The sequence below is a fragment of the Podarcis muralis genome, chromosome 17, assembly GCF_964188315.1.
Source record: "Podarcis muralis chromosome 17, rPodMur119.hap1.1, whole genome shotgun sequence".
NCBI classification, from domain to species: Eukaryota; Metazoa; Chordata; class Lepidosauria; order Squamata; family Lacertidae; genus Podarcis; species Podarcis muralis.
Genome location: NC_135671.1, coordinates 41,027,742 through 41,093,259, shown reverse-complemented (window position 1 = coordinate 41,093,259; position 65,518 = coordinate 41,027,742). Strand labels below are relative to the sequence as shown.

The following is a 65,518-nucleotide window of genomic DNA, read 5'->3' as shown; positions in this document are numbered from 1 at the left end:
GTCCTGTTAGCTAGGGATGATGGGAGTTGTAGTCCCAAAACAGCTGGAGGGCCAAGTTTGGCCATGCTTGATTTAGATCCTATATCCTCCTCTCATTCTTCTGGAATTCCCCGGAAGCACATTTCCAATACTGCTATTGCATCCCAAGCTGATTCCTGCAAGGCCCTCGCTTCTGCAAACCCCTTCCTCTTGATCTTTTATCCAGTCTTTTCCCTCTGCCTGTGCTTTCTTTGTCTTTTCTTTTAAACTTTGTGTCTTAGTTTTAAGCTCCTGTACTGATATTCCCAAAGCTGTCATCTTATTTGTCAATTCTTTAATTTGTCCTGTCAAGTCTAGTACAAATTTTGTATTCTGATCCAGTTGACCCCCCAATGTTTTTGCATTCTCCCTCATTTCCTTTCTTAAATCCATAATCATCTCTGCAATATCAGTTTTTGGTTCTAATTCCTGGGCGGAACCCCTTCTCCCCTGTCCTGGAGTTGCCACCGAGGCTCCTGTTGGAATGGGGGGGGGGTTGCCGCCATATCTAAATATTTATAATTCTATGGTTTATTTCTATTAATTAACACAATCTTTCCCAATTTTATCACAAGTTTTATCGGATGTACTTTTTTCTGTCTGCTAGGTGTCACACTTTCTCTTTTCAACAGAGAAAACAAAAAAAAAAATCCAGATGCAATTACAACTTCCCATCAACAGATGTCCTCCTCCCCTCTCCTCCCCTCTCCTCCCCTTCTATCTCCCCCTGTTTAAAAACACTTCTTCTGTTTTGCTGACTGTCCTCAAAACAAAGTTCTGCTCACCCAAAGGGAAATGTTATTTATAGTCTTTCCTGTCATTCTCTGTAACGAAATACACAGGGGGAATAGAAGAAAGTCTGGAAAATGGCTTTACTCTCTCTTTTTTTTATAATTTTTTTTATTAAAGTTTCAAAAGTTTTTTATAACAACAAAAACAAAACAATACAATAAAAATGACAAACAAAAATATATATAAAAAACACATATAAATTCAACCCTTAATTTCTTATAACTTACTTTCCCGACTTCCTCATACCTCCCCTTTCTGTATTCCAATTTCTAACTAATTTTTCAGCAAATCCTTCCCTTATTTTTAACTTAATTTTAATCTTACTTTTTTTTCTTTAACTTATCCGTTACCGCTAATAACCACATATTTTCTAATCCAGCGTCATTTTAACATTCATTAATTTTACAATACTTCTTTAAATAGTCCTTAAATTTTTTCCAATCTTCTTCCGCTGTTTCTCTTCCCTGGTTTCGGATTCTGCTCGTCATCTCTGCCAGGCCCATGTAGTCTATCACCTTCATCTGCCATTCTTCCAAGGTGGGTAGATCTTGTGTCTTCCAATACTTTGCGATGAGAATTCTTGCTGCTGTTGTAGCATACATAAAAAATGTTCTATCCTTCTTTAACACCCCTTGGCTGACAATACCCAAGAGAAAGGCCTCTGGTTTCTTCAGGAAGGTATATTTAAATACCTTTTTCAATTCATTATAGATCATTTCCCAGAACGCCTTAATCTTTGGGCTTTACTCTCTGAGCTTTTCTTAATCCAACCAAACAACACCTTAAAAGGCAAATTCAACCCCCCCCCCCCAACAAGAAAAGGGAAAGGGTACCCTTCACTCAGGAATCAAATCCAATGTTAAACTCGCAGGATAAAAATAAAAATAAAAAAATGATAAAACCAGAGAGCCAGGAATCCAGTTTCCAGAGGAATATTTTTTCAGCTTCTTAAAGCCCATTCCAGGAGTGTTCCCAGGCTTTTTTTTAGTTTGTTCCCCATAGGCCCAAATCAATCAAGATAATGATAATGAAGAAATATATTTTAAAAATTGAATTATAATCATAGAATCATAGAATAGAATCATAGAGTTGGAATAGACCACAAGGGCCATCGAGTCCAACCCCCTGCCAAGCAGGAAACACCATCAGAGCACTCCTGACATATGGTTGTCAAGCCTCTGCTTAAAGACCTCCAAAGAAGGAGACTCCACCACACTCCTAGGCAGCAAATTCCACTGTCGAACAGCTCTTACTGTCAGGAAGTTCTTCCTAATGTTTAGGTGGAATCTTCTTTCTTGTAGTTTGGATCCATTGCTCCGTGTCCACTACTCTGGAGCAGCAGAAAACAACCTTTCTCCCTCCTCTATATGACATCCTTATAATAGCGAAGATTCCATTTTTTTTGGCAGGTCAGGTTACAAGATGTGTATTGGATATCTTATAATTAATGTCTAAAATGATGATCAAGCCAAGTCATTCAATATTATTCACAATTCCCTAGCAGAGACATCAAATTCAGTGTCTCAACTTTTTTGCTAAAATAAATACATAAATCCAAATTTAATGTCTCCAGTTCAATGCCTCAACTTTCAAAGTAAAAAAGTAATTTTTTAAAAAAAAGAAATTAAAAATTGTTTAGCAAGATTTCAACTCCCAAAATTGACCTGGGTGCTCAGTTCCCCAAGAAGGTTACTCATTTCTAAATAACACAAAGGAATGGTTTTACCTTCACACCACTGCAAGATAAATTTAAAAAATATGGGGGGGGGGGAGGTGGACTTGAAACCAAGTCCCCTGTCTAATCTTCTTAATTAATCAATCATTTAGCACTTAATCATTAGCAGGAAAAAAAGAAATAAAAGTCAAAAACCATAAAAAATAAAAGTCAAAACTGACCTTATAAAATTATATTAAATAAGGTCAAAGTCAAGTCCTCTATCCAAATTTTCTTAACTATTTAATCTTTTGGTAGTATTAGTAGGAGAAAAGAAGTGAAAGTCAGAGATCCTCTTACACTTGTAGAATGTTCCCAGGCAGAGTAGAGGAAGCCACGGCTGGGATGGACTTCCTTTTTAACACCCCATTGCTTTGCCAAATCAATCCAATTTTTCCAGGTATTCCAAATAATCCAGAAGTTTTTTATCTTCAGCTTTACAGTTTTTGGGAAAGGTAAGCGCTATTGGCTGGAGCTTGAGGCTTTTCTTCGCTGGAGCCTTTGTCCAGAAGTGGGGGTGCTTAATTTTTAGGGGCAATTTTCTAATTGGGAGTAATTTTGTTTTTATCAAGAGTCTTGTACACATTGCAGCTTGATCCCTTGTGGAGTTCAGTGTTCTTAAAAGTGTGCCCAATGATTTCAATGAGCTTCCTTACAGCATTCTTCACAGGATTGGGCTGCTGGTGCACATTTGAGTGAAATTCTGCTGAGTCACCAGTTGGAATCCTTTCATGCCAACATCATGGTGAAATTGAGGAGTAATCAGACGTGTGGCTGCAAGCTCTCAAAGCAGAAATAACTTTAAGCAGCAGTTTCACTAAACTGTATTTGGTACCATTATATGCCCTTCCTGACTTGATAGAATCCTGAGAGAAAGAAATCATAAGCTGTATGAGGAGGTAGTGGAGTTATCACATAGTATGAATTAAAAGCTGATGATTTTCTAGGGTTCCAGCCTTTTCCCATGCTTGGGCTGCATATGCCATACATTTAAAGCACATAGCTTTCCCTAAAATAAACCTTGGAACTGTACTTTGTTAAGGGTGCTGGGAACTGTAGCTCTGTGAGGGGTAAACTACACTTCCTGGTATTATTTGGGGAGAGTAATGTACTTTAAATACACAGGGTGTGTGTGTGGCCCTACCCTCCTTTGCTTATTCCCAACTCTTTCTCCAGCCTTGTAAGCCGAGCAGCTCTTGTACTTCCTGAGACTAGAGCTCCACTGGTGGATGAGAAAAGAAGGAGTTTTCTGATGCACTGCCCCCCCCTTTATTGGGGAGTCAGGAAGAAGCAAGAACCAGAACCAGTGCTTTCCCCCCTGGGTACGCATACCCCTAAACATTTTGGGAATCTAACGGGAGAAGAAACTAAAAAAAAAGTTCCGCTGCTACCCCTGATGGCGGCCCCATTTCCTGGCACGGTGTTTCCTGAGCCTTAGACAGAAGCGAGCGTTTAATGTGTGAGGTAGGAGTTGGAATCTAGCATGGTGATGGTCAGTTTCGTTGTTACCACCTCTGATGGTGGCTTCATTTCCTTTCCTGGCGATTTTCTTGAGTTAAAATAAGAGTACCCCTACCTAAACATTTTTTTAGAACCACATTGTTTCCTTTCTTCACCTCAGCTGAGGCCCAACCCTTCCATATATAGCCTCCTTTACGTCTCCCAAACTAACTGATCCCTTTATGTTTCATTGACATTTGAATAAAGCAACAATGGGGTACCAGGGAGTGGCTGTTATTATATAGAGAGACTAGGTAAAATCTCTGTATAATAGGCATGACGGGCAGAAGATGGAAATTGCAGACCTTTCTCCAACTTTACCAGCTTCAATTTGCTAAGTGAATAAGCTGGTTTAACTTCACTGGTAATTACAATATTGTATAAAGCTGCTAATAAACAAATATAATAATTGTCAAATTTCAAAGCTAAGTCTGTTGGCCAGTGTGTCTGTTGAGACAGGGCCAAGTAGAAAAGTCAAGTTAAAGCAAAACAGAGTCACAGAGGGTAAAACCTTTTTGGTTGTGACTAATAAACTGAACTGAACTTAACAGTCTTGTGGCTTACAATATTGCCATACAAGCTTTTAAAGACAAGTCATGAAATCAAATGGCATCTAATGAAGTGAGTTTTAGTCAATGAAATTTTGCGCTGCACTAAATCTCTCATGGTGTTAAGGTGCCAAGAGACTTTTTGCAAAGCTTTGTTGAGGATGTAAGATCACATCTTGACCACGTCTAAATGAATAGCCTCTGGATGTGGCCATAGAGTAACGCGTGCCCAAGAGAAGGGAATGTGGGGTCTTCCCCTTTTTAAAAGGCTTGCACCAGTTCTCCCTGAGCCTCACATCACATTCAGACCGGGCTATGGGGAAGGGACTTGTACCACTGATTCCAAAATAATTTCATCTAATATATAGCAAGGGAACTTGCTGCAGTAACTAACAATTGTCCGTGGAAAGAAGTGACTTTTTTTTTTTTGCCTTCCTCGCTTGAACATGCTTCTGTTTGTATTTGAGGACTTGTCAATTTTGTTGGGTCTGTGCTGTTCAGGATTTCTCTTTTTATCTCAATGGCACTTTGAGTCCTACAGAGTGCCAATGTGGCAGGGACTGGTTGAGACACATTGGAAGACCCAGGCAAAATCCAGGGATTCAGCACTTTGGTCTGAAGTAGATAATCTGCTGGGATCCTGCAACATGCTGTAGTAGACGTGCTGCAGTTTCCCCCTTCCTGATCTTCTTCATTGTTGACCTGGTCTGGTGCCCTGAGCCAGGGGTGATGGGGATCTGTTCCTCTCTGGTTACCTCTGCACTGGGGCTTGGATCCTGTTTTATTTTTTATGATGACTCTCTCTGGGATCCTGCCCTGTAAATAAATTTATTTTTCAACAAAACCCTTTCTTTGCTGACTCTTTCTTTTTTCCTAACTGTTTCCAGATCCTTTAGTCTCTTGGAAGCCTCTTTCTCCCTTGGGCTACTTAATGTAAACCACACAAAATGTCACTCTATGTGGGAGTCGTGGCACCTGCCTCAATAACCCAAAGCCATGCTACTCTGGAAGTGTACCCCAAAGCACATGCTCTGGATCGGGGGCCCGGGGAGACTCATTCTGGACTGGGATACTGCCTGCAGCTAATGGCTCCTGGACAGCAGTGTCCCTCTCTACAACTTAATTTATTGAATAGAATTGATAAATTTCTCTGTGTCTGCCCCCCCCACGTGCAAATCCTCTCAGTTCTCTGCGGTCATTTCCCAGATAGCCTCAGCCTGTGCTAATATTGCTAAAAAGTGTGGGGGGAGATGTCAATGGAAGAAGGTGATAAAGGGTTCCCTTTCTGCTCCCTTTCTCTGATGCCTTCTTGATATCTCTCTTATGCCAAGTTGCTGTGTAATGTGTAGTTTGTCCCTGTAGGGAGAGGAGTTATGAGGAATTTCTAGCTGTGGTTTTGCAGCTGATTCTTCAGCCAGGCATGGAGAGCAGAGGGAAACTATAGGCAACAAAGACACACACACCATTTTTCACAGGGGACGCAGAGCTCTCACTACAGTTGCTCCTACCTTAGTCCACGTGAGTGTGACACAGCAACCAGGGCAATGGAGGAACCATGGGGTGGAAGCCTATCAGGGCTGCCAAACAGCCAAACAGCAAATGGCTTTCCCTTCTACAAGACAGAGGAGTATCCAGGGCTGGCCAAGCTAGTTTGGAGCCGAAGGCAGAAAATTTCCTTTCCCACCCCGGTAGTAAAGATACAAAAAGAATTCATTAAATAACTAACCATTTGCTGCCATTGCCTGACACTCAAAATCAGCTGCCTGAGGCAGCTGCCTCAGCTTGCCTACTGATAGGGCTGACCTTGAGTGGCTGTCTTGTACACGTGCCTGGAGTGACGTGGCAGTAGCAGTTAGAGATAGGCAGGTTTGTTAATTTCAGTTCTCTCGGTTTCCCATTTTTCTAATCTTAAATCCAGTTTCCTACATTTCTGCTGCAAGTTGAGCATAAGAAAAACAATACAACATCCTCGTGATAATTCATCAGCATACTACACACATTTTTGTCTGCCATTTTGACTAATGTACACCTTTTTGGAATCAATTTCCCCTAATATACATTTAAAATTTTTTCACTAATATGTTCTTTTAATGCACACTTTACTGTAATATGTGCATTTTTGTAAATGCATTGCTTGGAGAATTACAAAATCTGGATAACTGAATTCTGAAGGATACCTATTTTGGGTTACATATTATTTTGGAGAGTGTGGATTCAATAGGTTTGTCTTCAAAGGCAAACAGAATCATTTCTCCCCCATCCCCAAGAGCAAAAGCTCCTTGGAGTAGAAGATGTAAAGGAGGATGGTTGCTTCCTCCTCCTCCTCTGCCTCCGTCTAGTTGGCTGAAGCCAGCAGGGCAGGAATGACGAAGATGGAACCACTGAGTAGCTGGATTACGCACACGCAGTTCCTAAAACAACTGACTTTGGGCCAGTCTAGAAAGTGTTAATTCAATTTATTTCTGTGTTGCTTTTCCACAGTGAGCTATGCCCAAAGCAGCTCTTTCTGCTTCTTCCTTAGCAAAAAGCTAAATATTCAGAATTGAAAAACAAAACACCTATGCTAAATGTGGCTGCATCTCACTGATTAACAGAATGCTGCTTCATTTTTTGTGAATCTCTATAACTTTGACCATTACACATTTCTTTCATGCCTTAATACGCCTTGACTCAAGTATATATGTGCAATGATCTAGGAGCTTTCTCCCATTCTGTGTATTTTCTTTGGCCAGAGTCTCTTCTCCCCCACCCCCCCAAAAGGCCGAAGTTGGTGAGTTTGAACCCAGAGAGACATGGCATAGTTCGGACAAACTGCTGCTCCTAAATTGCACCCAGCTCCCTATCTTGGCCACCTTGTCTGAGAGGCCTTTGCTTCTCCTCACGACGATGGTGGCCTTGAGGAGCAGAAACCATCTACAGTAACTCTTGAACAACCTTCATCTATTGCAAAGGAAAAAATAGTCGTGCTGTGTTCCCCACCACCACCTCAAAACCTAAAATTTCTTTCTCTCTTGAGAAGGGTTCCCTTTATATAATGGAGATGACACCTGAGGCAAGAAGCAGCCCTTAACCAGCCTTGCTAAAGTTTCTTTCTCAGGGCCTAACTGACTCACATTACACTGGTCAGCAACAAATTTGTTGTCTGCATTTTTTCAGCTGATTTAGGATGAATCTGATGCGCTGAATCCAAAAATCACATTGGTTTTGCTCAATCAGGTCAAGTTTTTGAGCTATGACCACATGTCTTTTCTTACATTTTTGTTCACATGTACGCTTGTGTGGAGCATTTTAGAAGAAGTTGGTGGGGGTAAAATGCCTTGTCAAATAATTGTTTTGATTGGAAATGATTATTTTAATGACAAGAAGTATTCAGGTCCAATAGTTCTGGGTGATTATGTCGAAAAGGGATCAGTTTGAAGTCATAAAACCTCGAAATCTTCCATAAATTGGTCCAGCAAAGCATAAAGTTGGGGGAACAAAACTAAGTTAATTGGGCAGCCGCCCCACGAAGTATCCTGATCTTCAATCAGCACGTCGTCCTGTAGCTCATTGTGATGAAATTCCAGTGCCTATCTTCGGAGAACTTTCTGACATTAGTGACGAAGATGCCTCCAGTGTTGAAGGACATGAAGAAGAAGTGGTTCTTGAAGATGATGCTCCACATCCATTTTCCCAAAAGGAGTTGAATGATCTAGTTCGTGACCTCAGCTTGTCAAAAGACTCTGCCGAACTGTTGGCATCCAGATTGAAGAAAAAAACCTCCTCTCTGACAGTGCTCGCATCAGCTTCTTGCGCAACAGGCATCAAGAGTACCTCTGTTTTTTCTTGGAAGAGAAGGACTTGGTGTACTGTGCAGATATTGCGCAGCTTCTGCTCAAGCTTGGAGTGCCACAGTACGAACCCAAAGATTGGAGACTGTTCATTGACAGCAGCAAGCGATCACTGAAATGTGTTCTGCTACACAACGGCAACCAGTTTGCCTCTATACCCCTGGCGCACTAGAGTACACTGAAGGAGAACTATGAAGCGGTGAAGTATGTGCTGGAGAAAATTGGTTATGATCAGCATAAGTGGTTTATTTGTGTTGACCTGAAGATGGTGAACTTTTTGTTGGGACAACAGTCTGGCTTCACCAAGTACCCATGTTTTCTGTGCATGTGGGATAGTAGGGACCATGCTCAGCATTACACGAAGAAGGACTGGCCTGTGCGGGAGGAATTGGTGCCTTGCAAAGAAAGGAACGTCATCAACGACCCTCTGGTGGACAGAGACAAAATACTCTTCCCACCGCTGCACATCAAGCTCGGCTTAATCAAGCAATTCACCAAGGCTCTGGACAAGGATGGTGACTGCTTCATTTACTTGTGCCAGGCTTTTCCAGGATTGACCATGGAGAAGTTGAAAGCTGGCATCTTTGACGGTCCTCAGATCCATCAGCTCATCAGAGATCCAGAGTTTGGAAACTCAATGAACGAAGTGGAACTGGAAGCGTGGAAGGCATTTGTTCTGGCAGTGAAGAACTTTCTTGGCAACAATAAGGCCAGAAACTACGCAGAACTTGTCAACAACATGCTGACTGCTTTCAGAAACCTGGGCTGCAACATGAGCGTCAAGATGCACTACCTATTTTCACATATGGACCGGTTTCCTGAGAACCTGGGTTCAATGAGTGACGAGCAGGGGGAGAGATTCCATCAGGACATGAAAGAGATGAAGACCAGGTATCAGGGTCGCTGGGACGCAGTCATGATGGCTGACTACTGTTGGGCTCTGAAGAGAGACCTCCGTGCTGCTGAGCATTCCAGGAGTTCCAAGAAACAGAAGTTCAAGCCCTGAAGTTTGAAAAATGGTGAAGCAACATACAATTTACGTGTACTTACCTTTATCAATGCCCACCATTCAGTTTACAGAAAACCTGACCTGATGGAGAGAAACGGATGCCATTTCCTGATTCAGCAGTGCAAAAATACCCTAAATCAGTTGTAGAAATCTAGACAACATTCAAAAAGTAAAAAATTGTTGCCCAGTGTTATCAGCACCTGGAGAGCTCCCTACAGCACCCCAAGGAAAGCTGCTTCAGGAAGGGGTGATTGGAAGCGGAGAAACAATGAGGTGGAAGAGAGTGCCTGGGCAGGTACATAATGTGTGTCCTCAGTAGTGTTGCCAACCCAAAACACACACACACACACACACACACACACACACACACACACACACACACGTAAAGCCAGTCTCACTGGATTTTCTGCTTTTGGACCCGTTTCCAGGAAGACACTGAGTGAGGCCTACCGACCCTCCTGTGTTTTTAGATGTGCATCTAGCATGAGTTTTTGTAGCAGGATTCACTCCAAGATGTCAAAAACTATTGGGCACTGCTTCTCCCCCCAAAAAACCCCTTGGGCTTTGCTGTTGGACTCACTGTATTTTTTTTATTTTGAGATTTAGCAGCCCTAACACTCAGCCTGGATCGACCCGCAGTTGCTGCACTCATTTCCCCCACTTTGAAGTTTTAAACTATTGTGTTCTCCTCACATTCACTGGAGGAAAGTAAGTCTTGTTGATTTCAAGTTTGCTCAGGTGGACTTGTGAATTTTATTGGTAGGCAGAAGTGCAGTTCAGTCGGGCTCCAGAATTTCAGAGGGAAACATGGAGCCCTTCAGATGACACGCACTCCAGATGGCGCTCCCCATGCTCAGGGATGTGTGTGGCACAAAGGAGCCACAGGTCTTGCCATAGAGGATAGAGGCTAGCTGTCCAGAGCTGCACTCGGCATGTGCCTCCTGCTGCAGAGCACCACCCTAGAGGCCTACTGAGGTACATACAGTCATAAGACCCTACCCTAAGAACCAGCCATGGGTGGTCCCAGGACTGAGGAATACCATTCCCTCTCCCAGTTGCTACCACCTGCTGTAAAGCATGGCACCTGCATGGGCAGCACCCTTAAAGGGGTGAGGCGGGACTCTTGCCCTCCCTAGTCACCTCTCTTCAAAATGCCCTTCTAGTAACTGCTGACTGGGGAGGGTGGCTCCATCCCACACTGGTTTCAAACACTGTTGGGAACATCCATTGACTAGGGTCGCCATATATACCGAAAATTTCCGGTAATGTCTGGAGTGTGTGGACTAAATTGGAGCCCGGGGGTAATTTTCAATTAATAGTAAATGTCCGTGATTTAGTTTTCCCCCCTGATGGAAGCGGAAGTGCTGTGCAGTGGTCGCTTCCTTGTTGCCTCCTAGATGGCAAGTTCAGAAGTGCGCTTGCCACGCCACTGTCTGATTGCCCCAAAAGCCCAACAACAACAACATTTTGGAGCACCTGTGTCTGGATTTGTACCTCTTGAAATATGGCAATCCTGCCATTGACAGCACTTACATCTATCCATTGGTTTGTGTTGTTCATTTTTTAAAAATGTATGAGCTTATGGTACGTATGCCAAAGGCAGGAAACCCATCACTTTAAAAATATATCCTTTCATGTGTTAAAGCAACCTTGCTGTTGTTATTCTGGGGTTTGAGATGTCACTGCTACCAATGCTCTTAAAATATCCTACTTTTTATTTACAGTTAATTAGTCAGGCCTCTTCTAGGGTTGTCAGTTCTCATTTGGGGCAAGGCTCCTGTGCCTTTAAGCTGTGCAACCACCAGACATTCAGTTAACAAATCTCCTTCTGGCCTTGCAGTTGCAAGACTGCAGGAGTCTTCGCTTGCTGAACTTCTGTTTCTGAACTTCAACTGGCCATGCAGCTGTTAAAACCTAAGTGGAGAGGCCTGCCAGCAAATAGCAGAAAAGTTGGTAATCTTGGGCCTAATGAGTGGGTGAAACCCTCGCTCCTCCTCTTCCTTTCTCCAAGCACTCATTAGCTGTTTGCTTTAAAAGTAGCACAGATTTGTGGTTGCCATAGCCATTCTCTTTGTTCCTTAATGCACGCTGATCTATTTCTGGCTGACTGCAGTGTTGGCGGGATGTGGGGGTGGAAGCCAAATTTGGCTGCCAAGATAAAGGCCTCTACTCTCCTGGGGCTCTCCTTCATTCCAGCACACCACCCCCTGGCCACCCCCAGCTCCACAGTCTACTCTATCTAAAATCTTCAGTGAAGGAGACCTTCAGAGAGGTGGTGTAGCACCGTGGGGAAGAGGCTCATTCAAATCTCATTGCATACCCTCCAAGTCTCCCTATTTCCCTTATGAAAGCCACCCTGGCTTCTGATCTGATCCTGTAACGTTCCTATTTCCCCTGCCAGCACTAGCGCTTGTCTTGAGCAGCAGTGGCTGTGAGGGAGCATCCTGGGGGCTCTCCAAGGTCTCTCCATGGCTGCTGACCACTGCTGGCTCCTCCCTTGGCCTCCTCCCTTGGGCAGCTTGTAGCGGCTGCTGGAGTGATGATAAATAACACCGGGGGGGGGGGGGGGCTTCCTGAGATGACATCTCATTGGCTGCTTAGGGATTACTTGCAAGGAGACTCCAGCTACAAGTTCAGACATCTTTCATGAGTGACTTGCCTCTGTCCCGGATGGAACCACTGGATAGAAAAGGAGATGGTGAAAAAGGCAGAGGAAAAGGGGTGGCCCTTCCCTTTGCAGCTGTGGCCCCCTCCCATCAGCTTCAGCGACTTGGCATGAACCCACAAACAGAGTCTCTGCAAAGAGAAAGGAGCCCTCAACAGAAAAAACCCTCCTTCTCTACCATGGCCTGTGCCACACCAACACCTGTGCCCAGGACTCATTCCATGCCCACTGTGAATGAAACACTTCCGGTCACCCGTATTTTTGAACATCAGGTGCCCTGGCCTCCGGATGACCCAGCTGCCATCCACTCAGGAGGTGGCTTTAGGTTGAGGTGGGGAACCGTCAGCCTTGAGCCAAATACGGCCATTCTGCTCATGGGGCTTTCTTTGGCCCTTTGACTCTGGCCAGTGCACACCTGCTCCCTAGGCCATGCTGTCCCTCACTGGCCCCACTCACTGTCCAACAGGAGTGCTTGGGGCTGGCTTGGAATGTGTGCTTGGACTCACATCATGCCTCTCATTTGCCTGGGTGGATCCATGGGACTGGGCAGTGGGGGTTGCTGTACAAGCCTCCAACTTCTGCAAGATACATTTGAAGTGCCTGGCTTCCTCCAAAGAATCATGGGAACTGTAGTTTACTCTGCATGGAGCTGCAATACCCAGAACCCTTAGCAAACTACAGCTCCCAGGATTCCTTGGGTAAGCCATGTGCTAAACGTATGGGGTGGAACACGGCCGACTATATAAAGGTAAAAGCCACATCTGTTGCCCCGTTCATTTTTCGCTTTGGTTCCACCCACTTTTCTGCCCCCCCCGCCCCCCCTGCTAAGGGTGCCTCCATTTCTGCTACATTTGCTATCAGCAGGCAAGGCACCGCAAACAGAGCATTCCACTTTCTGACGGGCTCAATAGCATTGGCATTTCTCTCTGGAAAGTGAGCACCATGTTCAGCCCCCAGGACCTCTTGCTGGCCCTCCTGCCACAGAACACACAGCTTCTACTAGAAAAGGAATTTGGCTCATTAATCCAGACCACACTGTGAAATTCATCCTGCCTGCCCCCACCCACCTTCTGAGTTTGATCCTCATCCTTATCCTCTATGGGGCTGCCAGGTCACATTCCTGCAGTGGCAGCTGAGAACAGAACTGGCAGAGTTCAATCCCTGCCCAGCAGCTCTCATAGCAGGGATGGTGGCAAGGGGGACATGTGGCCCTTTCAGATGCTGCTGGGCTCCAGCCCCAAGCAGCGTGGTCAATGGTCAGAGAATCATGGGAGTTGGGACAACACCTAGAGGGCCACAGGTGCCCCATTTCTGCCTCACACAGGTGACAGGGTATGGCTCTCCCTTCTGTCTTTGGTCCACAATTACCCAGCCCCCCAAATCTCCTCCTTTGTCTGGAGATTTCCTTCCTGGCCACAGGACATAGCTCCTCCTCTGTTGGGCCATGAGTGTGACTGCACCACAATCTTCTTTCTCCTTGGCTCAGAAGCAACCCATTGCCCCCAAGATTGAGGGGCCCCGGCGTGTGTTGCATGTGCATGACGTCACGCACGTCTCTCGACACCGCACAGGTCAGTGCAGCCTTCTGCTAGGCTGCACCAGTTTCTGCAGCGCCCCCCAACACTGAGGTGGCCAAAGGCCCCTCGGCCCCTTGGACTTGGCACACCTTCAGTCCCATGTCTTCACCAGGTTTTTCAGCCCACTTCCTACTCTGCCCCACTTCCTGTTTCTTTTAGACTTCCTCCTCCTTGGTAGGGTTGCCATATTTCAAAATGTAAAAACTAGGACAAGGAAGTTGCTGAGCTTTTTTTTTTTTTTTTTTACAAAAACCTCAAGAGACCATAAAATCAGGGAAAGTGCCGCCTGGATTGTGGGATGTAATCCATTGGAACAGTCAAGTACTGTACAACATTCTTTATTTCCCCAGTGGGCACAGGTAGTGGGATGCTACTCCAGTCAGTGTAACTTCCTGTTCTGCTGGTCTGGAGCATCCTCCCCTGCATGTGACCTGGGAGATGGGCGTGGCCCTGGCTGACTCCATAAAGGAGCCGAGTCATGCTGCCATTTTCTCTCTCTTGATCTCTCTCTTGTGCTGATCTCTTGCTGCCATTTTGTTCTCTTAATGTAATTTTGCTGTCTGCTGGTTCTTAGCCAGCAACACATGAGCTCAATCTCCATGTGAAATGAACTCAGTTTGTTATGTAACTACTAAGTAAAGCCTGCCTTTCAGGGATCAAATCGTGAACTGAAATGTGAGTAAACTTCTTGTTACTTTTAAGGAAAGACTCTTGTGTCTTTATTCTTTTAAGAGGGATCAAAGGGGACACCAGGAATAACCCATCTGGACAAGCCAGATTAGATTACTCAACTAAAGAGATTCAAACGAATCTGCAGACCAGCTCCCTACTATATTCCCCTGCTATATTAAGGGGAATCTGCTCTGCTACATCACTCACTCCTTCACTGGCGTGAGTGAAGGAAGGATAATACTTATTCAATATATCCTTTCCTTTTCCTTAACATTCCCACATGGATGTCAGTTCTGCCTTTGAAATTCTGGTAATGGCCGGGGAACTCCGGATGTATGGCAGCCCTACTCCTTGGTAACTTCTGTATCCTTCTACTCCCCACCCCCCAAAGGCAAGCTGATCTTAAGAATTTAGAGATTTCATCATCTGAAGCCCCTCTCTCATTAGTCCCTTTCCTTGCCTCAAGTCTTGTCCTCAGCCTATCCTTTTCCCAGGTTATTCGTTCTTATTCCATTGCTTGCATTTGACCCTTTCTTTAGCCGTCTTGCCCCTTGGCTCCCTGTCCTATACTTTTCTACCACTCAGCCTGCCCTACAAGGTTCTTCCTGTACAATATTTTTTTATTTGCATTCGAAGTGACAATTTCCCATTACCTCGCAGGGTTTGGCCTGCAAACCATGTCAGCATTGCTGTCAGGATTGTGATGTTGTGTGCCAGTGGACTAGCTGAGCCAAACAGTGGCTTCAGTGCTGCAAGCGCAATATCCTATCAATGGCCATATTACAGCACTCTGCATTCTGGTGTTCCTGAAGAGCAGAAGGGTGTGTACTGAGACAGCATGGCCACACTGTTGCAGCAGAAAATGCATGTTCCTCTCTGAAATTATGCATAATGTGAACCCCTGGGGTGGCCATTCCTGTTTCTCCTGCTTCCGCCATAATGTTTTGTGAGTGGAGCATGAGACTTTTAATCTCGGGGTCGTGTGTTTGAGCCCCACGCTGGGCAAAAGATTCCTGCATTGCAGGGGTTGGACTAGATGAGTCACATGGCCCCTTCCAACTCTACCATTCTACGATTCCAACCTTTTCTGTAACCTGGATTTGGTGTGAGAATCATCTTCAATTGGTCAAGGAATTTCAAAGGACTTGAAATGATTGGGGAAATGATGACGATGGAGCCACAGGATTAGCACTCAGCAACTGCCAGCTGTCTTCTGAGGAAGCTCAGCCAACTCTCAATGGTAAAAGATGGTCAGGTCCGGCTGACTCATCACCTTCCGACAAAGAGAGTCTATGGGGCTTGGCTGAGGCTAGCCAGAAGCCAGCCAGTGGAAAACAGCATGGAGAAAGCTCACAAGATTCAGGGCTCAAACTGCAAAACCAGTTTTTAATGCCATGGCTCATAGTCCTGGGACATGAGAAGTAATGCCCTTTGAGGAAAGTGCCTTTTTTTGCCACTCAGGTAAGCACCATCTGTCCTTGTATGCCTGGGATCAGAACAGAGGACATACAGGCCAGAGCATGGGATTGCTGTTAATGCAATGTTGGATTATCCAACAGGCAGACTAAGCATGTGTTTAGGGCATCAGAAAAGCAGGGCTACCAAACTCCCCCTCTCCACACACACAAATGAGATTTTTTAAAAATAAAATTACATTTGATATTTTTTTAAAAAACATGTGAAAACTCAGGACTTTGTTAGGCTTCCTTACACTCTCCTAGGCACCCTCCCCCCATTTCCTGCTCTCTTCCTAACACCCACCTAAACCTGGGGGTGTCCTGCTACAGTAGATCACAATAATGAGGTTGCACGGGACCTATATGCTTGTGCATTTCGGCATATGTGTAAGTTTTGTGTCATTTTGAAAAACAAAAATATATTTTAGAGGATTAGTATTGTTTTTATCTTTCATCATGAATTTGGGGGCACCATACCCCTCCCCCAGTGCTTAGGGTCTCTAAAGGCCATGGATGCCTTGATCTGGACAGGTCTCTCTCTCCTCCTCTCTCCCGTCTGAAACTGAAGCTGCAGTCCAGCCCAGGAGGAGAAATTGGCCTGTTAATCCCCAAATGCCCACAAGAGGGAAGCATCTCAACCTTAGTTTCTAAAAGCAACTTATTTTTTACTTTGGGTAAGATGGATGCATTTCACAGCTTGCACAGGGATGTTCTGTGTTGGCTTCCTTTCCAACCAACACACCCAAACACTCTCTGTGTTCTCTAATGCCACAGCTTTATTCAAAAACTCATCTCTCCCCCCTTGCCCCCCAGGGGCTACACTGTCCCAGTTGCTCTGTCATCCACCTGTCACGCTCCTCTCCTTATTTGGCTACGACTACACAGTGAGACCTTGACTAAAGAATAAACATCCAGCTTCCTGGTGCTCTCTAGAGGTGGTGTATGCAAAGGTGGGTGCGCAAGGAAGAAAAGTGGGAGGAAAGGGCATGGATTGGGAAGCCCCATACCCTAAAATCCATGGGGAAAGGAGTTCTCCCACCAGGAGCAGGAGGCAGAGGTGTGTGTGCCCACCTGCCACCTGTTTCCTTCATGGCTGTTGCCACAGGTAGGTCTTGGATGTGTCAATCTGGCCTGGTGGAGGGGGCAGCAGGAGAGGGTGCCCCCCTCCTGTGGCTGGAGGAGGGGGCGGAGCTGACATGGGCGGAGCCAGTTGCGCCAGCGGTGCCATGGGCAGGGGCGGGTCCCCCTCCGCATCCCACAAGCTGATGAGGGGCGGGTAGACCTCGTTGAGCGGGATGGCCGCCGCATGCTGCATGTACTTCTTGAGCGAATGACGGCAGCCTTTCTCCTTGAGTCGCCGCGAGGCGCAGAGAAGCAGCAGCACTGCGCTCAGGGCGGCCAGCAAGGAGCCGGTGACGGCAGCCAAGGCTGCTCCTCCAGCCCAACCTCCCATCAGTTCCACTGCGAGCGAGGCCTCCTTGGTGGTGACATTGAGGCAGGAGCGCTGGGTGCGGGGCAGCTGCAGAAGAGGCGGAGTCATGGCAGAGGTTGGCAAGGGGCTTGTTGGGGGCGCCGAGGAGCCCTTGGAAACTGCCAAAGAAACTGTGGTTGTCAGATGACCCACAGAAGAGGCGGAAGACCCTTCTTGGGTTGCCCAGGAATCCAGAGAAGTTGCGGAAGCACGTGGGGTTGCTAAGGCAGCTTCCAAAGAGCTGGTGGAGGTCACCAAGGATGGGGGGACATCCGCGTAACCAGCAGCTGCCGAGGACCTGGGAACGGAGGACACAACAGTAAGGCAAATCTCATAGCGGGTGGCTGGCTGTAGATGCGTGAGGTTGAACTCCTTAATGCCCACAGGGACTCGTGCTGTGTAGCTCAGGTGGGGATTATGGATTCGCATGGTAGCTGACGACCACGGCAGCAGTGGAGGAGGTGGGTGGGCTGTGGAGGACTCATCACTCCTCTCACTCTTCCTCCCCTCAGCAAAGGATGTCATCCACTCCACCACCACAAAATGTGACTGAACCTTCTTAGCAAGGACAAGCAGCCGGATGGGGGCAATGGGTCTGTCTTCCGTCACAGCAAGGACCACACTGCGGCTGGTAGAGCCCAGCCCATTCCACGCCACACAAGTGTAGACTCCTGAGTCTGCCGGGCTGGTGGCACTGATCTCTAGAGTTCCCCCTACCCTCAGATGGAGCCTCCCTGACCCTGTGGTCACTTTCCCCCCCAATGGCGTTATCCAGTGGAACTGCGGTGGTGGCTCCGAGCTGGCTGGGCAATCCAGAGCTGTTGTTGAGCCGGCCGATACCTCCAGCCTCTCGGAGAGAGCCTTGGAGGAGATTTCTGGCAGGCATGATCCTCCCATGACACCTTTCAGCTCTTCTTGGAGCTGTTGCCCAGCGGCTTCCAAGGGCAGGGTGCAGAGCGTGGTTTGGGACTCAATTAAGTGGACATGTCCCATGGCCAATGGCTGCCAGGCTTCTGGGCAATCACAGCGGAGTGGGTTTCCATAGAGACTGAGCTCTGCCAAAGCTGGCAAGGCCCCTGTCAGGCCTAGAGGGAAGAGGCTGAGGGCCGCATTGCTGGCCAGAAGGGTGCGAAGAGCTGGCACCTCCCGGAAGGCTCCAGGATGCAAGTAGGAGAGACGTGGGTTGTTGCACAGCTCGAGCTTTGCCAACTCTGGGAGATTCTCAAAAGCGTCTTTGTGGATGCCGGTCAGATCCTCCATGCTGTTGAGGCTCAGCTCCTCCAAGTGCAGCATGTCCTTGAAGTCCCCTGTCCGAACTTCTGCAATGGGGTTCTTGTTGAGATCCAGGAACTTCAGGAGAGGAAGGCCCTTCAGTGCCTTGGTGGGAACATGTGGAAGATGGTTGTCATAGAAGGACAAACTTTCCAGGTAATCCAGCCCTCGGAAAGCATCAGCGGGTACTTCGCTTAGCTCCATCCCAGCCAAGACGAGGCTGTGAAGCCGTCCCAGTGGCTGGAAGCTGCCCCCTTCTAGCTGCGAGATGGGGTTCTCTCCAATCATCAGGATCTCCAAATTGGGGAGAGGGAGGAACCAGCGGTGGTTAATGGCACGGAGATGATTGGCATTGAGATGCAGCCGAAGTAGGCTGCTCAAACCGGCAAAGGCCAACGGCTCGATGGAAGAGATGCGGTTGTGGTTTATGTAAAGTTCCTCAAGTGACGTGAGGTCATGCAAACAGTGGTCAGGTAGCTCCTCCACCTGGTTCTCCTCCAAGTAAAGCGTAATGAGGTGTGAGAGGTTAGCTAACCCAGTATCGCTGATTCTGGAGAAGTGGTTCTGCGAGAGGTCCAGCTCGGTCAGGTTGAGCAAGTGCTGCAGCTCCCCGCTGACCCTGGATATCTTGTTGCTCTGCAGCAGGAGAACCTGGGTGTCTGAAGAGAGATTCCCTGGCACTTGGGTCAGCAGCAGGTCATTGCAGTCCACTGTACGGGCCTCGTGGTAGACTGACTGTGGCGTGAACCACGGGCGAGTCTCACAGACACACTGTGGCGGGCAGGTGAGAGTGGCAGGCAGCAATCCTGGCAGGAGCAGCACCAGCAGAGCGCAGAGCGGGAAGGAGGGCATTGTGTCCTCCCCAGACAGGCCGGGTCTAGCTGGGGAGAAAATCTTGATCTGTCAGATGTGAGCTCTAGGGCAGTCCATGGAGCAAGCTCATCTCTGAAAGGCAAAAGAGAGAATGAGTTGGACCAGAGGTTTCCAAACTTACCGTATTTTTCTCTCTATTACACACAGATTTTTTCTCCTAAAAAGGAAGGGGAAATGTCTGTGCGTGTTATGGAGCGAATGTGGGGGGTCCCTGGAGCCGATTAGGGGAGCGCAGGAACAAAAATCAGCAAAAATCAACCGTGCGTTGTGTCGGAGAGGGAAACCTGAAAAGAGGAAGTGGTTGCTTTCCTGCATTCTGCCTCAGGGTCTTACTGCCCACCCTCCTCTGTTTCGTTGCTGTGTTTGCTCAAACGGAACAAAGAGCAGGCAAATCCCCTCCCCTCCAGGCAAGCAGAGGGGAAAGCAGAGGTCTTTCCTTCTAATTCCTCTCCGTGCTCCTCGCAGGCAGCCAGAAAACATGCAGGAGGAGAGAGAAAGCTGGCTTCGGTTTGTGGAAACTTTTGCCTTTCTTTCTTCCCTCCCGTAAAATCCCTCTCCTGCTTTCTTAGCCAGCTGCTTCTCTGCACACCGCTCTCTTGTCCCTTCTGTGTTTTTCCTTCACTCCCCACTTAAAATGTAGTTACAAAGCATGGATCCACATGGATCCTCAGGATCTTTGCATTGGGCCACCCCAAATTCACCATCAGATCACATAGCAGCCTGCCCCCCTAAAATCACACACCCACTGTTGCCTGGGGCTGCAATGGTGCAAAAACGTGGTTAAAAAGCATGGATCCACATGGATCCTCAGGATCTTTGCATTGGGCCACCCCAAATTCACCATCAGATCACATAGCAGCCTGCCCCCCCAAAATCACACACCCACTGTTGCCTGGGGCTGCAATGGTGCAAAAATGTGGTTAAAAAGCATGGATCCACATGGATCCTCAGGATCTTTGCATTGGGCCACCCCAAATTCACCATCAGATCACATAGCAGCCTGCCCCCCCAAAATCACACACCCACTGTTGCCTGGGGCTGCAATGGTGCAAAAACGTGGTTAAAAAGCATGGATCCACATGGATCCTCAGGATCTTTGCATTGAACTACCCCAAATTCACCATCAGATCACATGTCTGTGGCCACAGCATGAAGCACAAAAATGATACATCCACTGTTTCATTCAGAATTTTTTCCCTTGTTTTCCTCCTCTAAAAACGATGTGCGTGTTATGGTCAGGTGCGTGTTATAGAGCGAAAAATACGGTATTTGGCCTACCACCCCCTTTACAGAAAAAAATAACCCCCCCCCCCAGAAATCTACCTTCTTTAAGCAAGCAAACAGAAAGATGCAGTGACAAATTTGTGATCTTTTATGTGTTTATATTGCTACCTATGCTCTGCAACACTTCCCACTTTCCAGGCCTGGGTGAAGCTGGAAAGGGAGAAGCCCTTGTCTCTAGCCTGACTGCCAGATCCAGGGGAGGTACTGTTGCTGTCCTGCAATGGTGCCTGACTTGTCAGTAAGTGTCATTACACAACAGATGAAACTGTTTTTACAAACTGTTTTTCAAATTTTTCTTCTCCTCTCTTCTTACTGTATGCTTCCACTGCCCCATTATTCAATGTCCTCCACTTGCACCCAAGGCTACTACCACTCCTGGGTCATTCCATCCCAGGGGGTGGTATTGCCCACTGTGGGAAACACTAGGTTAGACAGATATGAAAGTGGGGTTTCTCAGAGCAGGCATGTATTCTGAGTTCAAATCTAGCCTCCTGTCTCTGGCTGTATTCTGCTTCTTGTTGACTGTGAACTTCCTGTGTTTCCAGTGCTGGTGGAGGAATTCAAGGTAGCACCATGGCAAGCCTTCTGTCCACGCCAGCTTTTCAGCTTGCTCCATGGAATGCTGCCCCCATGTGCTTCTGGGAGACATTAAGCCATTCCTAGCTCATCATCTCGAGGGACGCGGGTGGCGCTGTGGGTTAAACCACAGAGCCTAGGACTTGCCGATCAGAAGGTCGGCGGTTCGAATCCCTGCAACAGGGTGAGCTCCCCTTGCTCTGTCCCTGCTCCTGCCAACCTAGCAGCTTGAAAGCACGTCAAAGTGCAGGTAGATAAATAGGTACCGCTCTGGCGGGAAGGTAAACGGCATTTCCGTGCACTGCTCTGGTTCACCAGAAGCGGCTTAGTCATGCTGGCCAGATGACCCGGAAGCTCCCTCAGCCAGTAAAGCAAGATGAGCGCTGCAACCCCAGAGTCGGTCACGGTTGGACCTAATGGTTAGGGGTCCCTTTACCTTTACCTTTAGCTCATCTCTAGACCAGGTGTGAACCCCTCTTCACAGAGTAATGGTCAGGGGTCCCTTTGTTGTTGTTGTTTAGTCGTTTAGTCGTGTCCGACTCTTCGTGACCCCATGGACCAGAGCACGCCAGGCACCTCTGTCCTCCACTACTTCCCGCAGTTTGGTCAGACTCATTCCCGCAGTTTGGTCAGACCTCCACTACTTCCCGCACTTTGGTCAGGAGGAGGAACCGGCAAGCCACTCCAGTATCCTTGCCAAGAAAACTCCATGGACAAAGACAACAGGGGTCCCTTTACCTTTACCTTTAGCTCATCTCTAGACCAGGTGTGAACCCCTCTTCACAGAGTAAAGGCAGCCAGTGCCCCCTGGAGTGCACACAAACAGAAGAAAATGAAGCACAAGAATGTGAACAGCTGGGTGTGGGGAGAGCAGTGAAATGACAAAAAAACAAAAAAAAACCCCACCGCAACAACTTCACTGTGCTCTAAAGGAGTAATGTGAACACACCCTCTGTCTCTTTTTAAGAGTACGTTTCTAGTTCTCAGTACTGTAGTGGACAATGTGAGCAACATCTGGTCTGAAAATCACTAGTAGGAATTTAGCTGTGGTCAGGACGTAAGCAGCCCGTGTCCTGTGCTGCTCCTTGCAGCTCTCCCCTTCCCTGTCTCTTGCCCCACCTCGACTTTTTCACATAACTATTTCTCAACTCTTCTCCGATCATCACTATTTTAGAACAGAATAAATCAGAGTAAGAAAATGTGTGCAAATATCTGTAAAGAACTTCCTGCTGACCACCACCACAAATAAATTAAAGAGTTGTGTTTCCATCTTCCGTGGGATAGCCTGCCTGCCCCCACTTCACAACAGAACATGGTTTTTCTGAGTTTTAAGGTATTAGCCCTCGTTCCAAAGCAGACCTTATGATGTGGTCAAAAGCTAAACCCAGAAATGAAGATTCCCTTCTCCTTTTTTTGTGCGTGCAGTTTTGTTTTTTGTTCTTTCTGGGGTTTTCTGGTCCTTTTTTATATATATCTCCTTTTTGTTAAGAGAAATTTGAATAAGACTTTTAATAAAAGACTTCAGTTTTTAAAAACCAAAAAAAAAGAAAGAAAGAAAGAAAGAAAGAACTTCCTGCTGCTCTCTACACAAGATCCCATTCTGAGCCCCAAAGTCTATATTCTATTTCTTAACTCAGGTTTTCTAAGTAAATGGAATTTTAGGAGCTAACAACAACATCTGTGCACACGGCACTTTTGCAAAAATGGTCACAAAAGGGCAAGACCTGATGAAAACACAGACTATACAAGCCATTGGCTAAGGCATTGCAATGTCACAGCCATGAGAAGGTCCAAGTTGGTGTCAGTTGAGAAAAGATGGAGAGAGGTCAGCAGCAGAGGGAGGGGCTTCCACGGCGCTCTCATGGTGCAACCAACTCTCATCCGTTGCAGTTCAAAGTGAGCATGTCCAGGGCAGCAACATTTCTGGTCCTCTCCTCCACCACTCTTAAAAGGTTACCGGTAAATCTGACTTCCCTGCTAAGAGGTCTATCTGGGAGAATTCCTCTTTTGGTGTGCGATATGTGCCCTTTGTTGGGAAAGGGATCTGAATTTCAAACCAACTTTTCTGCGGTGTGTCGCCGGCGGCAACTCCTGGTTTGCTGCAGTTCAGCTGTGTCTGCTCCAAGCACATTCCCCATCCCCTTCTCTTTTTTTTATTTGTCTTGGCCATAGGCTAAAAAGTAATGAATGCCAAAGTCAAAAGTGTGCAAGGAATGTATCTGTAGAAATGTATCTGTAACTCAATACATCAATCAGAGATCAAATATGAGATGAATTATGTGTTTATACACCCTGAGAGCATTGCTGAAGCACATTGTCACTGCTGCAATCAATCACATTCATACTTATGAAAATCCTTAAGAGCTTTTGCTGCTTGAAAACAAAGTCACACTCCTACTTACATGGTTGTCTCTTCCATTTAAGAGGAATTTGATCTGGCCCAAAGCAGGTAAATTCTTGTCTCTATAAGCTGGATGACTGGATGCAAAAAAAGGAAGGGGGTCTCTAATAAGATGGAATTTTAGCAAGTGCAGCTTCTCTCTCTCTCTCTCTCTCTCTCTCTCTCTCTCCCACCCATAACAAGCTGCACCTACTGAAATGTCCTCTGCTTTACCACCCTTAGAAGGTACCAGAATCCAGGCCAAGTACATGCCATACATTTAAAGCACATTCTCTCCTCCCAAAGAATTATGGGAACTGTAGTTTGTTAAGGGTGCTGGGAACTGTAGTTCTGCAAGGGGTGTAAACTACAGCTGCCAGGATTCTTTTGGGTTGGGTGCTTCTGATTTGTTTGCATAAATAGCAGATTAACAAAGGGACGCTCTTCCAAAGAGCCCTAGATTGTATCCAAAGAACCAGTCCTTAATTGGAGGAAGAAAAGGAGCAAGTCTTCTCACGGAACAGGGACCTGATTGGACTTTGAAGTGGAAGGTCAGAGACTGGTGTGGTCAGCTGATGGGCTTCAGAAAGGAAGTTTAATGCCAGGTCCTTATTTTGTGAGACAGGGGTCCATCAGAGTTGATGGAAATGGATGGAGAGCTCTTCAGAAGCAGAAAGTACTGTAGAAGGGATAAGGAAAAGGCGGAGAAAGAGGGAAAGATGCAGCCTCTGGGGTATCCAGAAGGTTCCTAGCTAGCAAGATGAACAGTATTACCTCTTATGCCTGAGTCAGGCTCAGAAATTAACACAGTGTTATGAGTTGGTGGGGGTGGGATAGGCTGTATGCAGAGACTCTTCTAATTCCTGGATATAGCAAGTGTTAAAATCTAATTCAAATTGCTGAAACAGCCAGACAAGTCTCTTGGTAAGGGCCCTCTAAGTATGGGCCATTAAGGTAACAAAGGAAATGGCTCTGTGCCAGATAATTGGACCTCCCTCCCTCCCTCAACTCGCTGGTAGTTAGAGAATCAAAGGCCAGAGCTGGGAGCTCAGGTGTGTTTGAAGTAGAAACTAGCAGGCTGCCGACTGGGCAGCTGGGAGACAGAGCTATGCCTGATTTCTGTTTGAAGCCAAGGCTGCAGCTCTGGGAGAAGCAAGACCCTTTTGGGGGGTTTAATGCTGTAAACCCCTCCATCGTAGGCTCAGATTGGATATATGTGTAAATAAACCATATATCCTAAAGACACCACAGTCTCTGCTGTTCCTTATTCCAAAAGAAACACAAACTCTAGGGAAGCTCCTGGAAGCCCTGGAATCTCCCACCTCTCAGAGACAGGAGTAGCGATAGATAGTAAATCCTGTCTTACTGACAGTCAGCGGGTGTAAAAAGTTTTATAATAGTGCCAGCTAGGAAGAGTTTGTCCAATTTTTTTGGTGTGAAATGGCTTCTGTAAAAATCTTATTCTGTTGTCCAGGGAATTTTATTTGTAAGCCTTTTAGATGTTTTGAAATGTATCGTAGTGTGATCATTTGTTGCTGTTTTTTTTTCTTGTTTGCCTGCTCTGGGATCTCTTTTAAGATTGAAGAGTGCAGCAGAAATGCTTGCAGCTTAAACAAACGAGCAAATGAAATATACCTGGAATGTCTCTCACCTACAGAAGATCATCTTGGTTCATGTGGGAACCAATGACACTGCAAGCAATAGCCTCCAGAAGATCAAAAGAGACTACGAGGCTCTGGGCAGGAAATTGAAGCAATTAAATGCACAAATTGTCACCTCATCTGTCCTCCCAGTTGAACGACGTGGCCCAGGGAGAGAGGGAAAAATAGTGGAAGTGAACAGCTGGCTTCGCAAATGGTGTAAACAGGAACGGTTTGGATTCTTAGATCATGGACTGCAGTTTCTTGAAGATGGACTTCTGGCAAGCGATGGGCTGCACCTCACAACGGTTGGGAGGAATGTTTTTGCCAAAAATCTCAGAAACCTCATCAGGAGGGCTTTAAACTGACTAATGTGGGGGAGGGAGACAGTGCTCCTGAAGGTAGGAGTCTATCAATTGATGAAGATGATCATCCAAATGTCATAGACCAAATGGAGCAAACAGCACGCAGACCTAGTGGTGGGAGGAAAAAATCCTTAAATAAGAGACACGGGGGAATGATTAATGGACTTCAATGTCTGTACACTAATGCGCAAAGCATGGGAAATAAACAAGATGAGCTTGAGCTCTTGGTACAGCAAACTAAATATGACATAATAGGCATCACTGAAACCTGGTGGGATAAGTCCCACGATTGGAATGTAATAATGGAGGGATACAATCTATTTCAGAGAAACAGACCAGACAAGAAAGGAGGAGGAGTGGCGTTATGTCAGGGATGTGTATACCTGTGAAGAGATCCAAGATTTAGAACCTCAAAGCCAAAGTGAGAGCATTTGGGTCAAAATTAAGGGAGAGAAGAATAACAGAGACCTCATTGTGGGAGTTTACTATAGATCCCCAAGCCAAACGGAGGACATAGATGATGCCTTCCTGGAACAGATGGCCAAGCATGCAAAAGGAAGGGAGATAGTAGTAATGGGGGACTTCAATTACCCGGATATTTGTTGGATGTCAAACTCAGCCAAGAGCATAAGGTCAAACAGATTTCTCACTGGCCTTCATTGTCCAGAAAGTGGGAGAAGCAACAAGAGGAACAGCCATTTTAGATCTGGTCCTAACCAATGTTGATGACCTGGTTAGTGGGGTAGAAGTGGAAGGATCATTAGGCGCGAGTGATCATGCTCTTCTGAAGTTTACTATACAGCGGAAAGGAGCAGCCAAGCATACTAGGACTCAAATTCTTGACTTTAAGAAAGCCGACTTCATAAAACTTAGGGAAGTGCTGGGTGAGATCCCATGGACAGTAATGCTAAAAGGAAAGGGAGTTCATGATGGCTGGGAGTTTGTTAAGAGGGAGATAGTAAAAGCACAACTTCAGGCAATACCAATGAGACAGAAACATGGAAGGTGCCTAAAAAAGCCAGGGTGGCTATCTAAAGAACTTTTAACTGAGTTAAGATTAAAAAAGGATGTGTACAAAAAATGGAAAAGGGGGGAAACCACCAAAGAGGAATTCAAACAAATAGCCAGCACGTGTAGACACAAAGTCAGAAAAGCTAAAGCACAGAATGAACTCAGGCTTGCTAGAGAGGTTAAAAGCAACAAAAAAGGCTTTTATGGGTATGTCCGTAAAAAAAGGAAGAACAAAGAAACAGTGGGGGCACTCAGAGGAGAAGATGGTGAAATGCAAACAGGGGACACAGAAAGGGCTGAACTCCTCAATGCCTTCTTTGCCTCAGTCTTCTCCGATAAAGAAAACAATGTCCAACCTGAAGAATTTGGAGCAAATGATTCAGCAGAGGAAACACAGCCCAGAATAACTAAGGAGATAGTACAAGAATACTTGGCTAGTTTAGATGTATTCAAGTCTCCAGGGCCAGATGAACTGCATCCAAGAGTATTAAAAGAACTGGCAGATGTGATCTCAGAACCACTGGCAGTCATCTTTGAGAATTCCTGGAGAACAGGCAAAGTCCCGGCAGACTGGAGGAGGGCAAATGTTGACCCAAATAATTATCGCCCAGTCAGTCTGACATCAATACCAGGGAAGATTCTGGAGCAGATCATTAAGCAAACAGTCTGTGAGCACCTAGAAAGGAATGATGTGATCACCAATAGTCAGCATGGATTTCTGAAAAATAAGTCATGTCATACTAACCTGATCTCGTTTTTTGACAGAATTACAACCCTGGTAGATGAAGGGAACGCAGTGGATGTAGCCTACCTTGATTTCAGCAAGGCATTCGACAAGGTGCCCCATGATATTCTTGTAAAGAAGCTGGTAAAATGCGGTCTTGACTATGCTACCACTCAGTGGATTTGTAACTGGTTGACTGACCGAACCCAAAGGGTGCTCATCAATGGTTCCTCTTCATCCTGGAGAAGAGTGACTAGTGGGGTGCCACAGGGTTCTGTCTTGGGCCTGGTCTTATTCAACATCTTTATCAACAACTGGAGAAGAGTGACTAGTGGGGTGCCACAGGATTCTGTCTTGGGCCCAGTCTTATTCAACATCTTTATCAACGACTTGGATGATGGACTCAAGGGCATCCTGATCAAATTTGCAGATGACACCAAACTGGGAGGGGTGGCTAACACCCCAGACGACAGGATCACACTTCAAAATGACCTTGACAGATTAGAGAACTGGGCCAAAACAAACAAGATGACAAAATTTCTTGGAGTTTTATGAAAAAGAACTTACTGGGTATGGGGGTAGGCCAAGGTTTTGAGAACGGTATAGGTGCAATATATTCTGAACAAAAGGCTAAACTAATTGTAAATAATGTGGTTACGGAACAATTTGAGATAGAAAAAGGGACACAACAGGGGTGCCCAATTTCCCCACTGCTTTTTATTTCGGTCCTGGAGGTCCAGCTGAACATGATTAGAAGGGACCGGTTGGTTAAAGGTATACAGGTCGGAGCTAAACAGTATAAATTGAGAGCATTTGCAGATGACTTAGTATTGACATTACAGGAGCCAGAATCTAGTACTAAAAGAGTTTTGGAATTGATTCAAGAATTTGGTCAGGTCGCAGGATTTAAACTGAATAAGTCTAAAACTAAGGTTTTAGAGAAAAATTTAACATTGACTGAAAAAGAGAAGTTCCAGAATGAAACAGGTTTGACTGTGGTTAAGAAAGTGAAATACCTGGGGATTAACATGACAGCTAAAAATGGGAATTTGTTTAAAGATAATTATGAAAAATGTTGGACGGAAGTGAAAAGAGATTTAGAAATTTGGTCAAATTTGAAACTTTCCTTGTTGGGTCGAATTGCAGTTATAAAGATGAATGTATTGCCTAGAATGTTGTTTTTGTTTCAAACATTGCAAATTGTGGACAAGATGGACTGTCTCAAGAAGTGGCAGAAAGATATTTCTAGATTTGTCTGGCAGGGCAAAAAGCCCAGAATTAAATTTAAGATATTAACTGACGCAAAGGAAAGGGGTGGATTTGCCCTGCCAGACTTCAAACTTTACTATGAATCAGCGGCATTCTGCTGGTTGAAAGACTGGCTGCTTCTTGAGAACACAGACATTTTGGATTTAGAAGGTTTCAACAACGTTTTTGGATGGCATGCATATTTGTGGTACGACAAGGTTAAAGTACATAAAGTATTCAAAAATCATATTGTCAGGAAAGCATTGTTTAATGTTTGGATTAGATATAAGGATTTATTGGAGAATAAAACCCCAAGGTGCTTGTCACCGATGGAAGCGAAAGCTCAGAAAAAGCTCAATATGGAGGCCAATTGGCCGAAATATTGGGAAATTTTGGAACAAGAAGGAGACAGACTGAAACTGCAGAGTTTTGAGAAATTAAAAGACAAAGTGCTAGATTGGCTTCATTATTATCAGATAATGGAGGCTTACAATTCAGACAAGAAAGTTGGCTTCCAGGTGGAAAAATCTAAATTGGAAACAGAACTGTTAGAATCCAAAACTAAGATCTTGTCAAAAATGTATAACTTGCTGTTGAAATGGAATACTCAGGACAAGACGGTTAAATCTGCAATGATTAAATGGGCACAAGATGTTGGACATAACATTTTGTTTGCTGACTGGGAACAGTTGTGGACCACCAGGATGAAATTTATGGCATGTAATGCCTTAAGAGAGAATATTATGAAAATGATATATAGGTGGTACATGACCCCAGTCAAGCTTGCAAAAATTTAACATTTGCCCGATAATAAATGTTGGAAATGCAAAGAAAATGAAGGTATATTCTTTCACCTTTGGTGGACGTGCCCAAGGATTAAGGCTTTCTGGGAAATGATCTATAATGAATTGAAAAAGGTATTTAAATATACCTTTCTGAAGAAACCAGAGGCCTTTCTCCTGGGCATGGTCGGCCAATTGGAGTCAAAGAAGGATAGAACTTTTTTTATGTATGCTACAACAGCAGCAAGAATACTCATCGCAAAGTATTGGAAGACGCAAGAACTACCCACCCTGGAAGAATGGCAGATGAAGATGATTGACTGTATGGGATTAGCAGAAATGACTGGCAGAATCCGTGACCAGGGAGAAGAGTCGGCGGAAGAAGATTGGAAGAAATTTAAGGATTATCTACAGAAATATTGTAAAATTAATGAATGTTGAATGATGTTGGATTGAAACTAAGAGGTTTTTAGCTGTAATGTTGAGAGTGATATGGGGGGGGGGGAAGGGGTAAAGAAATAGGTTAAAAAATATTGAAAAGGATTTGCTGAACTAACAATTTGAATTAGAATACAAGAAGGGGAGGTATGAGGAGGTCAGTGAAACATGTTATTGAAAAATAAGCATTGTGAATTTTATGTGTTTTTAAACTTTTTTGGAAAATCTTAATAAATATCTTTTTTAAAAAAACAACAACAAACAAGATGAATTTTAACAGGGAGAAATGTAAAGTATTGCACTTGGGCAAAAAAAATGAGAGGCACAAATACAAGATGGGTGACACCTGGCTTGAGAGCAGTACATGTGAAAAAGATCTAGGAGTCTTGGTTGACCACAAACTTGACATGAGCCAACAGTGTGACGCGGCAGCTAAAAAAGCCAATGCAATTCTGGGCTGCATCAATAGGAGTATAGCATCTAGATCAAGGGAAGTAATAGTGCCACTGTATTCTGCTCTGGTCAGACCTCACCTGGAGTACTGTGTCCAGTTCTGGGCACCACAGTTCAAGAAGGACACTGACAAACTGGAACGTGTCCAGAGGAGGGCAACCAAAATGGTCAAAGGCCTGGAAACGATGCCTTATGAGGAACGGCTAAGGGAGCTGGGCATGTTTAGCCTGGAGAAGAGGAGGTTAAGGGGTGATATGACAGCCATGTTCAAATATATAAAAGGATGTCATATAGAGGAGGGAGAAAGGTTGTTTTCTGCTGCTCCAGAGAAGCGGACACGGAGCAATGGATCCAAACTACAAGAAAGAAGATTCCACCTAAACATTAGGAAGAACTTCCTGATAGTAAGAGCTGTTCGACAGTGGAATTTGCTGCCAAGGAGTGTGGTGGAGTCTCCGTCTTTGGAGGTCTTTAAGAAGAGGCTTGACAACCAGATGTCAGGAGTGCTCTGATGGTGTTTCCTGCTTGGCAGGGGGTTGGACTCGATGGCCCTTGTGGTCTCTTCCAACTCTATGATTCTATGATTCTATGATTCTACAGTCTGCAGTGGCAGCCTCAAATGCTTAATTTGAGGGGCGATCTGTGCATGGGTAGGTACACCAGCACATTGCTTGAAATGGCTGATTAGTGTGCTTGTTTGTGAGCAAATTTACTTGTAGGTTAATAATAATAATAATAATAATAATAATAATAATAATAATAATAATAATTTATTTCCACCCTGCCCATCTGGTTGGAGCACTTCTCCAGGAATGGAACTGTTTGTAAGTTCCCAACCATCATGTCATTATAAGTGGCAAATTTGAGGGCAGAACCATTTTCCCTGGGAGGTCTCTGGAGATGAAAAATATCCTAGGTGAGCATAATACATCTATGAGGAAGCAGTTATGGCCATGAAATAAACCTGGTTTGGTACCCTGATCAGTGCCAATACAGCAGATGAGATGCAGATTATACCAGCTTTTCTTGGGTTGTTCTGGGACTAATCCCAAGGAAAACAGCTGGTGTAGATGCTGGCGCTTCTGTTCCTGCTTTGGGGGCTTGAGGGGGGTGAGCTGTATTCTCCCAAGCTTCCCCTCCTCGTCCCTGGGAGCAAAAATCAGTGACCGGCTCCTGAACCCTGGGTGCTGTTGATCTGTCCCATCTGTGCAGGATGGGATTTTCTAGACAGTGGTGCTGGCAGCAAGAGGGCCTGTTGGGTAATTGGTGACCTAGATAAACCACTGTGTGGAACAGCTGGAGCCTGACAAGCCTTGCAGATCTCTGGGTGGGGGCACGGGGGGAGAGAGTCGGGGGACAGAACATGAGAAGACATGACTCTGTGGATCAGGGCACTTGGTGCGATATGTGAGGAGCAGGGCAGGATTTGTGGAGGGCAGGAGGAGAGAGCAAAGTAGAGGCATGGGTTTAGGATGATGGGAGCAGTAAGTCATATCCCAGCAGGAAGGATGATGGATTGCCAAATTCAGACCCCATGAGAGAGCTTTTGTCCATCTAAGTTCCGTCTGGTGCCCTTCCTCAGACTACAGCTCCCATCAGCCCTGGCTCCTGGCTCTGCTGGGAGGGGAGCTGAGTGCCGCAAGTTAGCCACCTCTGTCTTGAGGGTTGCATAGAAGAGAGAACTTCACCAGGTGTGATTTTCCCCATCTTGGCACCACTAGGATAGGAGACGCCTCTTTATATTCACTCTCCTTTGCAATCCTTGAAGGTGGTACAGGAGCAACCAAAGCGATGGATTCTGCCTGAGGGATATTGCAGCCTGCATGCAGTCCCTTGAATCTCCCCACCCACAATCAGCTTCTGCTTGTTGTCTGCTCTGAAGGGCACAGCAATGCTGTCCCCTGCCCATATTCCCCTTGGATGACTGGACTACAAGCACAATAGGAAGATGGGGCAAGGACTGAGCAGAGTTAGGTGCCTCTGGCCAATCTCAGGCTTCTCTCTCCCTCTTAGGATCGCAAGATGAATGCTCATGGTCATGAATCAGAACTACTGCTCAATAAATACCATACACTGTCTAGCCACCATGTACCGTAACCTTTCTGCAAGCACCTTTCTTCTAGTCCAGCAGCTGTTCTCCCAGTGTCCTCCCAGATGCTTACAGGGAAACCCCCAAGCAAGACCCAAGCACAAGAGCCCTCTCCTCATTCAGAAACATTGCAGACCCTCCTTTATTTCCCAGAGACAGTCCCAGATTTACAGAAGCCATCCTGGTTCCTGATTGGATCTTGGAATGTCCCACTTTCCTTAGGACATTCCTATTTTCATCAGAGAAATGTTGGAGGGTATGGAGTTACGCGACCCCTGAGTTAAGGAGAGGAGTAACTGGACAACTTTTAGAAGACATTTGAAAGCAGCCCTGGCTAGGAAGCTTTTTAATGCTTAATGTTTTGTTATGGTTTCATATATGCTGGAAGCCGCTCAGAGTGGCTGGGGAAACCCAGTCAGAAGGGTGGGGGCATGACGACAACAACAACAACAACAACAACAACAACACTTTAATAGTATTTTCATTGGGGAAATGTTAGGAGGGTATGGCATTGCAGAGCCAATTTTAGCCTTTTGCTCAATAGCGGACTCCAGTGACTGGTCCAAGTCCAGCCATCCGGCTTCGAGGCCCCCAAAGTCTCCTCAGTCCTAGCCCAATGACCAAGCCACTGTGCCTTCCACAAGGTGTACCTTGTGGGCCAGCTCTGTGTCAGCTCTGCTAATGGGCTGCCCCCCAGATGAACCACAACTCCCATCAGCCCCAGGCAGCATGGCCAAGGGAACAGAGATGATGGGAGCTGTAGTCCAGCACAAAGCAGAGGGCCAGCAGAAGCTGGGGGATTTTTGAGACTCCTCACTCCCTGCCCCTCCTGCCCCCCTCTCCCCTGCAGCCGCAGAACTGGCGCCAGGCCTGGAAGGTACTGCGATTGAGGCATGTGAGGCAGAGCGTGAGCTCATTTGCACGAGGGCCGAGAGCAGCAACAGCAGCCAAATGCTGCCGTGAAGGGGAAGCTAAAAATAGAGATGTGTCAAAGAGAGAGAGAGGAGAGAGAGAGAGAGAAGTGGCGGACGGGGTGGGGGCGGGGGGAGGTGGAGAGTAGAATTTGTGACTAGGACTGTGACTTGAAGAGGACTTGCATTAAGGGTGAGCAGCACTGGAAAACAGTGGATGGAAGTTGTCAGCGACTCAGAACAGGCATGACACACAGATCCTGGCCCCGTGTCCTCACCTGTTCGAATTGTGGCAGTGGCAAGGTGCAGGGCGGGGCGGTACATCTGTTCAGGATGGCTGCTTGCTGTCGCTGACAAGGCCTATGATGAAGGCATGTTCCCCCCTCTGCCACTGATGCTCTTAATCCTGACCTCACATCCCTTCTTGTCCCCGGCTCTCTTGTTCAGAGCTGTCAGCTTTGCTGGAGAACATTGCTTTGTGGCTGGTCACTAAAGAAGAGCAGCTTTTAAAAAAAAGGTTTTTAATTTTTTTAAGGGAGATCTATTTAGGGAAAGTGTAGTGCTGTGCAATGTTGGAATTCCCATGAGTTCTGCTCTGGCATTCCATGGCCAGAAGTACTCCTCCTTGGGACTCTACACAGGCTGCTAATGGGCTGCCCCCCAGATGAACCACAACTCCCATCAGCCCCAGGCAGCATGGCCAAGGGAACAGAGATGATGGGAGCTGTAGTCCAGCACAAATATCTGGATGGGACCCTGTTGGCTGCCCATGAGTCACAGGGTGGGGAGATCCACACAAAGCTCTTTCAGGGTTGCAAATGTGTGTTCCACACACATTGCACAGAGCCATCTTCATGGAAGCCAAAAGCCCCTTAGTAAACCACAGGAACTGACTCTTGCCAGTTACAGTAAGCTCACAACTTACGCATTTAACTTGTGCACATTCAGCTTAACACATGTGGCTAATAATAATAATAATAATAATAATAATAATAATAATAATAATAAAAAATATGGAAAGGAAGTGGAGTTCCAGGAAAGTGCCTTTGGCATTCCTGCCTGCCATTTAACCCAATGAGTTTTGACTATACACGTGATTCCTGGAACATTGTTGTGGGCTTCCTGTCCTACGACTGTTTGGTCCTTCTGCTCTCATGGATATTGTGTGTGTTTGTGTGATGGGCTTGCATGCTGCTTTAAAGATGACTTTTAGTTGGTGGAATGCTCTTGGGGCAACTAGTTCTGGGTTACGTGGCCTAATAGTCTGACTCCTTGCAAGCCACATTGCATGTGCCCAGCACTCAGCATGGTCAAATGTGTGTGCACATAACATATTCTTTATTTCACATTCAAGTGCTTTGAGAACAGGCAAGTTGCCTCAGCTGCAGAAACAACTAACATCCCTCCCCCATGCCCTGCATTTTTTGTACAGTGGTACCTCGGTTAACGAACTTAATTCATTCCTGAAGTCCGTTCTTAAACCAAAACTGTTCTTAAACCGAGGCATGCTTTCCCTAATGAGGCCTCCCGCTGCCGGTGCCTTTCCACCATTCAGCTTCCGTTCTTAGATTGAGGTAAAGTTCGCAAACCGGGACGCTATTTCCAATTTTGTGGAGTTTGTAAACTGAATCGTTCTTAAACTGGACCGTTTTTAAACTGAGGTACCGCTGTATCAGGTTGAGGTAGACTTAATAATTTGGCTTTGCAATCACAAAAAGTGACATTTTTGTAGTACAGTCATACCTCGGGTTGAATATACTTCATGTTGAGCGCGTTCAAGTTGCGCTTTGCGGCAACCTGGAAGTAACGGAGCGCGTTACTTCTGGGTTTTGCCGCTCATGCATGCGCAGACACTCAAAATGACGTCACGCGCATGCGCAGAAGCGGCGAAAAGCAACACGCGCGTGCACAGACGTGCCGTCGTTAGTTACGTTTGCTTTTGGATGTGAACGGGGCTCCAGAATGGATCCTGTTCACATCTCAAGGTACCACTGTAATGGCATCTCATGAATGATGAATTTGGGCACTCAAACCACTTTTTGAGTTTGACATCCCTTTTACACCTGTTTAACTACACTGCTTGTGAATATGGCCACTGGTGTTTAACAGGTAGAATGACGAAGGCTGGAGGAATTTTGACTTCTGCCAATTTGCAGACTGATCTGATCCACATCTACTGGACTAATGTGTGATCAGTATGAAGATATATTTCAGACACTGCTCTTCTCCAAATTTTGTAATGTAGTTCTTGGCTCAAAAAGCAAATAAAAGTTTTTTTAAAAAGCATATATAAGTCTATGTTTTAAGATAAAATACATTTAGTAATGTGTATTTTGTGAGAAAGCATACATTTAAATACAGTTTTGGGGAGCAGATTTCTTTAAAAGAGAAGATTGATACAAAAAGGGGATGAAGATTTATCAATGAACAAATGTGAAGTACTGGAAATGGACTGGATCTAGACTTATCCATCTTTCCCTGAGTAGAATGTGATCCAGAACTGGATTGAGGCTCGATTTAAAGTGGTTCACACAAGAACTGCCATGGCAATCTTCGGGAGAGAAAAGAGAGAGGAGACAGATAGATAGACAGACAGACAGACAGACAGAGGAAGATCTTACAGAAATTAAAGTGGGTCATACATTGCAAGTTTGACTTAAAAGTCAGTCTTCGATCTGGAAAAGTCAAAGGCTGGTGAGTCTGAGGACTAATCAGATTGAAGTGATTTTGAATGTGTGCCTAGGCTGATGGTTTCCAGAGGTACACAATCAGTGCTGTGTGCTACATGCAGAATTGCAACTGACATGAAGATAAGGGAAAGTTCACCTAGCATTCAATTTTTAAAAACAGTTTTGCTGAAATTTTAAATGATTTTTCAAGTTGGCACTAAAGAGCTTCAAAAGACAACTGCTGGTATGTTTTACTTTGGTACTGTTAAAAATCAGAAGGAAAACTTTTAAAAAGCAAATACGATTCAAAAATTACACCAATAAATAAGGCAATATTTTTGGCCAAAAATAAATAAATTCAAAACTGCACTATAACATATTTAGCCATGAATACTTAGCTTTTCAAAAACTATATAGCTGAAAAATACAAATTAAAATATCAGGGTTGGTTGTTTTTTTTCAAAAAACTCCATACACCTAAAACGATCCTGACCAGAAACATAACAGTGAAAGTGCACCAAGATATATGGGTTCACCCACCTGTTGCCTCGTTGCACATATCTAAGCCACAACTCTTAAGAAAGAAAGAGAAAGAGAAAGAGAAAGAGAAAGAGAAAGAGAAAGAGAGCGCGCACTTGATCAGGGATGAGGAACTGGTGGGTCCCTCCAGAGGCTTCTAGACTACAGCTTCCACCATTCCTGACCATTGGTCATGCTTGCTGGGGCCGATGGGAGTTAGAGTACAACAACATCTGGGAACCACATGTTGCTCATCTCTGCACTAAAGCAATCTAACTTTTAGAAATGGCGATAAGGGCTCCATTCTCTTGACAGCAATGAAAAGAAAGTCTGCCTTCTGCAGTCTGAGAAAAGACAGAGGAAGCACATGGGACACTCCAATGATGCTGTGTCTCATTTCCCATAGGAAGTGAATGAAGACACCTACACACCCCGTTCTGGCTTGGGACTAGTGTGTGAATGGTCTTCTGGGGCACTTCCTTGGCAGATTTGTTCCCTGCATGGAAGTGTGCCTGTAAACTGTAACCTTCAACAGCCTCTGATCCACAGATTTTTAATGGCTGCACAAATGGTCCAGATTGCAAGGGTCACAAAGCACAGGCTCAGTTTGAGCAGCAGATGCAACACGACAACCCACTGTTTGGCTTGCCTTTTGTTGTTTGGTAATTATAAGAAAAAATGGCCTGTGGTGACTGGGCTGAGCAGGCACAACTCCTGCAGAAGAGCTTTGGCAGCTGCAGTTTGTGCTAGCCTTGGCAGAGCAAGCTGCACCTGCCCAACCGCTTCCTACCAGGAAAAGCATCACCTGCTGCGTCAGCCTGCTGCTGCTCAAGCCTTAGCAATAAAGAATGAAAACAAAAGAGGGGAAATCCCTGGATCTGATGCAACTGAACAGTCCCTCCGTTTGCAATAGCCTGGTAGGGGAAGGGACATTTTTTGGCTTCGATCTAAAGTAGGCTTGCCAGCCTCTCTGATTCCTACACCTGTGGCTTTAACAATAGCATGATCGGCAAACATTAGCAGGGGATAAGATTTGTCTCACGGCCTGCTCTGCAGGGGCACTTGTGAAAGCAAAAAAACAAAACAAAAACAAAGCCTAGATGATTCCAAAGGCACCATATATTTCCTGTGGACTCTCTCAAAGGCAGCTGATCCTGTTAATTTAGTTCACAAAATCACAGAATTGTAGAGTTGGAAGCGACCCCCAGGGGTCATCTAGTCCCTCCCCCTGCAGTGCAGGAATCTCAATTAAAGTATCCATGACAGATGGCCACCCAACCTCTGCTGTAAAACCTCCAAGGAAAGAGAGCCCCCCACTATCAAATAGCTCTTACTGTCAGAAAGTTCTTCCTGATGTTTAGTCCGAAACTTCTTTATTGCAGCTTGAAGCCACTATTTGAGTCCTAGCCTCCAGAGCAGGAGAAAACAAGCTTTCTCCATTTTTTATGTGAAAACCCATTAGATGTTTGAAGATGGCTATCACTGGACCATAAAGAAGGCTAATCGCCAAAGAATTGATGCTTTTGAATTCTGGTGCTGGAGGAGACTCTCGAGAGTCCCATGGACTGCAAGAAGATCAAACCTCTCCATTTTGAAGGAAATCAGCCCTGAGTGCTCACTGGAAGGACAGATCCTGAAGCTGAGGCTCCAATACTTTGGCCACCTCATGAGAAGAGAAGACTCCCTGGGAAAGACCCTGATGTTGGGAAAGATTGAGGGCACAAGGAGAAGGGGACGACAGAGGACGAGAGGGTTGGACAGCGTTCTTGAAGCAACCAGCATGAGGCAATGGAAGACAGGAGTGCCTGGCGTGCTCTGGTCCAGGGGGGTCACGAAGAGTCGGACACGACTAAACGACTAAACAGCAACAACAATCATATCTCCTCTCAGTCTCCTCTTTTCCAGGCTAAACATACCCAACTCCTTCAACTATTCCTCATAAGGCTTGGTTTTTTGGGCCCTTCATCATCTTGGTCTCCCTCCTCTGCACACCTTCCAGCTTGTCAACATCCTTCTTAAATTGTGATGCCCAAAACTGGACAAAGGACTCCAGATGTATCTGACCAAGGCAGAATAGAGTGGTACTATGATTTCCCTTGATCAGGACGCTAGACTTCTGTTCAGGTGTGCCGAGTTGCCCCTGCAGTTGAGGGGACCTGCGCTGTGTGACATGAGCACTCTGTGCGATATGCTGATGTCACATCTGCATGCTGTGAGATGTGCTGGCCTGTCACATGCAAAAAAAAAAAAAAGTCACAACAGGAATCCTGAATTATTCTCAGTGGTTCCCAATTGGTGGTCTGCAGCCCCCAGGAAGTCTGTGTAACCCATGCAGGGGCTCCATGACACTGTTTGCATAACACAAACTACCATAGAGATATCATATTTTTTTTCAAAAGTAGGGGGTCCATGGCTTGGCTTTAAAAACAGGGGGATCTGCAGCACTTGGCTTAGTGGGACCCATTGCTCTCAAAGACTAAATTTTAGCAGGTAAGGGCATGCAGCAATGAGAAACTGTGTGTGTATGTGTGTTGAGCAGGGGGTTAGATCTGCAGCCACAACTAACAAAGGCAAGGTTGCTTTCTTTTAGATTTACGCCCTTCTAGTTTTCTCAAACATCAATGTGACATGCAGAACATTTTAAGCTAAGTTCTTCCTATCACTTCCTCTCTGCACTCAGAAACTCTCCACCTGCTAAATTGCTGCATGTCAGGCTGTCACTGCAAATACAAGAGCAGGGCCCTTTTATTTATTTATTTTAATGGAAAAAGGCAACTTTACTAATTATGGGATAGATGCTCCACTCTCCTTTGCATCTGATTACTGCAGTGACAGAGAAGCAGGATTATATATATATATTTTTTTAACCAGCAAGCCGCATTGTAAGCCGCTGACAGGGAAGTTGGGACTATTTTCTTACAAAGTCTGCCTGCCACACGGAAGCTGAATGTGAGGACATCCCCGCCCCCCAGGACTGTATGGGTGCCGAAGAAGAGTTATTTGGGGCAAGTATAAGAGAGGGAACTCAAGGAATTGCAAGTGGCAGAGAGCCAGAGCTGGCAACATGGTGGTGACCCCCCCCCCCCGGGCCAGCCCTGTCATGAAGAAGGGCATTTTGGCACCTGAAGCAAACCACAAAATGGCGCCCCGTCACCAGAGAAGAAGGGGTGAGTGAAGATCCACACTTGTCTAACAGGACAGTGTAGGGCAGCAGCTGAAGAAGGAACAAAAAGGGTTTTCTTGTGTGTGTTTCTTGTGGCTGATTAGCTGCTCTCCCTGTGCAAAGGTCAGAAGGCCTAGCGGCGCGCGCAGTTTGATCCATCTTTCAGATTTAGGGGAGCTAGTCTCAAACGTTTCTTGGGGGAGACCTAGGTTTTTTTTGGGGGGGGGGATTTATTTGTCCTGTCTTCACGCTTTTTATGATGGAGGACCACTGTAGTCACCCCCAACGACACGTTCTCAAGATGGAGGGTGAGGGAACAGCTGCAGTCGCCTGTGGTTCCTGCGCAATGTTTGCCATCTTGCCAAAGGTTGCAGGCAGCTTTACTTGCAGCAATTGCATGTTGATTGCCCTCTTAAAAGACAAAGTCCAGCAACTGGAGGAACGTGTAGCTACGCTCCATAGAATTAGAGAGCTGGAGCTCTTCTTGGAAGCAACAGAGCACACCGTCTCCACCAAGGAGGAGACAGGGGACTCCCCTGAGAAGGAGGCTGGTTCACCAACACAGGAGCCAGATATATGGAGAAACGTGACTCAAAGAAGTAGGAGGCCCAGGGTTCGCTCTGATTGTTTAGAAATACACAATCGCTTTGAGGTCCTCTCCCCTAGCATGGAAGACGAAGAGCAGACCCCATTTGAGGATCTCTCCCTCATTACAGTCGATCAGGTATATGAAGACGAGCAGCAAAGTCAGTCCTCAGGGAATGTGCAGGCGACCTTGGAACGGACAGCTCACGGAAGAACCCCGACCAGACCTAAGAGGAGGCGTGTAGTGGTGATAGGGGATTCCCTACTGAGGGGAACAGAAGCAGTGATCTGTGGGCCTGACAAGATGTCTCGGGAGGTGTGCTGTCTCCCCGGGGCTAAGATCCAAGATGTAACTGAACGACTGCAAGGAATCATAAAACCCACTGACAAATACCCCTTCCTCTTGGTTCATGTGGGAACCAATGACACTGCAAGCAATAGCCTCCAGAAGATCAAAAGAGATTACGAGGCTCTGGGCAGGAAATTGAAGCAATTAAATGCAGAAATTGTCATCTCATCTGTCCTCCCAGTTGAACGACGTGGCCCAGGGAGAGAGGGAAAAATAGTGGAAGTGAACAACTGGCTTCGCAAATGGTGTAAACAGGAACGGTTTGGATTCTTAGATCACGGATTGCAGTTTCTTGAAGATGGACTTCTGGCAAGCGATGGACTGCACCTCACAACGGTTGGGAGGAATGTTTTTGCCAAAAATCTCAGAAACCTCATCAGGAGGGCTTTAAACTGACTAATGTGGGGGAGGGAGACAGTGCTCCTGAAGGTAGGAGTCTATCAATTGATGAAGATGATCATCCAAATGCCATAGACCAAATGGAGCAAACAGCACACAGACCTAGTGGTGGGAGGAAAAAATCCTTAAATAAGAGACACGGGGGAATGATTAATGGACTTCAATGTCTGTACACTAATGCGCAAAGCATGGGAAATAAACAAGATGAGCTTGAGCTCTTGGTACAGCAAACTAAATATGACATAATAGGCATCACTGAAACCTGGTGGGATAAGTCCCACGATTGGAATGTAATAATGGAGGGATACAATCTATTTCAGAGAAACAGACCAGACAAGAAAGGAGGAGGAGTGGCGTTATATGTCAGGGATGTGTATACCTGTGAAGAGATCCAAGATTTAGAACCTCAAAGCCAAAGTGAGAGCATTTGGGTCAAAATTAAGGGAGAGAAGAATAACAGAGACCTCATTGTGGGAGTTTACTATAGATCCCCAAGCCAAACGGAGGACATAGATGATGCCTTCCTGGAACAGATGGCCAAGCATGCAAAAGGAAGGGAGATAGTAGTAATGGGGGACTTCAACTACCCGGATATTTGTTGGATGTCAAACTCAGCCAAGAGCATAAGGTCAAACAGATTCCTCACTGCCCTTGCAGACAACTTCATTGTCCAGAAAGTGGGAGAAGCAACAAGAGGAACAGCCATTTTAGATCTGGTCCTAACCAATGTTGATGACCTGGTTAGTGGGGTAGAAGTGGAAGGATCATTAGGCGTGAGTGATCATGCTCTTCTGAAGTTTACTATACAGCGGAAGGGAGCAGCCAAGCATACTAGGACTCAATTTCTTGACTTTAAGAAAGCCGACTTCATAAAACTTAGGGAAGTGCTGGGTGAGATCCCATGGACAGTAATACTAAAAGGAAAGGGAGTTCATGATGGCTGGGAGTTTGTTAAGAGGGAGATAGTAAAAGCACAATTTCAGGCAATACCAATGAGACGGAAACGGAGACGGAAACATGGAAGGTGCCTAAAGAAGCCAGGGTGGCTATCTAAAGAACTTTTAACTGAGTTAAGATTAAAAAAGGATGTGTACAAAAAATGGAAAAGGGGGGAAACCACCAAAGAGGAATTCAAACAAATAGCCAGCACGTGTAGACACAAAGTCAGAAAATCTAAAGCACAGAATGAACTCAGGCTTGCTAGAGAGGTTAAAAGCAACAAAAAAGGCTTTTATGGGTATGTCCGTAAAAAAAGGAAGAACAAAGAAACAGTGGGGTCACTCAGAGGAGAAGATGGTGAAATGCAAACAGGGGACACAGAAAGGGCTGAACTCCTCAATGCCTTCTTTGCCTCAGTCTTCTCCGATAAAGAAAACAATGTCCAACCTGAAGAATTTGGAGCAAATGATTCAGCAGAGGAAACACAGCCCAGAATAACTAAGGAGATAGTACAAGAATACTTGGCTAGTTTAGATGTATTCAAGTCTCCAGGGCCAGATGAACTGCATCCAAGAGTATTAAAAGAACTGGCAGATGTGATCTCAGAACCACTGGCAGTCATCTTTGAGAATTCCTGGAGAACAGGTGAAGTCCCGGCAGACTGGAGGAGGGCAAATGTTGTCCCTATTTTCAAAAAGGACCCAAATAATTATCGCCCAGTCAGTCTGACATCAGTACCAGGGAAGATTCTGGAGCAGATCATTAGGCAAACAGTCTGTGAGCACCTAGAAAGGAATGCTGTGATCACCAATAGTCAGCATGGATTTCTGAAAAATAAGTCATGTCAGACTAACCTGATCTCGTTTTTTGACAGAATTACAACCCTGGTAGATGAAGGGAACGCAGTGGATGTAGCCTACCTTGATTTCAGCAAGGCATTCAACAAGGTGCCCCATGATATTCTTGTAAAGAAGCTGGTAAAATGCGGTCTTGACTATGCTACCACTCAGTGGATTTGTAACTGGCTGACTGACCGAACCCAAAGGGTGCTCATCAATGGTTCTTCTTCATCCTGGAGAAGAGTGACTAGTGGGGTGCCACAGGGTTCTGTCTTGGGCCCGGTCTTATTCAACATCTTTATCAACGACTTGGATGATGGACTCAAGGGCATCCTGATCAAATTTGCAGATGACACCAAACTGGGAGGGGTGGTTAACACCCCAGACGACAGGATCACACTTCAAAACGACCTTGACAGATTAGAGAACTGGGCCAAAACAAACAAGATGAACTTTAACAGGGAGAAATGTAAAGTATTGCACTTGGGCAAAAAAAATGAGAGGCACAAATACAAGATGGGTGACACCTGGCTTGAGAGCAGTACATGTGAAAAGGATCTAGGAGTCTTGGTTGACCACAAACTTGACATGAGCCAACAGTGTGACGCGGCAGCTAAAAAAGCCAATGCAATTCTGGGCTGCATCAATAGGAGTATAGCATCTAGATCAAGGGATGTAATAGTGCCACTGTATTCTGCTCTGGTCAGACCTCACCTGGAGTACTGTGTCCAGTTCTGGGCACCACAGTTCAAGAAGGACACTGACAAACTGGAACGTGTCCAGAGGAGGGCAACCAAAATGGTCAAAGGCCTGGAAACGATGCCTTATGAGGAACGGCTAAGGGAGCTGGGCATGTTTAGCCTGGAGAAGAGGAGGTTAAGGGGTGATATGATAGCCATGTTCAAATATATAAAAGGATGTCACATAGAGGAGGGAGAAAGGTTGTTTTCTGCTGCTCCAGAGAAGCGGACACGGAGCAATGGATCCAAACTACAAGAAAGAAGATTCCACCTAAACATTAGGAAGAACTTCCTGACAGTAAGAGCTGTTCGACAGTGGAATTTGCTGCCAAGGAGTGTGGTGGAGTCTCCTTCTTTGGAGGTCTTTAAGCAGAGGCTTGACAACCATATGTCAGGAGTGCTCTGATGGTGTTTCCTGCTTGGCAGGGGGTTGGACTCGATGGCCCTTGTGGTCTCTTCCAACTCTATGATTCTATGATTCTATGATTCTAGGAAAGGGGCACCATTTGTCCCCTGCACGACCCCCTGGATAGCTGCTACCAGTCCCTAATGAGCTTAGATAGACCTAATGGTCTGAACCAGTCTAAGGCAGCTTCCCATGTTTCTATGTTCCTTGGTCTGTGGACGCTTGTTGCCAACCACTTGTCTCATGTAATCATTCCCAGCTGCAAAGACCCTGGCCGTTTGACAGCTGAGCTGTTAGCGCATCCTGTTTGCTTCGTTCAAGGATGGGGTACCTGTGGCCTTCAAGATGCTGTCGAACTCCCATCAGCCCCAGGCAGCCTGGCCAATGGCTAGGGATGATGGGTGTCACAGTCCATCAATCTCTGGAGGGCCACAGGTGCCTCATCCCTGGAAATCTTGCTCCGAATGCTCTCACCACTGGAGATAAGCAAATGCAGACTCTAGATAAGGCCTTTTCTTAGCATGCCTAAATTTCTGGAACATCATCTGCAGAGCCATCCACACCAGACATTTAAAGCACACTTACAGTGGCTGGGTTCCCCCAAAGAATTGAGGAAACTGGTTTACCCCTCACATAGCTACAATTCACAGCACCCATAACAAACTACAGCCCCCAGAATTCTCTTGGGGGGGGTAGCCATGTACTTAAAATATATGATGTCAAGGTTCTCTTAGCACCTAGATGAATTGTCAGAGGAAGACTATTTTATTTGCTCTGTCCTTTGTTTAATGGGTTTTTTTATTTACTGTTTTGCTGCTGCCTCATTTAGTATTTGTTGTCCCCCCCCCCCCCGGCAGTTTTACTTAGAATTAAAGGTAGGCAATGCAGACATGCTGAACAGAGAAGCACTTGCACATGCCTTTTAAAGGTTTGCCACATGGCAACAGTGATTCCACTGTGGTCACAGCCCCTGGCCATGCTGTCCCCCAGTGGCTTGGAAATTTGGGAAATCTTGTACAGTAGTTGCTACTCAGTAAGGTTTTTAGTGAGTCCTTTGCTCCTGTTGATTTCAATTAGTGTGTGTGAGGCTTTGGATTGCTGGTTTACCCACTTGCTCTCTCCCACACAGTGGCGTAGCGTGGGGGGTGCAGGGGGGGCCGGCCGCACCGGGCGCAACATTTTGGGTTAGGGCAAATCCACAGGTTAGGGGGCGCAAATCCACGGGTTAGGGGGCGCAAATCCACGGGTTAGGGGGCGCAAATTACTTGCCTTGCCCCGGGTGCTGACAACCCATGCTACGCCTCTGCTCCCACAGTCCCAAATATGAATCCTGACCGAGTGGTTCACTGTAAGTCTCTCTACAGCAAAGCTTTAGAACTGATCCCAGGGCACTTTGTTCAGCCTTCTTTGGAATCCCTGCAACTGGTTCCTTTGGGGCCCCAGCGATCCACTCACCCAGGTCTACATTTGGGTCTGTGGGACAGAACATGCGCAAACATAGCTTTTCTTACTCTTAATTAGGGTCATTTCTTGGGCCAAGGTTGAGAGCCAAGCTTAATGGACAGACTATTAATTCTGGGACTATTGGGTTGCAAGTACTGGGATGGAACTGCTCTTCTCTCTGCCCTGCAACACACAAACACAGCATATTGACGCTTGCTCTCATTTCCCCTCCTTGTCTTTGACAGTTTGGTGCCGGAGGCTTATGAATATTAATTGGGCCTCTTGAATAATTGATCCCCACACCCATCAATCCCGAACTTGAACTGACCCTCTTTGTACACACTCACATGCACAGCGCATCATGCCAGGAGGGAACTGGCTCTGGAGTGTGTTGGCGCAGGGCCTCACATAGTTGGGGGGGGGTGCACTTGTGACTGCCCACTGATGATTGTGCATTGTGGTTATTTGCATGTGTTTGCAGCGGCTGCGCTGGCAGGTAACTAGATGCAGAGAAGAACCAGGCTCCTTGTCAAATGGATCTACGAAAGCAGGGATTTTGGCAGGTGCAGCTGCTCATCCCAAAGGGGAGGAGAAAAAAACCAAAACCTACTAACATTCTCTCATCCAAGGTACAGGAGCACTGCCTTCCTTTGGACCTGGTCACTTTTTATACGATAAAACAACATAATCATAATTTTACATTAAACCATTTGAAAAAGCCCCTAGAACCAATATCTGACTGAACTAAGTCAGAGAGAGAGAGAGAGAGATAAAATCTTTCATCTGTTTTTCCCTTGTGTCTATTTTTAGATTGTAAGCCCCTTGGGGATCTGTCTCCCCCACTGTTTTCTTTTTGTTTTTTGCAAAACAAACAAATGCACTGTACATCTCTCCCTCAAGAACCCCAGATAGTTAGGCTGCTTCCATACCCTCCAACATTTCTCATAGTGATTCCCTATTTAATAATAATAATAATAATAATAATAATAATAATAATAATAATAATTTATTATTTATAGTCCACCCATCTTTTTTTTTAAATATTAAGTTTTTATTGTTAAAATGGTTCATCATTAATACACATATACAAGCATACAAACATACATTTCATACAATCCTTAAAAGTGTTCAAATATACTTACATTCAATCCCACAAATAGTTCCTTTCCCCATCACCATCCACCACCCCTCACCCCACCTTTGTGTTTGACTTCCAATCTACTCAATTACAATTTCTTTCCACTTCTATTACTTTCTTTCACACACCTTTAGCCTAATTTCATACTTCTTTATCTATTACACATTGTCATCCATCTTATTTGATATTTCAATATTTGAAACGGAACTTGTTTATTCTAATAGGAGTCCTGATTTTTCGATATGATTTTGCAAGTATCTTTTAAACACCTTCCAGTCCCTATCTCTCTTTTCTTTTGAAATCCTTCCAATTTCTTCCATTGTTTTGGATATATTGTAATACTCCAATAATTTGGCAAGCCACTCTGTTTTTGTCGGTATTATACCACTTTTCCAGTTTTTCGCAATCAATAGCCTTGCTGCTACTGTTGCATATAAGTATAAGGTCTTATCTTCTTCCTTTAGGCTTCCTGGTACTATTCCCAATAGAAAACCTTCTGGTGTTTTCCTAAATGAGTATCTAAACATTTTTTTCATCTCATTATATATTATTTCCCAAAATTGTTTGATGTTTAAACAATTCCACCATATATGTATCATAGTACCTTTTCCCATGTTTCATCGCCAGCAGACATCGCTACAGTTTTTATTCATTTTTGCTATTCTTTCAGGTGTTAAATACCATCTATGTTGCATTTTAAGGTAATTTTCTTTCAGTATATAACACATAGTGAATTTCATATCTTCTTTCCACAATTTTTCCCATTGTTCAAACATAATATTTTTCCCAATATCTTGCGCCCATTTGATCATTGATGCTTTAACTAATTCATCCTTTGTTTCCCACTCTAAAATCAGATCATACAATTTAGATATATTTTTTGATTTTTCTTGTATTAAGTATTTATCGAATTTTGATATTTCCTTTTCAAATCCTGACTTTTTGTCCTTTGCTAATCTATACTTAATTTGAATATATTGGAACCAATCACTAATATGAGCTTTAATTTCTGTGTAATCCTTTAATTCCAATTCTCCGTTTTCTTCCTTTAATACAGTTTTATAGGTAGCCCAATTTTCTTTCATATTTAATTTTTTCACTGCGACAATTTCTGCTGGCGATGCCCACCAGGGAGTTTTCGGTTCTAGGAGTCTTTTATATTTCTCCCATATTTTATATATAGATTTTCTGATTATATGCCCTAGGAAGCCTTTATGTACTCTCACTTTTTCATCTATTAAATAGGCATGCCATCCAAATCTCGTCTCTACTCCCTCTAAATCCAATACATCCGAGTCATCTAATTTGATCCATTCCTTTAGCCAGGTCAGACCCACCGCATCGTGATATAACTCCATATCTGGGAGACCAAATCCTCCTCTCTCCTTCTTATCTATCATTATTTTGTGTTTTATTCTTGGCTTTTTCCCTGACCATATGAATTTAGCCAAATCTCTTTTCCAGTTATTAAAACATTTATCTCCTCCTAGTATTGGGATACTTTGAAATAAAAACATCATCCTTGGTAATATGTTCATCTTTATTACCGATATTTTCCCTAGTAAGGAAAGATTTAATTTTCCCCATACTTGCAAGTCATTTTTTATTTCATTCCATGTTTTCCCATAGTTCTCATTACTTAGATCTATAGTGTTTGTTGTTAAATTTATTCCAAGATACCTTATTTTCTTTTTAATTTCCAATCCTGTAATTTCTTGTAATTTCACTTTATCTTTTTCTTCCATATTTTTCACTAGTATTTTGGTTTTTCCATAGTTTAATTTGAATCCTGCTAATCTACCATATTCGTTTATGCATTCCAATATTCTAGGTGTACATTGTAGGGGATTTTCTGTTGTGATCATAACATTATCTGCAAAGGCTCTTAACTTATATCTTTTTTCACCAACTGCTATTCCTTTTATTTGGTTGTCCTGCCTTATTTTCTTTAATAGAACCTCTAATACTATTATAAATAACATTGGGGATAGGGGGCATCCTTGTCTTGTACCTTTAAAGATGTTGATTTCTTCTCCAAACTCTCCATTAATAATAATTTTTGCTTTCTGTTGGTTATATATTGCATTTATACCTTTTTGGAATTTTTCACCTAGACACAATTCTTTTAATAGTTTTTTCATAAATTCCCACGAGATTTTGTCGAAAGCCTTCTCCGCATCGATTGAAATCAGGGCTGCTTGTTTGTCTCTTCTTACTTGTAGATATTCTATTATGTCTATTATATTTCTGATATTATCCTTTATTTGTCTACCTTCCACAAATCCAGCCTGATTTTTATGTACTATTTTTCCTATAATTTTCTTCAACCTATTAGCCAATAATCCTGCATAAATTTTATAATCGCAATTTAACAATGAAATGGGTCTATAATTTGAGACAGATTCCAAATCCGTACCTTGTTTTGGCAGGACAAGCAAGTTTACAAACGCACGCAGAAAATTGCCAAACGTGAGTGGCAACATAATCGTTGGCAGGCTTTGATTACTGCTTCAAAACCACACAGATCCAGGGAATTCTGGTCTTTGATTAACAGAAGGGGGAGGAAATACCCAAGGGCAGTCATCCCTGCACCGACATGGGAATTGTTCCTGAAGAAATGTTTCTCACAGGCAGATGCTCCCTCCGACCATCTGAGGCATCTGTTTACCCACCTACCTATTTGGCCTCCCACTGATCCTGACGAAATAGCCAAGCTAATAGCTCAGCTGAAACCAGGCAAAGCCCCAGGGCCCGACCTGATCCCTGCTGAAGCCATCAAACTACACCCAAAATGGTGGGCTGGCATTTTGGCCAAAACCTTCGATGCAATCAACGCTTCCGGTCTCATCCCCAAAATATGGAAGGAGGCCATTATAGTACCAATTCATAAGAAAGGTTCTCCAATGGAGCCGGAAAACTACCGTAACATCAGCCTCCTTTCGATCATAGGGAAAATTTATGCCAGCTTTTTGCTGACTAAACTATTGCGATGGGTAGATGAGACTAACCAGATTGGCCACGAACAAGCAGGGTTCAGAATTAAACGTTCTACAACCGATCATGCGATAGTTCTTTATCATCTGGCACGGAAGTACTCCTCCCCTCCCCGGGGCTACCTCTGTGCTGCCTTCTTAGATCTAAAGGCAGCCTTTGACAGCGTTCCTAGAAATATTCTTTGGGAGAAACTTGCGAAACAGGGCATTGATAGAAGACTCTTATGGCTTATAAGTCAGCTCCATGAAGGTACCCTTGCCAGAGTGAGACTTACTCCTGCGGGCGACCTCACAAATTCGATACCAATAAACAAGGGAGTGCGCCAAGGATGTATATTGGCTCCCTGCCTATTCAACCTATTCATCAGCGACATGCGAGCACCCCTAGTTAACTCATCTCCAAGTACACACGCGCCTAGACTAGCGGATTACCGCTGCCCACTCCTTTTATATGCGGACGACGCGGTACTTCTATCTTATACACGCGTTGGACTAACCAGAGCTCTGAAGATCTTTGCCACGTATTGTCAACTCAACCAATTAACCATCAACCATGCTAAATCCAAGATTCTGATTTTCTCCAGAAGCCGGAGATTATACGATTGGAAGCTTGGTGGAGCAAAAATAGAGCAAGTCCTAAAATTTCAATACCTTGGAGTTATTTTTCAATACAATTTGGGGTGGAAAGCTCAAATTCAACACCTACTTAACAAGGCCAAAACTCTGTCATATGCGCTCCTCCGATTTTTCTTTTCGGATGGAGCTTTGCATGTTCCCTCGGCCCTAAAGGTGTTCAAGGCAAAAGTGGTTGCCGTGCTTGCTTATGCTGCCCCGCTCTGGGCCGTGATGACAGATCTTGCTCCCCTTGAGACTCTGCAAAACCAATTCCTACGTCGGCTCCTAATGCTCCCCCTGTGCGTAAGCAACGCAGCCATGCGACTAGAACTGAAGATCGCATCCTTAGAAACTTGCCTTCAACTATTGGTTATCATTGTGGCATAGATTACCAAACCATTACCTTGTCCAATGCTTATGGCGAGATGAATTCTCTAGCCTTTGGACTAGTAGAATTCATGCCAAACTCCTGAGTTATGGAATCTCTCCCTCAGATTCCCTAAAACTAGACCAAATCACTGCTCAAAGACTGATCCGCCAAAGACTGGATGACATCGACTTACAACGAAATTATACGCTGGGGGGAGGTGTTTGTTCGCCCCAGAACATCGGTATCACTTTAACTTACTGCGTTCCATCATACCTCTTCTCCCTTTCGTCTGTTGCCCATAGACTGGCCTTCACCAAAGCGAGGTTTAACGTTTTTCCCTCCAATGTCCTGAGACATAGATTCTCAAAGGGCCAAGCCTCCGCCATGTGCGAATGTGATAAGGAGACGCCGGAGTCGCTCCAGCACATTATGTTCACTTGCCCCTTGTTCAATGTGCCACGGGCAAATTTGTTGGGATCAATCATACAGAAACTAGAGAGTACCCCACCAAAATTCCACCTTGCCCAAATCTTGCAGGATAAGGATACCCACACGACCCTGAAAGTGGCTAGGTTCCTGGTCGCTGTCCTTACCCAAAAGCGACGCCAAGGAGCACTTCAAGCTAATTAATGGCGTAGTATGCCATTCCATCTTATAGCACTTTATTGTTATAGTGATGTTTTAGCGGCTGTTTTTTCCCACGTGCACAAGCTGTTATTTATGTGTTGTTTTTACTTGTATGGGCCTATGGCCGTAATAAAATTTTATTTTATGTTATGTTATGTTATGTTATGTTGTTTTGGCAGGAGCGTTATATACCCTTGAGTCCAAGAGTCTGGAATATTCCCCTTCTCTACAGCTTCCTCTATTACTTCTTTTAGTGGGTCGATTAATTCATTTAACATTTCTTTGTAGTATTCTGCTGGTATGCCATCTGGACCTGGGGATTTCCCTATTTTAAATTTTTGAATTGATTCCTTAATTTCTACAGTTGATATGGGTTCATTTAATAATTTATGGTCTTCTTCTGTTATCTCTATTAATTTATTTTTCTTTATATATTCCTCTATTTCTTCTATTGGCGCTTCATCTTTTTGATATAATTTTTTGTAATATTTTTCAAATTCTTTTTTAATTTCTGTCATATCCCTTATTGTCCTCTCTTCTACTTTTATTTTATTTATTAATTTTTCATTTCTTTGTTTCTTTAGTTGCCAGGCAAGGATCTTGCCCGGCTTATTTGCCCATTCAAAATTTTTATATTTCCAAAATTTGATTTGTTGTTCTACCTCGTATTCTATAATTTTATTATATTCTACTCTCAGTAATTTAATTTCTTGATCTAATCTCTCTTTATTTTTGCTTGCATAAGCCAATTTTTCCTTCCTTTTAATTTCTTCTAAAAGCCCCCTTTTCTTTTTTCTTTATTCTTATATGCTATTGAGTTTTGTTGAATGAAATATCCCCTAACAACCGCCTTCCCAGCATCCCACACTGTTTTAACATCTGTCCCTTTCCTCCAATTGTTTTCAAAATATTCCTTCATCAACTTTCTAGCTCCTTGTATTACTTTTTCATTTTTTAATAAGAAAACATTCATTCTCCACCTTTTTTCCCCCTTTCTCCTCTTTTCCTTTAAGAGTTAATGATACTGGATTGTGATCTGTAAGTGTTTTTGGCAATATTTCGGCATTCTCTGCTTCAATTGTCATATCCTTAGTAATCCATATACTATCGATTCGACTATACGAATTTTTTGGTTCTGAGAAATATGTGAACTCCTTTTCGACAGGATGTTTATATCTCCATATATCCACTAAATCAAAAATCCTTACCATTTCCATAAAGCTTTTTGGCAACTTCCCTTCATTTCCCCCCCTCTTCTTCTGCGATCTATCCAATTCTGGTTCCATTACTCCATTTAAATCCCCTAACACAATAATTCTCATATCTATATATTCCATTAATAATGATCTTACTTTAACATAGAATTCTGATTTTCTTTTATTTGATCAATAGATTCCCGCTACTACAATTGGTTCCCCCTCTATTGATATTTTGACTATTACAATCCTCCCCTCTTTGTCTTCATATAACAATTCTGGTTCATATTTGCTTTTAACGTACATTACAACCCCCCTCTTTTTTCTTACATCAGATGCGATGAATTCTTCCCCTAACTTTGGTTTTACCAATAGTCTTTTATGCTTAGTATTGATGTGGGTTTCTTGTAAACAAGCAAGTGGGTTTCTTGTAAACTAGAAGTAAGATACGTTCTATTTTCTGCCTCTTTCTCCTATTATTTAAACCATTTACGTTCCATGATAACAATTTAAATTTCATCCTTTATTAGTTAAAAAATTGTAAAGTTAATGGAAAGAGTTTAAGTTATCTGCAGTGGTAAAGGAGAAGGGTTTTGTAATAGTTATTGATCTGATTATTTACCACTGGCGTAGTTCTTTATCCTTTCACCCTTTGCTGAGCTTTTTCTTCTTCTTCCACCTCATCCGATAGCTCTCCCTTTCTTCCTTCCTCATTTCTTACTTCACTTTTCCCGCCTCCTAGTTCTCCTCGATACTTTCTCCAAAATATATCTGCTTCCTCAAATGTCTCAAATCGTCTTCTTTTTCCTTTGAAGTTGAAGGAAATCCCCACTGGGTATTCCCATCTGAAAGATATTGATTTGGCCTTTAGTGCTTTTGTTAGAAATTGGAATTGCTGTCTCTTTTTTATCAGCCTAGGTGGGACTTCTCGTAGAATTATTATTTCCTTTCCATCTATGGTTAATTTGTTCTTACTCTTTACTTGGAGGATCTTATCTTTCATCCAATTCGATGTGAATACAATGATGCAGTCTGCCGGCCATTTGTTCATTTTTGCTTTTCTTGAGTTCACTCTGAAGATTTTCTCTGTCTGTTCTATTATGTCTTTTTCCTGTAGATGTAGCCACTTTGCTAAAGTTTCAATCATCTTCTTCCAAATATCCTCCTTCTCCTCTTCTGGAACATTTCTGAATCTCAAAGTCTTCTCTTTAATCTGCATCTGTATCATTGCTAGCGCATCCCCAGTAGCTTCCTGGATTGCTTTTTGTTCCTCCATCTCCTTTTTCAATTTGTCCATTTCTTTTCTTTGTTCCCTTTGTTCTTTGCTAATTTTCTTCACCATCTCATCCATTTGTTGATTCTTATTCTTAATTTCTTGCACTTTCTTATCTGTCTCCTTCATTCCTTCTAAAACTTCTGTTAATTTTTCCTTTATTTCTTCATTTTCTTTTTCATTTTTTTCATTGTGTTTTCTAATTTTTCCAATTTCCCATCAATTGTGTTGATTTTTTCTTCCAACTCTTTTCTCAATCCTCCCAAGTCCAATTTCAAACTGATAATAAGCTCCCTCAAGTCCATTTCTTCAAGGCCTGAGTTTCTTCTTAATTGTTGCTGTTGACTTCCAGTTCCAGTCTGTTTTTTAATTGCATGAGACATTTTGCGTTCTCTTTTCCAACCACCAGATGTCCTTCTATTGTTCCAATTTTCCTTTGTTACTGCTTTTCCTACTTTGTCCACTGGGTGTCACTGTGTTCTTATTGACTCAGCTTGCCAGCTTCTGCCCTCCTTTAATCCTCTCTTTCACTATTTTGTCTTCGTCACTTCCTCCTTCTTCCTCCTTCTTGATGATTACTCAGCGTCTTCAGACCCGTGACGCCATCTTATCTTATCTGTGAAATTCCCCTCCTTTCCCCCACAGCGTTCCTTATTCCTTTGTCCTTATCTTTCCTTCAAGGACATTCAGTTTCAAAGCAGCTGCTTTACTCCACCCAGCTCCAACAACAGGCAGCCTGCACCGCTTTGCCCTTTGTAGTAAGTCCGTTTTCAGATAGTGTGCTTTTCAAATAGTTTAATTGCAATCTGAGTGATTTCTTTACATTCTTTCCATATATATATATCTTGTTCTTCTGTCTTCCCTTTACTTTTGTGGTAGCATTACTTCTCCTCCGCTATTTGTACTCTTTATCTTGTTTTGGGTTTACTCACTCCGTGAGGGATTCCCCCTCCTGGGTTCCCTTTTTCCCCCTTTGTCTTATTTCCTTTTAGGTTTTATTACTACTGCTACCACTTTACGTTTATTTTGCTATAGAAATAGAGATTTTACCATCTTGTCACTGCTTCAGTGATGTGAGGCTTTTCACCAGTCTGTTTGATGTTCTTCTCTGTTCCATGGATTCCCCCCCACCTCAGCCGTTTTTCCTTCAGCGAGGGGTGCCGGGACTCCAAAAAGACACTGCCGAAGTTCCTTTGACTTGAGCTTCCTTCCAAGCCTTTTCAGGGGTCGTGTAGCCAAACGTTGCCCCTCACAGTACCGGTGTATGCCCCGACCTGCTTACTGCAGTCAGAGCTCACACTGTTGCAGCTGTGGTAAAAGCGGAAGTCGCCTCTATAGTCCACCCATCTAACTGGGCTGCCCCAGCCACTTGGGGGGCTTCCAACATATATAAAAACATAATAAAACATTAAACATGACACAAAACAGGGCTGCCTTCAGATGTCTTCTGTGGTTTAACTTTTATGTTGCCATGATACAGCATGATATAGCAAGACTGACAAAACAAAGCTATGGTTTGTTTTAAGCCGAATTTGTTCAACAAACCATGAGTCACCTCACAGAAGAGCAAACCAGCCATGGTGTGTTTCTGCAAAGCTCAGTTTGTTTTTCCCTCATGCCTCTATAGTTTGGTGAGCATCTGGGATGGAGTGATCAAACAAACTGTAGTCAAGCAAGGCTGTTGGGTTCAGGCATAATGCCAACCCATAGTTCAAAGAAGCCATAGTTTGGATATACAGGTGGTACATGACCCCAGTCAAGCTTGCAAAAATCTATCATTTGCCCGATAATAAATGTTGGAAGTGTAAAGAAACGGAAGGTACATTCTTTCACCTTTGGTGGATGTGCCCAAGGATTAAGGCTTCTGGGAGATGATATATAATGAAATGAAAAAGGTATTTAAATATACCTTCCTGAAGAAACCAGAGGCCTTTCTCCTGGGCATGGTCGGCCAATTGGTGCCAAAGAAGGACAGAACTTTATTTTTGTACGCCACAACGGCAGCAAGAATACTTATTGCAAAGTATTGGAAGACACAAGATCTACCCACCCTGGAAGAATGGCAGATGAAGGTGATGGACTATATGGAACTGGCGGAAATGACTGGCAGAATCCGAGACCAGGGAGAAGAGTTGGTGGAAGAAGACTGGAAAAAGTTTAAAGATTACTTACAGAAACCTGGTGGGATAAGTCCCACGATTGAGGCATCACTGAAACCTGGTGGGATAAGTCCCACGATTGGAATGTAATAATGGAGGGATACAATCTATTTCAGAGAAACAGACCAGACAAGAAAGGAGGAGGAGTGACGTTATATGTCAGGGATGTGTATTCAACATCTTTATCAACGACTTGGATGATGGACTCAAGGGCATCCTGATCAAATTTGCAGATGACACCAAACTGGGAGGGGTGGCTAACACCCCAGACGACAGGATCACACTTCAAAACGACCTTGACAGATTAGAGAACTGGGCCAAAACAAACAAGATGAACTTTAACAGGGAGAAATGTAAAGTATTGCACTTGGGCAAAAAAAATGAGAGGCACAAATACAAGATGGGGGACACCTGGCTTGAGAGCAGTACATGTGAAAAGGATCTAGGAGTCTTGGTTGACCACAAACTTGACATGAGCCAACAGTGTGACGCGGCAGCTAAAAAAGCCAATGCAATTCTGGGCTGCATCAATAGGAGTATAGCATCTAGATCAAGGGAAGTAATAGTGCCACTGTATTCTGCTCTGGTCAGACCTCACCTGGAGTACTGTGTCCAGTTCTGGGCACCACAGTTCAAGAAGGACACTGACAAACTGGAACGTGTCCAGAGGAGGGCAACCAAAATGGTCAAAGGCCTGGAAACGATGCCTTATGAGGAACGGCTAAGGGAGCTGGGCATGTTTAGCCTGGAGAAGAGGAGGTTAAGGGGTGATATGATAGCCATGTTCAAATATATAAAAGGATGTCATATAGAGGAGGGAGAAAGGTTGTTTTCTGCTGCTCCAGAGAAGCGGACACGGAGCAATGGATCCAAACTACAAGAAAGAAGATTCCACCTAAACATTAGGAAGAACTTCCTGATAGTATCAGCTGTTTGACAGTGGAATTTGCTGCCAAGGAGTGTGGTGGAGTCTCCTTCTTTGGAGGTCTTTAAGCAGAGGCTTGACAACCATATGTCAGGAGTGCTCTGATGGTGTTTCCTGCTTGGCAGGGGGTTGGACTCGATGGCCCTTGTGGTCTATTCCAACTCTATGATTCTATGATTCAACAGAAATACTGCAAAATTAATGAATGTTAGAATGATGTTGGATAGAAGTTAAGTGGTTTTTAGCTGTAATGCTATGAAGGAATATGAAAAAATGGATTATTAACAGGTAAAAATTTAATGTTATAATACTTTATGATTAAAGACTAGGATAAACAAAGAGGCAAAGGATTTGCTGAACTAACAAATTGAATTAGAATACAAAAAAGGGAGGTGTGAGGAGGTCCGGGAAACAAGCAAATGAAAGATAAGTAATGGAAAGATTGAATTGTTTTTAACTATTTTTATTTTGTATTTTTTCTTTTTTCTTTTTGTAATATTTTGAAAATCTTAATAAATATCTTTTAAAAAACAACAACAAAGAAGCCATAGTTTGTAAGTCAACAACAAACCATAGTTTCACATCATAATTTGTGCTGGAAACGTGCCACGGTTAGTTTGCTGAACTGGTTTCAGACATTCAAAGAAGCCACACTTTGGCTAAACAAACCATGGCTTAGTTTTATGAGCAAACCAAACCTGTAGTTAGTTTCCCTTGCCACTGTTCCCCCACCAGAGCCGTAGCTGGTGATCTTGCGCCCCTGGCAGAACCGTCCAGGTTGCTCCCCCTAGCCATGGACAAATTAGCTCTTCTTTCCTCCACTCCTCCAACCCCCCCTTCCACCCATTCAATTCACCCTCTATTTAAAACCATTTCTTACGAGGCAATAATCAATATTTATATTTATGGACATATTTTAGCCAATTTTGTGCCCCCCCCATCGCCTGCACCCCTGGTAGGGGCCTACCTCACCACCCTCTAGCTATGGCCCTGCCCCCCAGACCTTGCACAAGTAAAGGGCTTGTTCTAAGGTGTAATGTAGAAGTTTCAGAGTTGCAGATCTCTTTATTTCATTCATTTTCATATGTGATACTTTAGTTTTTTAAAATTGTACAGCTGGCTGGGTTTGGAATCAAGAGTTTGCATATTTTATCTCAATATTGTGTAGTTCAAAATGTGTCTTTGTGCACTAAATATGTTTCCTTTTTGTGTGGATGTTTCACTTGTGTAGGATAGGTGATCTAACAGCATGAGCTTATTTGATGGGCATTTGCTAGACATTTTGAATGTTTTTGGGTGATCTTCCTTAAGCCCTTGAGGACAGAGGCAGGGTTTGTAACATGTCTACAAAATATTTTTTAAAGTTGTTTGTCTGTTCACCATGTATTTGGATATTTAAGATATTGTAACCAAATCTTGCATGATGGTTCCTCAGATAAAAGAGCATGTTTTTGTCCAAATTTGTATATAATTGGATGCCATTAAACAAGATAATGGGCTGAACCTTTCAAAATTGCAATGATTTTAACTCTGTATTGATTTTGTTTGTTTCTTTCTTAGAATTCTCAAGCAACACTGGGTATGAGGTTTCTTGTATAATATAAAAAATGCAACTCATGCTTTAATGAGAAGGTGCTACCTAGTTAGTAGCACAATTAGTAAATTTCTTTAAATAAATGAGCATATGTACATGAAAAGTGATGATAATGACAATGGCATGTGTGTTTTGTCCCCTTTTGAGAGAAGGACAGCCTAACTGATAAGCGAATATTGTCTGTGTGTTCCTGTTTAAACATATCACAGTCCTGAGGTTTCATTGCCCAAATGAGGGTTCTGTTATTTTGATAGTTGTTACCCTGATGCTAATCCAGCGGGAGAACAGCTGCCAGGAGAAATTTATAAGCCTAAACAGTAAGGTCATTGCTGCAGAGGAAGAATTCTAGATCTGGAGTAGAAAAATAACCCATATCATGGAAGCCATTCATTTAACGAAGCTTCCACACACCCACACCCTGCCCATTTTCAGTTTATTTTTGTTTCCTCCACAGGCAAAAACAAAAGTCCAGGATTCAGTAAATCTGAATTGGGAAAACCTAAGAAAAAGGAGCAAGCAACATTTTGCAGAAACCTATGGGTATGTGGGCAGAGACACATATGTGAATTTGGTAGGTTTAATGGAAACTGGTGAAGACTTTTTATTTACCGTATTTTTTGTCCTATAGGACGCACTTTTTCCCTTCCAAAAATGAAGGGGAAATGTGTGTGCGTCCTATGGGGAGAATGCAGGCTTTCGCTGAAGCCTGGGGAGCGAGAGGGGTCGGTGCACACCGACCCCTCTTGCTCTCCAGGCTTCAGGAAGCTATCCGCAAGCCTGCAGGCTGCCTGCAGCCTGAAGCTGCCTGCAGCCCGAAGCCCGGGGAGCGCGGCACTGTGCACCCTGGAGTTAGGGCAGCTATCTGCAAGCCTGCGGCCCGAAGTCCGGGGAGCGTGGCACTGCGCACCCTGGGCTTAGGGCAGCTATCCGCAAGCTTGCAGGCTTGCGGATAGCTGCCCTAAGCCCGGGGTGTGCAGCGGGCTACAGCACAACCTCGCCATCGCTCCCGGACCCGTTCTGGGGACTGGGGTCAGGGGAAGCTCTGGCTTCCCCCGCCCCCAACCTGGCAAGCTTCGGGAGCGACGGCAAAGCTGAGCGCAACCTCGCCTTCGCTCCCGGAGCCCCAGCACCGAGGCTAAAAATGAAGCCAAGACAGTTAGCGGGATCTTTCCCGCTCGCTGTCATGGCTTCTTTGCTCTTTGGGGTTCGGGGGGAAGTACAATTTTTTTTCTTTATTCACCCCCCCCAAAAAAATAAGTGCGCCCTATGGGCCAGGGCGCCCTATAGGGCGAAAAATACGGTATTTCAGAAGGCTTTTGGATGCTAACAGTGAGTGTTTTTATGTTACTTAACTGTATTGACCATTGAGTTTTTTGGGTTCTTAGGATTTAGGGGGTGCAGAGAGTGGGGGAGGAACTATCCTTCAGGACTACTTTAAGAGCCCCACCCCAGGGAGCTGTATAAAGCCCTGCAAGTTTAGCCCATTAAGTCAAGCAGCACACATATGGAGCCTGAATGCCATAGCCAACGGTCAACAGGTAGCCAGCAGCATCAGCCCTAAGCAGGGTCAGACTATGTGTGAGGCCAACACCTGGCACCCCCAAATGCATCTTCTCAATTTTGTGGCTCAGCGCCCTGTGCGAGAGAACCGCCCCCACTGCACTGAATCTGGCGCTGCCCCTAAGGTGGCAAGAAACCCTGGGCTGGCTATGTCTGTCCCTCAACCCACCTCACCCAACCAAGTGGAGGAACCAAGGAAGTTCCATCTGGTCTTTTAGTTCTTCTGCACTACTAGAGAACAGGAAGTTAAGTGCTGTCCATGAGGACAAATGGGGCACTGCCCCACCAGCCTCAGCCTTGATTCTTCTGAGCCAACCTGTTGCCTTCTTGTCTGCAACCAGCCCAACGGAGGCCCTGGCAATCAGCTTCCACCTCCTTAGGCTCATGGCTGCCATTGTAGGCATCAGGGGGCAGAGGATGGGAGAGGAACAAGAATTAATTGCCATTGTCTCTGGCTCCCCCTACTGTTGGCCTCCTGACTTCTACCCTAAAAGTACCCATGGAAAGCAGCCACCCCTGGTTAAGTACCAGTCTGGGCAGAGTCAGGGACAAAAGCAAGTGCATGGATGTAACCAGGCTTTATTTTCGGGGGGGGGGGGAGAGACTTTATGGGGGGGTGAACTGAATTATCTGCCACACAGTCAGTGAAGTATTTTTATTTATTTACTTGATTTGGGGTGGGGGGAGCAGCTGCCCCCTGGCTTCACCCATGAACAAGTGGGGCTTGCATTATTGTAGTCTGGCTGGTAACCAGAAGGAGGGTGATTTGAGCTCACCCAGGGATGGCTGTGGGCAGGATGCCTGCATTGCAGGGGGTTGGACTAGATGACCCTCGGGGTCCCTTCCCACTCTACAGTTCTATGAACCGCTTTCTCCCGTTGTACTACCCCACTCCTCCATGTTTCAAAGTCCCTCTGGGGTTAAGAGCCCCCTCAGCTCCAAACTCCCCCTGGCCCACTCCAAATTCAATCTTCAAAAACAGCGGCTTATGCTCCTGCAGGGCCTCGGATCTCTCCATTTGTATTACTTGAGGTGCAACCGCAACCTCCTCCATTATCTTCTGCACTTGCACTTGCCCAGTCAAAACAGGTTCCTGAGTTGGGCCCTAGATGGTTTCCGTATCAGTATTCCCAGTTTGTCCGAAGTTACTGACTACAACAGTCATCAAATCCATCTTCTCAGTCATCAAATCCATCTTCTCATGCATCTGCTCCAATAAAGCACTTGTCTTGCAAAAAGCAAGCACCAAAACTTCCTCCCAACACATTTTTATTCAAGGTCAAAAGACTGGTCCCACGATCTTAATCTCACAGCTGTAAAGTCCCCAAGTAGACTGCAGCAACAATTTAACAAGCTCCCTCTAGAGGAGACAATTTCTATTTGTATCCATCTTTTTAAAGCAAGTCCAACAAAGGAAAGTTACTTTCATTTTTCGAATATTTTCTTTCTTTAGAATGCAAAAGGCAACGTTGGAATCAGTTTGTTTCTCTTTTTTAGCTATCTGTCAAAATGTTCCATTCACAGTTAATGAACATCTCCAACAATTTCTGTCTCTGACAACCCGTTCCCAGGTTTGAGACGGTGGAAACTTATCTTTCTTTACTCTCTCTCCTGCAGGCTTGAACAGTCAAAGTCCCCCCCCCCCCTTTTCTCCTGCTTCCAAGGGGGTTTTAGTGGTTATAAATGAAGGAAATGAAGGAAATTTATAAACGACTTTCCAGACTTTAGCTTACAAGGTTTTTGCTTCAGTCTATTTACAAAAGCGGAAGGCGGACTTCCTGTTTTGAACCTTCCCGCTTCGGTGCCAAATTAAGATGTTTCTTGATCCAATTTTCTGTTTCTACTCACGGGTACTTGTTTAAAGTCCAATTGTCCACAGGAAAAAGTCAGCGCTCTCCGGCAATGGCTGTGTGGCTTCACTCCGTGAAAGTAGCAGTCAGTTCGCAGCACCGTGCCGCTCACCCCACTTCGTTCCGGAGCCCCAAAATGGGGTTCCCTGCGAGTAGGGGAGGCGCTCCTGGTGCCCTGCCGAACCCCACGTTCCCAGGCTTCCTCCACCTGGGATTTCTAGTGGGTCCCCACCTTCGCCGCGGCGGGAAGACCCAGTTTCCACGGAGCCAGTTCCTCCGATCGGAGGAACTCCGCCATTCGCCGATGGCACTAACCCGGAAGTCCCAAAGGCTCTTTCATCCTCCCATGGCCAGGGCACTTTCGATAAGCATCTCAGACACCATTTACCTGAGCTTTGCTTTGTATATGCAGAACACAAGTAACTACATTTTGTCATATATTGAAGGCTTTTCCCCCCAGGGCTGGTTGGTTTATTAGTGCCAGTTGGCTTTTTAAAAAAAGTATCTTATTTTTGGTGTAGTTTTTACTGTGATCTTTTGTTGTTGTTGTTGTTGCTTGTTGCTTGTTTAAAAAACCTGTTTGCTTCTCTTGATCCATGGATAAAAGGTAAAGGTAAAGGTACCCCTGCCCATACGGGCCAGTCGTGTCCGACTCTAGGGTTGCGCGCTCATCTCACTCAAGAGGCCGGGAGCCAGCGCTGTCCGAAGACACTTCCGGGTCACATGGCCAGCGTGACTAAGCATCATCTGGCGAGCCAGCACCAGCTCTGCACACAGAAACGCCGTTTACCTTCCCGCTAGAAAGCAGTACCTATTTATCTACTTGCACTTAGGGGTGCTTTCGAACTGCTAGGTGGGCAGGAGCTGGGACCGAACGACAGGAGCTCACCCCGCCGCGGGGATTCGAACCGCCGACCTTGCGATCAGCAAGTCCTAGGCACTGAGGTTTTACCCACAGCGCCACCCGCATCCCTGATCCATGGATAGGAAAGGCAAATAACAAGTATTATTATGAACAGATGGAAATAACGCAGTACAGCCAGCAAGCAGTGTCAGCAGCTGATCAAGGGACTCAATTGCTACTTTGTGCAGGGAGAACTGTGGCCTTTGAGGCCACCTTGAGAGATTTGCCACTGCATCAAGTAGAGATAATTTTATCCTAAACCTTTCTGGATGAATGTGTATCCAATGCTCCTCCAGCAACTGGGACCAATTTTTGGTAGCAGGAAAGTTGTTGTTTTGTTCTTGCATTTGATTTGGTCTCCAAGCCTGCTCCCTCTCACTGACCCCTAGGTGGCCTCAGGGAGTCCTGGGCCCCATTACAGTGCACATCTCACAGAGCTAGCAATTTCTTCACAGAAGCATTCCTCATCCCAATGTAAAAACTGCCCAGTTCCCTCAACTTTTCTTCTTTGCTCTTTGATTTGAAGCTCCCTTCTCGGCTGGGAATCTTTCTAATTTATCTGTTATGTGCTGACCTTCTTTTCTTATGGGACATGACCAAAATCTCCAAAATTAACCTAGACGAGGGCATCCAGGCAAAAAATAATAATTCATAAATGAGCTCAGTTGCATTAAGAAGAGGAAATGGGGACTGGGGGGGGGGGATATGAATGAATCAGTGGACAATTATTGAATGACCATATCCACTGAATCCTAAACAGGGGTCAAAGGGAGACCACAGCTGGGCGCAACAAAGAGCTCCTCTAACTTCTCTTTCTCTTTGGCCTCTGTTTTGTTTACCCGGTGAGGCTGCAGTTCTTGCCTGCTCAAGGGAAAGCATGGCTAGTTTCTCTCCTTTTTTCTGATGAGATTGCTCCCCCCCCCATCCCAGAAGGTCATCTCTGGGGAAGGACTGGCCTTTAGCAAAGGACAGCCTTTGCCCTTCATACTCTGAGCTGTGCCTTCCCCATGTGGAATTCGTTTTTCTATTCTGTCGCAACCTGTGCAGGGTGATTACAGGACGACACTGAAAAGCAGAGAAGGTGCAGATGAAGGGGTGGTTCCCATCTGCCCAGTGTCTCCAAGACTTCTGCTTCTGTCTAGAAGATATCTTAGGGGGCTGGACGTGGGACCTGCTCTCATCCAACGCACGTTCTCCTTGGGAAGCTGGGGCAGGACAAAAGAGTCCCATGGAGGAGGGGGGCTTCTCCCAGCGAAACTTTGTCCTCCACTTGGAGTGCTTGCACTGCTTCAGAGTCTCTGCCCAGGCTCTCAAGAGTTGCAGTGAGCAGTGGAGTCAGACGGTTGGCTCCTCTACACTGACTGGCAGCATCTCCTACAGTTTCAGGCAAGAAGTCTCTCCCAGCCCCACCTGGAGATGCACCTGGACAGGTGCTTTCTTCCTGAGCTGTGCTCCCCTTTCCTGTGGTCACCCTCAAAGAGCTTTCCTTCTTTGCTGCCATTTTAGAGGCTTTTAAGGTTGGGAACAGAGCAAGAGCACTTCAACCTCGCCATTCCTTGAATCAAAACATAAGTGACAGCACAGTGAAGTAACACAGTAGAGCTAAACCTGCTGCCAGTTGGCACACCATGCACTTCAGTACATATTGGGGCTGTTCAGTTAATTCCAAAGCACTTGGAACGAAACTAGGAAGCAATGTGTTGATGGCTACTGGCTGGTTGGAGGCAGGCAGGCACGGGGAGTCAAACTAACCCTTAAAAATGGCACGGCCTGCTTGGCTGCATTGAATGTGCACGGGGGTGGAAGTCTGTGCCCCCAGTTAGTCGAGTCCCAGGGTTCCTTCATCAACCTTCCTGGCTATGGTGGATCACCTTAAGCCCTGGCTTCCAGCCCCACCTCACCTGCCTGTGCAATTTAGGAGGGGAACACTCCAGGGATGACCCAAGGAGTTGTTTCTCTCTTTTTTTTGCCCAGTCCTAGATGTAGCATGTACCATGGTGACAAAAGAAGGGCAGCTTTAAAAATCACTCCAAATACCACAAGCATAGCATTTTCCCTTTTGTGCCAGAATCAATGATTGCTTGGACTGGATTTGACTTTAGAGAGCTGGGAAAGGTGGTCTGCAGAACTCCTGGCTTGCTTATATCCTCCATCCTAGGTGGGGAGTGGGATGCTAGGGAAGGTGGGCTGGGCACCAGGGAATCCCTGAGGTTTTTGTCCCTGGAGCAGGAACCAGGATGGGGGAATAGTGCAGATCGTTTGATGGACCCAAGTGGATGGGTTAAAAAGAAGAAGCGGGGATGGCCAGATGGGCTGGGAGAATGGTGCTGGGATTGAGGAAGGGGAGCTGAGGAATTAGGTCAGTACAGAGGACGAGATGAAGCCGGGAAACTTTCCGCCTAGCTGCTTCCCCACTCCGCCCCTTCCACCTCCTGCATCCCGTCTCCCGCAGCAACCGCATCCTTCGACCGTGGACTGGGGGACCCAGGCTCACTCACCCGCTGCCTTGCCTAGGGCACAGCCGGGGTCCGGCTTCTTTTGCTGGGGTCAGTAGGTACCCAACTCCTGCTTCCAGCTGTCACGCTCTGAAGTCCCAGATTTCAAAGCGGGGGGGGGGGGGCGTTGTAAGGAGAGCAGCGTGGGGGCCGCCCACTTCAGGGAATGACGGACATAGCTTCCTAGCCAATGGAGAGGCGAGGGACCGCCCAGATGGAGATCACCACTCCGTGGGGTGGGCAGGGGACAGAAATGATGTCATGATGTATGGAGGAGAGGTAGGGGGAAGATGTTGGGATGCTGTTAGACTGACTTCAATCTCCCCCGCCGCCGCCGCCGCCGCCTTTTCTGGAAAGCGGACCTCTAGCTAGGCTGGTGAATAATACCTTGGCGAGGTTTCCTCTCCCTTCTGGGGCTCTGCTCCAGGCTGAGCAGGGGAACACACAAGACCAGGACACCCGGGCTGGC

At 45.0% G+C, this 65,518-nt stretch overlaps 1 protein-coding gene across 1 annotated transcript; it reads right to left on the bottom strand.

Moving 5' to 3' along the window:
* Positions 1 to 16,538: 16,538 nt before the first annotated feature.
* LOC114587882 (leucine-rich repeat neuronal protein 1-like) lies at positions 16,539 to 65,153 on the bottom strand. Its single transcript, XM_028712735.2, has 2 exons — positions 65,053 to 65,153; positions 16,539 to 19,470 (listed from the first exon to the last, which is right to left on the bottom strand). Exon 2 carries the CDS (start codon positions 19,375 to 19,377, stop codon positions 16,870 to 16,872), a length of 2,508 nt encoding a protein of 835 aa, XP_028568568.2. The 5' UTR covers positions 19,378 to 19,470; positions 65,053 to 65,153; the 3' UTR covers positions 16,539 to 16,869.
* Positions 65,154 to 65,518: the final 365 nt, after the last annotated feature.

What these genes read in the sequence shown, in the direction of transcription:
- LOC114587882 (XM_028712735.2), bottom strand. Translation starts at nt 19,377, where the DNA reads ATGCCCTCCTTCCCGCTCTGCGCTCTGCTGGTGCTGCTCCTGCCAGGA.